Source organism: Papaver somniferum, chromosome 11 (assembly GCF_003573695.1).
Source record: "Papaver somniferum cultivar HN1 chromosome 11, ASM357369v1, whole genome shotgun sequence".
NCBI lineage: Eukaryota > Viridiplantae > Streptophyta > Magnoliopsida > Ranunculales > Papaveraceae > Papaver > Papaver somniferum.
Genome location: NC_039368.1, coordinates 47386246 through 47458334, shown reverse-complemented (window position 1 = coordinate 47458334; position 72089 = coordinate 47386246). Strand labels below are relative to the sequence as shown.

General features: G+C 35.9%; 1 protein-coding gene across 1 annotated transcript; it reads right to left on the bottom strand.

Moving 5' to 3' along the window:
• Window positions 1–22937: 22937 nt before the first annotated feature.
• On the bottom strand, window positions 22938–32504 carry LOC113320987 (formin-like protein 14). Its single transcript, XM_026568874.1, has 18 exons — window positions 31911–32504; window positions 31072–31775; window positions 30773–30994; window positions 29326–30677; window positions 28643–28772; window positions 27879–27950; window positions 26965–27063; window positions 26061–26102; window positions 25891–25971; window positions 25741–25791; window positions 25579–25660; window positions 25395–25489; window positions 24850–24921; window positions 24622–24738; window positions 23979–24047; window positions 23823–23889; window positions 23474–23603; window positions 22938–23401 (listed from the first exon to the last, which is right to left on the bottom strand). Exons 1-18 carry the CDS (start codon window positions 32032–32034, stop codon window positions 23302–23304), a joined length of 3609 nt encoding a protein of 1202 aa, XP_026424659.1. The 5' UTR covers window positions 32035–32504; the 3' UTR covers window positions 22938–23301.
• Window positions 32505–72089: the final 39585 nt, after the last annotated feature.

The window sequence follows — 72089 nt, the reverse complement described above, 5'->3', positions numbered from 1 at the left end:
TAACTACTGTTTAGAGAGATTGTGAGCGTAACAAAGAAAGAATTGTAAATCATTTTCTTGTTCATAATCTAGAGAAGATATATTTCTTCGAATTACTATTTGTGTTCTATTTTCTATGTTCTGTATATTATTGTTCTGAATTCAGCCTCTATAATAATAGTTACCAAAGTATAGAGATTATACATATTAAATTATTAGCTAATAGATTAAAACCCTTATTGAATATGATCATTTCCCCCAATCAATCCTCCTTTCTTCCAGGGAGACAAATTACAGACAATATTATCATAGACCATGAATTGATTCATTCAATGAAAACTTCCAAAACAAAATAAGGGTTTTTAGCTCTTAAAATTGATCTCTCCAAAGTTTTCGATAGAGTTGAGTGGCCTATTAATAAGAACGCTTTATCCTCATTTGGCTTCACCGATGATTGGGTTAACCTCATTTTTCAATGCATTCCCACTACCTCATTTGCTATCCTTTTAAATGGATCCCCAGGCCCAACCTTCTCCAATTCAAGGGGTCTAAGACAAGGTGATCCTGTATACCCATATCTTTTCCTAATTTGCATGGAAATCCTCTCAAGACTCCTTGAAAAAGCAACAAGAGAAAATAAAATCTCGAGGCTTAAAATAAATAAACACGCCCCTAATATTTCTCATCTCTTCTTCGCCAATGATTGTTTTCTTTTCACCAAAGCGAACTTGGGAGGAGCAAAAAATTTATTGGATATTTTTATTTAATTTTGGGGGATTACAGGCCAAATATCAAAAGTTAGAAATCTAATTTATCCCAAAAGTTCATCCCAAACATGGTAAAATAATAGCAAAAATCCTTAAAGTACAGCTGATGACTAAAAAAGACAGATACCTCGGAACTCCCCTCTTCTTTGATAAAAACAGGAAGGAGAATTTCGAACTGTTACTTCAAAAATATTATAATACCTTACAAGTTTGGAAAGCAAAGTTAAGCAGGCAGAACAGTCTTATTTCTATCCTACAAGCGTATCCAACATATCATATGCAGATGCTAGCTCTTCCCAAAGAAACTTTAGATAAATTAGATAAAATTCAGAGAGATTTTTGGTGGAAGAAATAGGGGTCAAAAGACAAAGGTGGTTATATACAGGCGTGGAAAGGCATGCGCAAACCAAAACCACAAGGAGGATTTCGAACAAACATCCTCATAATTTCAATATAGACCTTTTAAAAAAACTAGCTAGCAGATTAATGATGGAAAAAGACCAGCTTTGGGTAAAACTTCTCGAAGCGAAATACTTCTATAACTCAAATCCATTCGATCCTACCAGAAACTATGAGCTATCATGGATTTGGACAAGCATACAAAAAGAACTAAATATTGTTAAAGGTAATTATATTTGTCAAGCAAAAAATGGAGCTAATACGAAGATTCGGGAGGACAACTGGATTCCTAACACGACATAATAAATAAATCAATGGATACAAATGATAATTTTCCGTAAAAAGTTCAAGAGCTAATAAATAATGAAGGATACTGGCACTCAGAGAAGCCAGTTGAATTGTTCTCATCAGAAATAAAAGAAATTTTTTTAGCTCTTACCCAAAATAAAGAAGATAGAGACTGGATAAGATGGTCTCACCAACAATCAGGAGATTTCTCGGCAAAAAATATCTATAGCTTTCTCATTAATCGTAATTGTGATAATGATAATGACATCGATTTCCCGTAAAATATGGAAGATGCAAACACTACATCAGATCAGACTTTTCATTTGGAAATTAATTCAGAAAGATTTACCGACCACGAGTAGACTAGCGGCTCATAACCCATAGGTTTCTCCAGAGTTTCAAATGTGAAATAACCAAGCTATGGAAAAGAAAAATCATCTATTTAGAACTTGCCCTTTTGCCAGATCAATTTGGTTTGGGTGCTCCTTAGACGCTGTCAATTCGCAGATTAACACAGATACTATTAGCAAGTGGGTTGAAATTTGGTTCTCTGATCCAAACTTCTCGCAATTTAGTGAAAAAATTGTAATCATTCTTTGGTTCATATGGAAATATAGCTACGAGGTAGTTTTTAGGAAAACAGTTTCGGATCCCTGTTCTTTAATTCAGCAGATAAAAAGTTTCATCCAATCTAGAATTATCAAGGAAGAGGCTAAATCTCAAGGCCCCCAAAAAACTAAGTCCTCCAAACACGCGTGGAACAACATCAGGTTGGATTTGACAATTTTCATTGATGCATCCTATAAAAAAGGAAAATCTATCAATGATATATGCCTTCATTCTGTACTCAGCCGACCAAGAAACTTTCCTACATATTTCAGCTGGCTCAGATTGGGCCTCCTCGGCGTTACATGCAGAAGAAAATTCTCTTTTAAAGGCTTTAAATTGGCTAGTAAACAATATTCTTTCTAGTGTCTGTATAGTCACAGACTATAAACTCCTAGCGGATTTTGTCCACAAAAAAGATGCAGATGCTTCATGGACCGCAAAGAATACTATAAAAGAAGATATTTTTTTGCTGGAAAAACTGCCTCAACCTCAGGTAAAATTTATAAACAGAGATTACAATGCTGCAGTGGACTCAGTTGCAAAAGAAGCAAGGATCAGGAGACTTCATCATATGTCAACACACTTGTGTCAACGAGTGCGAAAAGAGATTATTACTTCTAATGTTTTTGATGAAAATGAAATTGTAGATCTTTTGTATTACATTGCTTGATTTAATATATTAACCTTTTCCATCAAAGAAAAAAAAGTGCATATTGTATTGTACTGCCTAGAAAATCCGACAACTGTTAACATGAATTTATTGACATATTTATTATCACGGAAACAATCCATTTGTTCATGGTTGTTCGGAACAGCTTTTACTGCAGTCCTTTTTATGTTGACATATGTAAGATTTTACATGTATGGGAGAACACAAATTCTTGTTAAACCGTGAAAATAATGAACTACCTTAAAATCTCATACACACAACCAACCCTTAAATGGGACCCCTTTTTTCCCCAAGAACGGGGCCCACGTATTTTGTGTATGTGAACGGTTTTTGCTTAGTTCATTTTCACGGTTCGTATAGAAATACTCGTAGAAAAATATCTAAATTTTATGATTCTATATTCTATTTTTTTTTCCTAGTTAATCTACTGCAAAACAGATCATCAACATCAAAGACAATTGTTGATACCTATTATAAGTAAGGTTTTCTTTTTTTCCTGAAAATTGAAGTACAAACGAACCGAATATAATTTAACAACAACCTCTTTGCGATTGCACGAATCCCGTAAATAGATTTAATCACACGATGGTGAAGTAGTCATGTAAGAATCCCGAAATCCTTTTTTTTTCTTCATAATTACAAAATTACTTAAATATTTTTCTCCAAAATTATTTCATTTTCGTGGTAATTTAGATGAAGTATCTTAGGTATATACTTTGGTCAACGACGGTTCTATTACAACTTTCAATTTCAGGTTTGACATATTAGTTGTGGAAGAGAAAGAGAAAAATTCTATATACAATCTTATTCAAGGGTCATTACTTTGACTTACTTGTTATTGTATTAGATTTTATCCATACAAGTTTCCGAAAGAAAAAGTTGGTGTGTCTTTGTATGGCGGCTTAATTTTGAGAGTATCCAAAACTGGACTATGTCCTGGGATTTTTCTGCTTAACAATAGAATTAAAGGTTTTTGTTTTAGGATTTTTCTAAAAAAACGATGTTTTTAGGATTATCGATCAGAAATAACAATATTTTTTTTAGGGTTAGTAATTTTCTTTAAAGATTTAAACCTAAGTTTCTTTTGATAATCATGAAATTGTTGATCTTTGGTTGATAATTTACATTGTCCACAACTCAATCGCTTTGTTTAAACATGAATGCAATAAGAACCCCATGATTATTACATGTTGTGTGATGAATTGGTTACTTCTTTAGTGAAAATTTTATGTGGGTTACTAAAATGTGGAAACAAAATTATTGTCCTCATGCGTGCCTATGTGATATTGACATACGAGATCACTAAGGATGCAACAAACGCTGATAGGGTGCGTCGTCAACAAGTCCTAAGATAGTGGAAACACATTAACATCTTACCAGAAATATTACGATCCATGATGCGCATATGATGTTTGATTATTAAGGAAGGATCCCTCACACTTTTATTCTCGCATTATCTCACACATTGGACGTTATTTTTACGAATATAAACCAAAACGTAAAGGATTTGAAGCTAATGTTTTGAGGATACGTTCCTTTTTCAAATCTCTAAGTTCTTATAGAAAATGAGCATATTCCGAGACGTATAATACCACCGTCTACTACTTTGAAAACGAACCATTGAAGATCAATGGATTTTTAGCCATTGAAATTAAGACCGTTAGATTATGATGTTTAATATTTCGAAATGTGCTCATTTTTGGTAGGCAGGTAGAACTTTGTAAGAGGAACATATCCCCAAAAATATTAGTTTCAAATCCATTGCGATTTGGTTTATATTCACAAAAGTGACGTCCAACGTGTGAGATAGTGTGCAAATAAAAGTGTGAAGGGATCCTTCCTATTGATTATTTTACCAACACATATATTTTTACTCTAAGGCAGTCCAAACAATGTTCAGATATGAAGCAATATTTTATGTGAAAGTGTTTAGAAGAATGAAGCCGATAATGAATAATACATTGTCATCCAGTTACAACTGGTACATATTGTTAAAGCATTTATCGGGTGAACCCACATGTGTTGGTATGTCAAGATTGTTGTCAATATTAAATGACGAACACCATTTCATGATTTATTGTTTACTAATTTTAGTCTCAAACTAAGATTAGATTTAGGTAGTCGAGTATAAGAAATTACCGAATACCCTTGAAGATTAAAGACTGAAGATCACGAAGACATCGGCAAGAACTTCATCAACAAAGGTATGTGAAGACTAACAATCCTATTTACTTATTATTTCTTACATTTTACCTTCTAAGACAATGATGTATGGATTTACTATACGATAAGTTACAAAGAAGAAGTTTCCGATTCAACCTTGTACTTGACTAATCTCGGATAAGACCTCAAACATTGGATGTTCATAGGCATATCGCATTTGAGGTTGAAGAAAATTCCTAGTGTTTAAGAAACTATATTCGCGAAAAGAAAATCTTAAAAATATCAAATTGCATTAGAGTTCAAGAACTAAAAATGGTAGCTTCCTACTATGAAAAAACTTGATGTTACTGAACTCCAAAGTGCATAGGAGTTCATAAACTAATTATTCTAGTTCGTGAATTGTGCATTTTTCACCATGTTCGTGGAACTCATAAATTTGTACACGAGTACGCAAATTGATTGTCTAGTTTGCGAACTGTGCACTTTTGGGTATTGTTTCAGTATAACTCCAACATTTTACAAACTGTACATATTTCGGATGTTATCGAACTCTAATATTTGCTTGATGGATCACATACCATATTGTTTAACTCATGAGCTTCTTTTTGTGCACGGTCTATAATTGAAAAATACGTGTGTGAAACTCAACTTTGGGATCAAAGTAATTCGCCCTGCATCTGCAGTTTTCTCATTAATAAAATTCTGGTGTCTTGTATTATTTCCTTTTCTTTATTATATTGTTTATCTTTATGATAGGAATATCACAAGTAGTACGGTCTTCGATCCTTTATTGGTTGAGAAATCACAAGACTTGTTCTTGTTGAATCCGTATCTTGAAATATGGATTACATGTCTTGTACTTGTTGGATTTTGGACGTACTAGGTTGATCTTGGATAATTATTTTTAAGATCGTCCAAGAACTCTTGTACACCATCAGATACGCGGACCTTAGGTCTATGCATATTGATTGTTCTAAGAAAGAACTGTATAAACAGTCTTATAAGTGGGTCTTTATTGTTGACAAACTTGGTGATTGTATTAGGTTTTTTCGTACAATTTTCTGAACAAAAAAGTCGGTGGTGTACTTGGTACTTTCTCCTTTTCAATATGAATGACCCACTCTCCTCCAAATCAAGTTTTCTCCAATAAAGAAATCAAACTTTTTTCTAATGTAACTCCTTGAAGGTTTGAATTTTTGGAGCATTGCTCGGTAGAACCTACTAGGTTGGTATGTCAAGGTTAGTTATCATATTTTATCTCCAAAACTCGGGGATGCTTGATAAGATTACTAGAGTCAACTTCGATAGGTTAGACTATGAACATTAGAAATGTTGAAACACACTTGTGTTACTTTGAAGATCTTGAAGACGTATTGACATTAACGTACACATCATCCAAGTTTTCGAGTTTAGTAATACATACTTGACTTGTTTTCATTTTTATCCACGTTTCTTTCAAGTTGTTTATATTGAAAACATAGCAGATGAAGTAATATTTATATATCTGTAGTATTGGTGACTTGATCATTCTTTATGATCAAAGTGCCAAGGAAGTATATACTAGTTGTTTCATACAAATTTGGCATATCGGGTTACGAAGTATAAAGTTTATCTTTTGAACTTTGTGTTAGAGCACTGCTCAGTCGAACTCGCAAGCGTTGCTATCTCAAGCTTGTTGTCAAGTTTAGTTGCCAAAACTATAAGTCTTGATTTCTAGTCTATTCATAGCTAAGTCTCGGACTAGGATAGAAAGTGTAGTTGAGATCTAGACTCCACGACGTTCATCATGCAAAGATGAAGAACTACTCAAGCAACTGGTAGAACTTCATCGACAAAAAGGTATGTGGAGACTTGAACTTATCTATCACTCAAAAGTCTACTCTATCTCCTATCTTGAGACAACAGTCATATTGCTATATAGACTATGATTATACACATGTACTATTTCGAGCTGAGTTTATCTCGCTTATCTATTTCTCGAAATATGTGTTGGTAAGCTTTCGTTTTAGGCAAGTTCATCTTTACTAGTGACGAAAGTCATAATTATTTCAATTACTTGAAAATCGCTTTGACGAAAAATAGTTTGTGAACAACAACTATATAACGTCCTCTAAGAATATTTCAATGGTTGAAATGAGAGTTTAGAATATATAACCATGATTAGATATAAGCATTGTGTGATAACTCGTACTTGTATAAGTCCAAAATCCTTGAACCAAAGTATGCATACTTTGCTGCTCAGGATAACCGGAACTAAAGTTCGCGTACCAGTACGCGCACTGTTGGAAGTTCGCATCTCGAGAATTTCTGCTGGAGTTTGTGAACTGAAAGCAAACTTATTCCGGGTACTTAAGTATGCGTACCAGTATGCGTACTTAAGTAGGTTATTTTCTAAAAACAGTTTAATTCGTGAACCAAGACATTTATATATTAAGGAATGCAATCTTTGTAAAGCGTGGCTATCATGTTCATGAATCGATTCGAGTAAATCAAAACTGTTTTTGTTTCGATTGTGTCTTGTATACTTCTATGAGATCTAAGCAATTAAACAACTCTCTAACTAGTTCATTTGAGTCATTTGAACTGGTGGTGGTAAAGAATAATAAGGTTGATATGAAAGTGCTCATACGGCTAACCTATGGTTAACTATTTTTGAACTAACGGCTTGTACACATTTAGGTACGGTTACTCAAACCTAAATGAACCTGCATTTCATGTGTGTATAACAAGCTAAGTTCGATCTAACGGTTGAAATATATTAGCTTAAATCTAATCAAGTTTTCATCTAACGGTGAATATTGAATACTTTGTTACCAAGGTAACTTAGATTACAAACCCTGATTTGAAGGTTATATAAAGGAGAACTCTAACAACTGGGAAACCTAATCCCCACACAACCTGTGTGATACTAGTTGTATGCTAGAGTCGATTCTCCTTTAACTTTAGGTTTCCATCGAGACCCTGTAGGTTAACGACTTAAAGACTTCATTGGGATTGTGAAGCCAGACCCAACAATCTTCTGTATAGTTGCATGATCTGACCTTGCTGTTTCTATCGTATTTGAGTACAATCGTAAGGATTGGCTTGAGATTAATTTCTCCGATAGGCAAGATAGAAAAGTAGACACAAACATCTTCGTCTCATCATTTGTGATTCCAAAATATCTTGTTTTGCTAGTCGATTAAGATTATTGTGAGGTGATTGATATTTTTAGGCTGTTCTTCGGGAATATAAGTCTGATCAATTGGTTTTTGTTCACCTTGATTTATCAAAAGACGGAACAAAACTCGTAGGTATTTCTGTGGGAGACAGATTTATCTATTCCTATAGACTTTTCTGTGTGATTCAGATTTGTTTATTAAAGTCTTCGACTTTGGGTCATAGCAACTCTTAGTTGTGGGTGAGATCAGCTAAGGGAATCAAGTGTGTTGTATCATGCTGGGATCAGAGACGTAGGGAGCGCAACTGTACCTTGTATCAGTGTGAGATTGATTGGGGTTCAACTACAGTCCAGATCGGAGTTATTTTGTAGTGGGCTTGTCTTTAGCGGCTTAATACAATACTGTGTGTTCAATCTGGACTAGGTCCCGGGGTTTTTCTGCATTTGCGGTTTCCTCGTTAACAAAACTTCTGGTGTCTATGTTATTTCTTTTCCGCATTGTTTTGTTGTATAATTGAAATATCACAGGTTGTGCGTTGAATCGATCAATTGGGAAATCCAACCTTTGGTTGTTGATTGAAATTGATTGATCCTTGAAAATTGGTATTTTGGTACCGTTCAAGAGATTTATCATGTATTCAATTAGACTCGCAGATTTCTATTTGCTTGAGTAAGTATTGAATCAAGAAATTGTGATATAACTCCTTGATATACTTTTTATCAAGATTGAGTCTGACTGTCTAGTTGATTCTCTTAAAAGTTTATTGGAGTTAGTCCATCCAGATTGCTAAGAAAAATATTTGGTGTGGTTGTTAGACCCCCGCTTTTTCACTCTGTAAATATGACACAACACTATTTGATAGTTCGTTACGAGTTTAAAATTTTGAACTTTGGGCTGATTCCATGCCTAGAAAACTATGATTAACTACATAGTTTAAGGAAGTAGACTTGAGAAACTTGTTTCGTAGTTGAAAGGAATCAAATGATCTTTTCTAGGACCGATACCTCAAACAAGGGTCTACTCTAGGACCGATCCAAAGGATCTATAGTAATACTGGTGATCTATGAAAGGACCAATCCCTTACTTGGGGGTCTATAGAAGGACCTATCCCTATTAGGTTAACCATTCATAAAACGTATTTCTGATTTGTCTATTGCTTTAGGATTTACATAGATTTCAGAAAGTGACTAAATACAACCCATGATTGGGTTAAATACAATCCAAGATTAAAATTTTAAATATTTTTAAACCCAATTAATATGGGTAATCAAAACACACTTTTAGTATACCTCTGTTCTTCTGCCTCAAAAGTTAAAGGGAAGAAAATATCTAGTTTTATTTCAAATTCTTATATAAACCCGACGGTCATTAGTTTTAGTTTTAATAATCAGACCATGGTTTTGATATTAATTCGTTTATGATTGAAAATTTTATAACGTCTTAAGCTACCAAGTGATTGCTAATCAAAGTTATAATATAAAGAAATACTTTAGGGTCTGATTTTTGCTTCAAGAGCTTGATTGAAAAATTTAAACAGCTATTCTTAGTTACTTCAAGTTTAATTTTCCTGTATTAATCAATGTTTAGGAGATGCAATATTGATCCGAGAGTGATGCTTTTATTGGTGTTTGCACTGATTCAAGGCTCCAACAAGTGGTTGTTTTAATCAAAAGCTTTGTTCTCACCATTAATGATGTTGGTGTTTAATCAGGTTAGAAAACAAAATATGAAGATAAAAGTAAGTTCTAATTACTCACGTAAATTAGGTTTGCAAATAATTATATTTTTACGTGTGGGTTGTATTTAACTTTAGTGAGGTTTATATTTAGTCATCGCCTTTGAGAATATGTTTTGGTTAACATGGAAAGTTCACAATGTAGACATATTATTTGAACATGTGATATATTCTTATTTCTTAATGTTCATGTATTTTCCTTGATACTCAAAGTGAGATCCCAAACTGAAACATTCCATAATATATTTTGATATTCAAATTTTTTCCAGCAATTAAAGCCTATCTGTGGAGAATATATTAGTAGAATATATTTGTATGCTAGTTGATATCGAGTTGTCATCCATGAGAGATTTCAGTATATTAGTTGTATTTTAGTCGGAATTATACAAAATCGAAAATTGGTATTTACTGCATAACTTTTGATATTTTTGGATTTGGAAATTCCTTGGTGTCCAATTAAAGTTTGTTCTTCTTACAAACTTATTCCAGAATATATGCACTTTATTTTGTAGTCAGTGTGGGAAGCCTACTAGAAGTATTACTTTTAATACTCACCTGGAGAGGAGAGTATCCTAATTAGGTGAAATCTCTTACGTCTGCTACATTTAAATATTTTTGTGGGATCAAGAAGCATCTGGAAGTAATGTTGATGGGAAACTAAATTCATATTTTTATTTTAGTTTTCGATTATTTATTTGATTGACTAATGATAATTGAACCTTGATATTCACTCGTTTGCTTATTCCATAATCCTAGTCTTCTGATATAAGGTCACTCGAACTAGATCAAGAATTGACAAGATCAGATCCAATTTTAGATCTGAAGATAGGATTTTGATCATCTATTGTTAACAGACTTCGTTCTGTGCGTGATCGATCACAAGGGAATCAAGTTGTTTGTGCAGATACATTGAAGACTAGAGATTTGAAGACATGAAGTTGTCTGATTGGTATTCTGACCTTTGTGATAATATTTCATGCACACTTGATTGACTGGGATCCGACAAGTTTGTTTATCTTTGATAGATCGACGATTTATCATTTAGTGATTCTTTTCATAATCCAAATCTGATAGATTTTAAACCAAAGTTTAATTATTTAAACGGAAGAGCCTTTTGTACAACTCAACGTATATCCATGATTTAATTGTTGAGATTGATAGAGCGGTCACAAAATACAAATTAGTCATTTACTATTTTGGAATACGATCCAAAGGAGTTGAGTGTTAGAAGTATTCACAGCGGGTGAAGCAACTTTAGATAGTGGACTCTATCTTAGAATTCACTTGCGTAAACAATATTGGTAGTACGCGCAGGGATATTGAGGGAACTAGGTAACCTGAATTTAATTTAATTGGCTCCATCTATACGAATTTGGTAGTGGTCTTTGTATGAGGGCTTAATTCTGAGAGTATTCTAAATTGGATTAGATCTCGAGGTTTTCTGCATTTACGATTTCCTCATTAACAAAATCTTGTGTCTCGTATAATTTAATTTACTTCTAAATTGTATTGATTTGTCTTAATAATTAAAGTAAATATACTAGTACGTTAATCCAACACTTGGGCTTCATTCTAATAGTTTGGTTCGGTTTTGGAATTTGACTATATACCAAGTGTACATCCCGTGGTTGATATATTATTGACAATCTTTGTCTATATTAGATCACACACGGTGTGTCTTAAATAGGTTGATATCGGAAAAATTGTGGGGTACTTGGTATCCTTGCCATTTCATGACTAAAAAAAATAAAAAATCTTTCTGATCCAATATTCAGACTCTAGAATGATTACCACCAACCGGTCTTAGTAAGGCATCAATATCATCATTTTTGTTCTCTTACTTAAGTGTTATTACTTTGTTTTGGAACACGAGTACATATGAAGTATATAATAGCCATTTTCGCATTGATGAATAATCTACAATGGCCATTTATACACTGATATATTTGAATGACTAGCAATAATTGATTTGACAGGGACAATTTTTGTTTGAAAAAGAAAGAGTTTTTCCTTCCAATCATATAGTTTCTCTTGCAACTTCTCTACTACATTCTTATATACGCATATTTGATTGCACCAAGCATAACTTGAACTCCAAGATACCTATCAGGTAAAGACGCCCCACCATGCCAAATCAACAATTATTTTTTTTTCCCTATTTATGGAGCCACCCCGATAGTAAATCTTACTTTTTATCCCACTAAAAATTAGCCAAGAAGAACATTTATACATTTCCAAAAGATTTAGTGGATTCCTTAAATTCTTTATGTTTCATTTACAGAAGATCATAATACCAATAGCAAAGAAAAATGAGTTAGGAAAACACTTTTTTTTGATACATTGATATCATTCTCCATTCCTTGAAAGGACAAGTTGGGTCGCGACTAAAGATATCTTCAATTAAGACAAAGATCAGTGGATGTAAAGAATCACCTTGTCGAATATCTCTATCAATTTTGAAGAAACCTTTAGGATTACCATGAATAATGACTTAAAATTTCAGCAGGTTGAAGAATACTGAAAATCCAAGAATACCAACAGTCTTCAAAAAACCCATATATGTGAAAAACTTCTAATATGAAATTCCAATTGACAGTGTGAAAAAAAGAGGGTACCAAGTATACCACCAAATTTTTACTTCGGAAACCATCAAATTTTTACTTCGGAAACTTGTGTGGAAAAAACCTAATACAACCACCAAGTAGGTCAACAGTAAAGACTCTTGTATATGATTGTATAAAGAGTTTCTCTTTTTCTCTCGCACAATCAATATACATAGACCAAAGGTCCGTACGCATACTTTATTGTGTACAAGTTCTTAAACGATCTCAAAAGTCAATATCCAAGATCAAGATCAATCTAATATGTACCAGAATTGCACAAGATCTGAATTCCAACAAGCACAACACTTGTCTTCATATTTCATGATATGAATTCAACAACTACAAGTTTTTTAGGATCTCAACCAATTAAGGATGGAAGACTATCTAGGCGTATTATTTGTGATATTCCTATTATAAAGATAAACAATATAATGCGGAAATGGAAATAACATAAGACACCAAAATTTTGTTAACGAGGAAACCACAGATGCAGATTAACCCTGAGTTGTAGCACTGTTTGAACACCGCACTATATTAAACCGCTACAGACACTACTAGCCTACTATCAAACTTCGGGCCGTAATGTAGTTGAGACCGAACTCACCCTGCTCTTGTATGCCTCTGAATCCAACCTGATTAAACACAATTGATTCCTTTTGCTGGCGTCTGTCACAGCCTAAGAGTTGCTTTAGCCTAAGTGCAGACTTTTGATACTTATTTGACTCTGATAGAAATCCTATCCCACGCATCTTTAGACCTAGTGAAATTTGACACATGGTGTTGAAGATATGGGGTAATGGCATGTATGATTGCATTCAAACCGTCGGAGTTTTACTTTGAAGCAAGTATCTCAGCAGCATCGTATTCGCCAATATTCTTTGGAACATTAGTGTTACCTATTGCCATAACGGGAGCATCATAGCCATTAACAACATATATCCATGATTGAAAATCACGTGCTTGAAGAAAAGCTCGCATAGTAATTTTCCACCATAAGTAGTTTGACCCATCGAAGACTGGTGGTACGTTAATAGAGATATCACATCTGTCCATAGAGTCAGATCGCTACAAACACAGACGTGTAAGGTCTTTAAACGTGTTTGCCTTCTCTGATACCAATTGAAAATGCGGGGGTACAACAACCTCACCCAATATTTCGATTAGCAATCTGTATGGACTAACTCTAATATACTTTTAAGAGAATCAACTAGATAGTCAGACTCAATCTTAATAAAAAGTATATCAAGGAGTTAATATATCGATCTCTCGATTTGATTTATACTCAAGCAAATAGAAATCTGCGAGTCTTTATCAAATACTAGAGAGATAACTTAGATGATACCAAAGACCAATATCCAAGTGTCAATCAATTTAAATCAATAACCAAAGGTTGGATATTCTAATTAATTGATCTTAACGCACAACCTGTGATATTTTAATTTTATAACAAAAATATAATGTGGAATAGAAATAACGCAGACACTAGAAATTTTGTTAACGAGGAAACCGCAAATGCAGAAAAATCTCGGGACCTAGTCCAGATTGAACACCACACTGTATTAAGCCACTATAGACACTAGCCTACTACAAACTAACTTTGGTCTGGACTGTAGTTGATCCCTAATCAATCTCACACTGATTCAAGGTACAGTTTCGCTCCTTACGTCTCTGGTCCCAGCAGGATAATAAGCACTTGTTTCCCTTAGCTGATCTCACCCACAACCAAGAGTTGTTACGACCCATAGTCGAAGACTTTAATAAACAAATCTGTATCACACAGACAAATGTATGATGATAGATAAATCTGTCTCCCACAGATAAACCTATGAGTTTTTGTTCCGTCTTTTGATAAATCAAGGTGAACAAGAACTAATTGATAAATTGGACTTATATTCCCAAAGAACAGCCTAGTATTATCAATCACCTCACAATAATCTAAATCGTATGGTAGCGAAACTAGATATTGTGGAATCACAAACGATGAGACGAAGATGTTTGTGATTTCTTTTTATCTTGCCCTATCAGAGATATAATCTCAAGTTAATTATTCAATTGAACTCGTACGATATAAAATGGCAAGATCAGATCGCTCAACTACAAGAGAAGTAGTTTCGTCTGGCTTCACAATCCCAATAAAGTCTTTCAGTCGTTAACCTACAGGGTCTCGAGAAGAAACCTAAGGTTAAAGGAGAACCGACTCTAGCAAATCAACTAGTATCATACAGGAGGTGTGGGGATTAGTTTTTCCAATTGCTAGATGTCTCCTTTATATAGTTTTCAAATCAGGGTTTGCAATCTAAGTTACCTTGGTAACAAAGCATTCAATATTCACTGTTGGATGAAAAACCTGATTCAACCAAGCTAATATCTTTCAAGCGTTAGATCGAAACTTAGCTTGTCACACACAAATGAATTGTATTCATTTAGGTTTGAGTAATCGTACCTAAACGTCTACACTTAGTTGGTTCACAAATAGTTAACCAATGGTTAGCCATATGAGCTCTTTCATATTAACCGTATTCTTATTTCTCATAACTAGTTCAAATGACTCAGAAGAACTATTTGAAGAGTTGTTCAATTGCTTAGGTCTTTACTCATAGACACAATTGAAACAAAATCGGGTTGATCCACTTGAATCAATTCATGAACAATATACCCACGGTTTTCAAAGATTGCGTTCCTTATAATTTATTATTTTAAGTTCATGACTACCGATTTGAGAAATAACCATCTTGGGTACGCGTACGGGTATGCATACCTTAGCTACCGGATTTGAGTTGGCTTTGGTTTCCAAACTCAGCAGAAATTTCGGGTATGAAAACTTTCGTGGGTACGTGTACGGGTATGCGTACCTAAGGTGACTGATTTACTAGTTTGCAAACTACAAACTCAACAGAAATTTTCGGTATGAAAACTTCCGATGGTACACGTACTCAACCTGTCTCCTTCACCAATACCGTATGCACACATATGCACGCACTTGGTTTCCGGTACATTGATTTATACACTAATGTGCGAACACACTATATATGCTTATATCTATAGATGGTAATCTCAACTCTACATTTCAGTCATTGAAACATTCTTCTATAATGTTATAACAATCGTTATTCACGACTATCGTCATCAAAGATATTTTCAAGATTGAAACGTCATCATGACTTTCGTCACGGGTAAAGATGAAAATGGTTAAAGCAAAATCTTACCAACACATATTTCGAGAAAAAGATAGGCGAGTAAACTCGGCTCGAAATAGCAAATGTATATGTATGAAAACTATCATACTTATACGACTTTGTCTCAAGAGTAGGAGATGTAATAGACTTTCGAGTGATAGATAAGTTCAAGTCTCCATATACCTTTTAGTCGGATGAAGTTCCACCTGTTCCTCGAGTAGTTCTTCGTATTTGTAAGATGATCGCCATGGAGTCTGGAGATCAACTACACTTAACTATCCTAGACCGAGACTTAGTCATAAGTAAACTAGAAATCAAGACATATAATTTTGATCACTAATATTGACAAACATGATTGAGATATCAACGCATGCGAGTTCGACCGAGCAATGCTCTAACACCTCGTAACATCTTACATGATTTGTGTGAGACAATCATTTGAAGTAGACTCGAAATTTTTCGTATTGATCATTCGATCACTTGAAAATTACTTATAACTAATGCTTTGTGTGAGACAGTCATTGTCATCTTCTAAGGATATTTCAATGATTGAAATGGGAGTTTAGAACAATTAACCATTGTCTGGATATAGCACAGTATGCATACCCGTATGCAAACTGTTGTAAGTATGATTCAGGTCCGGGAACCAAGTATGCATACCCGTATGCGAATGGTTTTAACTGTCAAAGTTTGGGAACTAAGTTTTCATACCCGTTTGTGAACTTTTTCACCTGAGTTCAGTCCTAACTGACAGTATGCGTACCCGTTTGCGAACTGTCGGAAAAGATCAAAGTACGGAACTTAAGTTTGCGTACCCGTTTGCAAACTTATGTGGTTAAGTTCTAAAATTGGTTAAGTATGATTTCATACTCATAAACAAATACATTTATAAATTAAGGAATGTAATCTTTGCAAACCGTGGCTAAAATGTTCATGAACTGATTCTTTTGAATCAATCCGATTTTGCTTCAACTGTGTCTTGTATACTTCTATGATAATATAAACAATTGAAAAACTCTATGAGTAAATACAATTAGATTCATTTGATTATCATTTGATCTAGAAGTGTTAAAATGAATGTGGTTAATACAAAAGTGTTCATATGTCTAACTTCGGTTAACTGTTATTGAGCCAACTCAATATATATGTTTAGGTACGGTTACCATATCTAAATGAAGGTATATTTCATTTTTGCGTAATAATCTAAGACCATTTAACGGTGGAAAGATATTGCTTTTGTTTTAAGCAAACTTAGCTTGAATCTTAAATCAGGTTTTCATCTAACGGTGAATATTGATTGCTTTGTTTCAAAGCTATCAAACCCTGATTTGGAGACTATATAAGGAAGAACTCTAGCAACTAGGAAACATAACCCCACAACTCCTGTGTGATACTAGTTGCGACTAGATTTGATTCTCCTTTAACCTAGGTTTTTCCGAAAACCATTATAGGTTAACGACTTAAAGACTTCATTGGGATTCCGAAGCCAGACCCAACTATTTTCTCTGTAGTTGTGTGTTCTGATCTTACTTGTTCTATCGTATTTAGTACTATCTTCTCTAAGATTTGATCGAGATTTATCTCCGATAGGTAAGATATAAAAAGTAATCACAAAGCTCTTCGTCTCATTCTTTGTGATTCCATAATAACTTGTTCTACTACCATATAGTTAAGTTAATGTGAGGTAACTAATATTTTTAAGCTGTTCTTCGGGAATATATGATTGGATTAACGATTGGTTCTTGTTCACCTTGATTTATCAAAAGATGAAACAAAAACTTCGTAGGTATTTTTGTGAGAGACAGATTTATCTATCAGAATGTACTTTTCTGTGGGAGACATATTTGCTTATAAAGTCTTCGACTTTGGGTCGTAGTAACTCTTAGTTGTGGGTGAGATCATCTAAGGGAATTAAGTAAGTAGAGTCCTGCTGGGATTCAAAGGCGTAAGGAATGCGAGTGTACCTTAATCGGTGTGAGACTTGTTAGGGCTCAACTACATTCCATTCCGAAGTTAACTTGTAGTATGCTAGTGTCTGTAGCGGCTTAATACAGTGTGGTGTTCAAATCTGGACTAGGTCCCGGGGTTTTTCTACATTTGCGGTTTCCTCATTAACAAAACTTTTGGTGTCTATGTTATTTCTTTTCCGCATTATATTTGTTTATACAATTGAAATATCACAGGGTAGTTCAATCAATCGGTAAATCCAACCTTTGGTTGTTGATTGAAATTGATTGACACTTGAACAATGGTATTTTGTACCGTTCAAGTTATTTCTCATAATAATCAGGCTCACAAATTCCATCTGTTTGATTTATTGATTACATTTAGAAGCAGAGATATAACTCTTGGATATGTTTCCTTGATTGAGTCTGACTGTCTAGTTGATTCTCTTGGAATTATATTGTAGTTAGTCCATACAAATTGCCAAACGAAATATTGGATGTGGTTGTTAGACCCCGCTTTTTCACTAACGTTACAAGGTAGAACCGATCCCTACCAATCTTGAGATACTTGGTCGAACCGATCCTAGATTTTGTTGGAATCATGGTAGAACCGGTCCCTACCTATATTGGAAGTCTTGGTAGAACCGATCCTAGATTTTGTTGGGAATCATGGTAGAACCGGTCCCTACCGATGTTGGGAGTCTTGGTAAAAACCGATTCTAGATTTTGTTGGGAGTGATGGTAAAACCGATCCCTACCTATATTTGAAGACTTGGTAGAAACTATCCTAATCTATGTTGACAGTCATGGTAGATACTGTCCCAAGAGCAAAACTGGTTTTCAACATTCACATATCACTTTACGGTTTTGTGCGAGTTTGCAATTAGGATTTTCTAAATTTGAAAGTTCCTGATGTCGACATATTTTGAACATGTACATAATTCTTATCATTGATTATTCAAAGATATTCCTTGATACTCATGGTTATCCCAAACATAAATATTGAGAATCTTTTAATTAGGATTTTCAAATTATATGTTTTTGATTTTTCAGCAATCAAAACATATCTCTAGAAAAACTATATTAGTTAAGTGTTAAAATAATATTAGATATTTCCTAAAGAGAGATTTTGGAACTATAGGTGGGATATTAGTTAGAAATATGAAAATCGAAATTAGGTACTTTATTGCATATCTTGAGAATCTTTAGGTTTTGGAATTTCCTTGTTGTCCAAACAACCTTGGTATATAAATATTAAAGTTTGTCCTTCTTACAAACTATCCTTAGCTAGGCGAACTTCATTTTTTCCGGCGAAGCCGACTACTAGTATTACTATATCGGAGAGGAAAGTATCCTAATTATACGAAATATCTTACCCCCGCTTATTTAAAGACTTCTTTGGGATCAAGAAGCACAAAGTACCATTTGTGGGAAACTAGACAATAGCATTGTTATTCAGTTTTCGATTATTGATTTGATTGACTAACAGTTGTTAAAACTTTGATTGCATCTAGTTTGATTATTCTTGAGATCCTTCTCTTCTGACATAAGATCACTCAAACTAGATTAAAGTATTGACGAGATATTCAGAACAATTTTTTGATATGAAGACAACTTGTGACCATCCATTGTTAACAGACTCCGCCCTGTGTATGATCGATCATAAGTGAAATCAAGTTTGTGGTGTGCAGGTACAATTGAATATTTGAAGACAAGAATATTTTTCTGATTGGTTTTGCATTTTGTGATATTACTTTAGGCACACATCTTGATTGGCTAGGATCTGACTTAGATCTGATTTATCTTTGATAGATTTGATCAAGTAGTCGTATAGATCTGCAACTATCATTTGGTGGTATTCTTCAATATCCAAATATGATAGTTGTGAATCCAGATCTGATTATTTCGGATCTTGATTGATCTTACCCGAAAAAAGAGTTTACTTGTTTAAACGGAAGAACCTTTGTGAAAAATTAACATATCTTTTCTTAAAGATTGATAGAGGACTTACCAAACATCTTTTTCCTTTATTGTTTGGAATACGATCAAACGGAGTTGAGTGCTTAAGACTTTACATCGGTAAAGCAACTCAAAGCAGTGATTTATATCTGGATTCACGTGCGTTGGCCAGGCGGTTGTAGGCGCAGGGATACTGAGGGAACTAAGTAACTAAGGGTAGATTACTTGGTCTCAACTATAAGAAGTTGGCTTTATTATTATTTGTATAGCGGCTTAATAATGAGAGTATTCAAAACTGGACTAGGTCCCAGGGTTTATCTGAATTTGTGGTTTCCTCGTTAATAAAATCTTGTTATGTGATTTACTTTTACATTTCGTAATTATAATTATCATATTATAATTAAAAGTAAATACACTAGTACGTTAATCCAAGACACTTTATTGTGATCCTATAGTATACCGGTTTCATACCGTAACTATTACCAAGTGTATACCTTGTTGTCGTATTGTCTGGATTTTGTTCATAGACGATCACACTTGGTAACAGACTTATAGGTTGAAACGAAAAGATTGTTGTGTACTTGGGTACCCTCCTCATTTCAATTGGTATTAGATCAGGCAAACACGAAAAGATCTAACGATTCGTGTTTGGTGCGACCCAACCTATAATAAATGAATTCGAGTTCACATGAATCGATTTCAGTTAACGTACCACCAAGATTTGACGGAACTAACTATCTGTGGTGCAAATCTGCTATGAAAATTTTCCTTCAATCACACGGTTTTAATACTTGGTTATTAGTCGTTTATGGTTATAATCGTCCGAAAATCAAAGGTTCTGAAACTGAGTTTAAACACTTAATTGATTATACAAGTGAAGAAAAGGCTCTTACAAAGCATAATTCAGATGGTTTGAATGCTATCATACATGATGTAAGTCGAAATCTATAACATCATGTCTCCACGTGCCAAACTTCTGAGGAAGCTTTGAACAATCTTCAGGTTGTATTCGAAGGTAATACATCTGAAAAAGAAGCTAGACTACAAACTCTCACTTCTGATTGGGAAAACCTTCGTATGGATGATAATGATACTTTTGAAGAGTTTCATGTTAAGATTTCTGACATTTTCAATGCATCTTTCTCTCTTGGAAAGACTATTTCTGAAAAATATATAGTATGCAAGATTCTCAGATCGTTACCATCTAGATACGAGTTTAAGAAACATGTTATCATTGAAGCTAACGATCTTTCCTCCTTATCAAGAAGTACTATTGTAGGGCAATTAAATATTTTTGATCGGGAGTGTTTGTCAAAAAGGGAAAAAGACACGAGCACGGCATTCAAATCCATTGCGAGTCCGTCGACTTCTAGTCTGGAAAACTCCAAAGATCATGCAGCTCTAGAAGATAAAGAAGAGGCTGAATTAAATCATCATTTACTCAGCAATTCAAGAAATTATTGGGACATCGTATGAGAAATTACTCTGTATCAATTAGAAATAATTCTTCTACATCAAAGTTAAAAGATACATGGGATGATGATGATAATAGTCCTCAATGTTACAAATGACAAGGCTTTGGTCATATCTCTCCAAATTGTCCTACTAAGGATACTCGATGGAAAAGAAACACATATGCTGCAACTCTTGACTACCATTGCGGAGATCTACAATTCTAATTCACTTCCAACTTTAGATATGCAAAACGAGTCCATTCTTAAGTTCTTTTTACAAAAGTTTCTTTGTCAAGATGAAAACTTTCAGTCTTTGGAATCTGAGATCAAATGAATAAAATCATCTCTTGATCAAATCAGATTAAGCTATCTGAGTGGTAAAGAAAAACTAAATAGACGACTTGTGAAAACCCAAATCTCACTGTGTTCTGAAAAGGAACGAGTATGATAAAATCTTGTAGGAGAGCATCAGATGCTTCTCATTGTCTCACAAAGTCTCGATTATCATAATTCTTATATAGGCACATCGGCAATTCAAGAAAAAATGATCGAACAATTGAATCAATGGAGTTACGAGATATTGCAATTAGACGTATATACGTACAATAGTTGCGCGCATTTGGGGAGACCATGAACTTCAATCCTAATTTTTTTTCAGCATACAACAACTCCATCTTCCCGGGAAGTAGTGCAAGAAACACAAGTACCTCTTCGGCACCAATCTCAACATCTTCCAGTGCAAAGTTCTCCAATTCGTCCGGTGCAAAAATCTCTACATCGTCAGGTCAGTGAACAATCTCCCCAAGGTTATCAAGATTTTAGGAGATCATTAAACTTTGATGGCTCTCAGGATGATGCTACATGTCCATCAGTCCATGGTTTGAGAATCAGAGTGGAGGACATGATGCTGAAAGGTCTCAAGCTGGAGAGATCAAATCAAGGATCTGCAAGTATGATTCAGGATGGAACGTATAAATGGCACTGGAGTGGAGCCAAATAGTTATAGTTATGCTTTATTTTAATATTTGTCAATTGAAGTTATAATTAGTTAATCTACTTATGTAACTGTTACATGTAATCAGTATTAATTTATCTAGAAAGTAAACTAAAACTTAATTTGACATGTTCGGCAACGATTAAAATTTAAAACAACTACATCAATATTTTGCTCGAGTAGTATGTATACTTTTCAATATCCAAAACGAGATATCAAAACATCCTTTAAGATTGTGTAATAAGCTTCATATGTAAAAATTCTTTTTTTCCATTTTCGGCATTCCTCTCGAGCTTGCAATACAACATCAGAATTAGTCTCACCCCTAAGTCGATAACGATTAACAAACCGAAACAAAGCGATGAATTCTCCAACTTCTTTTTTTATATCACCAATTCGACAAACAACCCATTCGCATTGTAGTTATTGGGGTTAACGGTATCATTGCAAGTTTTCATAGATTTCGTGGATATGACTCATACCCCTTAACTCATTTTGACGTCATTCTGCACCCTAGCCAGATATAGAGCTACGTAGTTTTAACAAAGCGACAAATCTTCATCAATCATAAATTCCGCTGTATTAATATAAGGTTGAGCCATTACTCAGAAAATTTGTTGGTATAGTAGGAAGGTATGGTTTTGGAGTTCAATACGATTCAATTTATAAGAGGGAAATTAATAGCCGTTGTCAAGTGTGCACCTACCGGTTCTGTATGATGATAGTCGTCTCAACTCTCAAGACTCTCAACTGGAACTGAGTGTCGGCTCAATGTGAGTCAATCGGTCTAGGTTGCACCGGTGGTCTGTGTTTAACTCGATCGACTCAATTTGAGCCGTGATGAGCAAAACCTTTTAATTGGGAGTTTGTTCATCCGTGTTTGTCAGTCTCACGGTAGGTACAAAACTGGCAAATCCACTGATATACAGTCCCATCGTACTTGCTTTACAGGGGTTGATTTTTGTGTGCGTGGGACTTTAGATCTGCAAGAACCGGCTCATAATTAGGTGGCTGCACGACAAATATTTTCATTTAACACGACAAAAACACGATCAACCCAGTGCTGTTACAGCACAGGTTACTTCTGGTAGTATAACACTATAACCTTTAAGGTATGCAATAATTTACAATAATGAAGCATCTGTACGGTTGCTATACTATAAATTTACTCAATATACTTTTACACCTCATATTCATCGCCTCTACTCGTGGTACCGTTTTGTTTTCCATGGTGGTCATGCATGTCAGTTTCGTATCAGTTGCAATTGTCATTAGCATTGGCAACTATGTCACGTCATCTTTGCTAGCATGAAGGGTGAAATGCACAATAACAAAATCCCCTCCAAAAATTTCAGCATTGTTTCCTCCAGTCCACAACCATTCTGATGCAAGCCGATTTTATCTATAACAATTTACGTTGGACATTGATACAGTCGGACCTTCATTAACTTGGGGTCTTGAAGTGATGCTTTGCTTGCTTGTGCCTAGGATCGTCTGTCTACAAAATCTCATGCAAGTAAGTGGGCGGTGTTGCCGGATTTCGTAAATATCATAAATATTAACATTTTACTTTTTCGCAGAATTATTTGTGCTTTCTTTCATAGCTTTTTCCAGCCTTTTCTTTTCTGCTTCGGCCTGCTTAGCATTCTCCTCCCGTGATTTGCTGAACATCTTCACAAAGATTACCAGGGTTGATGTCACTGAAAAAAATAAACAGTTAACAGAAAGTTCAGAACTTTGTGCTACCAGACTTCATAAGGGGTACAAAAAATCATACTTCGAACACACCCTTGCAGAATAATCATAAGGGGTTTCTAGCATGAAAAGAAATACACGCTAGAAACGGGAAAAGATGACATACTGCAAGTAATTAAGAACGCATGAAAGTTGCGGAACTTAAAAAATAGGACACAACAAACCTTGCTCAAAGGGGCAGCGAGCTGGATCCTCCCCGAAATATTGAGATAGAGAATCAGCACTTCTTCCCTAAAAAATGAGTTGTACTTATTATTACTTCAACAATAAACACATAAGTATATATACATACATAACAAGTAACTATGAAAGTGACTCACCACTTCAGAGTATAAGGATATGAGTGACCTAACTTCAGCTTCAGCAGTATCAAGGAAATCCTTAAGAGCCTGAAAGAGAGAAGGCCAATAAAGCATTCTTCCGTATAACTAAGGAAAACATAGAGGTTGAAAAGGGGGACGAATTGGTCAAACTGAAAGCAACATCAGATCTAAAAGACATCACAAGCATCGTAGTAACAAGTGGAGTGGTGGAGGCCTTAACAGTTATTGTAGTTAGACCAGCATAACAGATTCCCTAAGCTACTGAAGAGTTTAAAGCGAACTTTTTTTCTTCGTGGGCATAGTGGCTCGACAATGAAATCAAAGATCATCAGCTGTCAACAAGAAAACTCTAATCTTCCCAGACCCAATTAACAACAAGCCTAAACTCATGTCCATAGCAAAAACTAATAAGTAAACCTAGCCAATTCAGTGCTTTAACTGCAAAACTGGAAATTAATCTAACATTGAAACTAGGTGGAACATTCCTTCTCCATCCTTACCACAGGTTGATGTGGCCCACCTAATTCCCCATCACCAAGGCTTTTCAAAGGAGGGAGATCATTAAATAAATCAAATATAACCACAAGATCCAAAGCAAACATTTTCACTGTTTCGGCAACCATGCAATACTTTCTCTCACCTTCTGAAATCCTGTGGAAACACCACCATCTGATTCCGAGGCAGTAAGCTCTTGCTCTACCTTCTCAAGACCCTTGCTAACAGCTTGCATTTCTTCAGCTAATAACTTCAGTTGGATCTGAGCAATTTTTTGTTGACATGATTGTCAAGAGAAATGCAACAAACCGAAGGACCAGAATTTTTCTACCTCAAATTTGAAATCAGCTATAAGGATCTATATTAGCCCTACCTTTGATGCTGCTTCCAAATGAACTAGATCTTTATCAAAATCCAGCACTTCTGGCATTTGTTCAGCAAGAACCTGGTGGTAAAAATCACCAAGTATGTCAGCATGATGAGAATCCAAATATAACAATGATACAATTAAGAAACATGGTTTAAGTATGAATATTTAAACAAACTAAGTAGATCCAGTCATGTATGACATTGGAAAACTAATAAAACATGAGAAGGGTGTGAAGAACCCAAGTTATCCAGCAGAACAGAATTGACCACGTAATTCTCACAAGACCGAGACTCATAAGCAATCAATAACAAAAATACCACATGTCAGTGCATTTCTGGATTCTAACCCCTTGTACATTTTTTGGCAAGGTGAAACACTCTCAAATGTTCCTTTCACCATACACTGAGAGTTGACAATTTGAATGTAAGAAGTTGTAAAATACTCCCATCGCTGGGGACCATGCTAGATTTCATATGAAACATCATCTATAAGCCATAGACACATCTCCAACTTAGGACCTAAACGTGTGAATTTTTTTGAAGTTCTACCTTGCATAAATAGTGCATCAATGTCATTTTATTGTTTCTTGCTCGAGTATCTGACAATTTAAGCAGGCTGTCCAATTTGAATCCGATGGCAGATCCTGCAAGGATGTAACTGGAAAGTTAAAACTGGCAATCGTTTTTGGTATTACAACCATATTACTGAATAAGATGGTTGCTAGAATGCTACCTCGTGCTGTTCCCTGATTCAATGCATTTCCTAAAGTAAGAATCGTCTGCATTATCTGTCGCAACTTTACCGAGTCCTTTACCTGCAAAAGAATTTGATATGCTGAGTTTACTTCAAGTATGAGTCTGCTCTTTCTTCAATTGATCATATTTTGAAGGATACCTCTCTTGAAGAACTGTTAATTGTATTCAAGTTTGATCTCAAATCCTTCACCTGGATAAAGTTAAAGGTAGATGTAAATTTGTTCAAGAAGATACAGAACGCACAGAGTACAAAGGTATAACATTATTCACCAACAACAGAATAAAATACCTGAGTGCTAAAGGTGATAGTAAATGAAAATACTCTTAACTTCGACTCTACTCGAGGAACACTCATCAGCTCGAGAAAAAACTGAAATTGTTGTCCATACATTATTAGCTTGAGAAAAAAGGAAGACATAAAAATCAACGAAAAAACATGCTCAAACCAGTAGAACGAACCTGCTCACACTTTCCTAAATTTTCCCTGTTTCCAGTGTAATTCTGAAAAGATGACAACAAAAAGTAAGCAGATTGTGACAATAATTTGATACTGGCCCGCCATTTATGAGTAAAGCATATGCATATTGCGAGGCCAAACTATACATTTACTTACAAAATGCAAGAAGATAAAAGAAAAACTCAAATTTCCCAAGCGATTGTGGGAAGACATGGATCCATAGGGCAGACAGAAAACTGAACACATTAAACTCCACATGGTAGCCTTTAGAAGATACTGTAGGGCTGATGATTCAAAAGAGTGGCAAAGGACAGATGATACACTTTTTCCGAGTTAAGAATCAATAGAATACGAGAAAAAAAAAGTGTTCTGTTGTCTGTTCTACCAGCTTTGGAGCTTTGGTGTATTAATCCATCACATAATCTTGTATAGTGGGGGTTCAAAATAACAGTTTAAGGACAGATGAAACAAGTTTATTTGAGCTAAGAGTAATTGTACAAATGAAACTGGTTGCTTTGGTTTTATTGATGAATGTGCTTAGACCTGGAATAATTGGTTAAATTTCAACTCATTTAGGAAGATGTCATAGTCGTCTGAATTTGCAAAAACAAATACAACTAGCCTACAATTTACATTTCTTGAAATTTAGAGATTGGATTGGGCTAAAGCGAAAGCTATAGTTAGCGAGAGCGAAATAGAGTTAGATAGCGAGTGCTATGGGGTGAATTTACGGCCTACTTTTTAGTTCTGTTCAACGTTCAAAATAGGAAACAAATCTTAAGCTTATGCTTATGCTTACACTTACAAAGCCTAATGCTAACTACTTACGCACTGGATGTCAAGCGTATGGATTCAACAAAATATGGAAAGATAGAAAAACTTGAGCAGAAACTTGATCATAATTACCTTCAGTGTTTCCATTTCTTCTTTAGTCGGGCAAAATTTAATGAGATTGTCGACTTGATCAATGTCCAACGCTGAGGTATCCAAAGCCAAAACTGCAGTCTGAGGTTAAAAAAAAACATACAAAATTTCAGTGCACCTTTTATCAGAAAAGAAACATTCCACCACATTTCATTCATATATTAAGAGTTCTGACCAAGGTGACAACAAACTTACACTGTAAACAGTAAAAAAGTGCAGGTCATATCAATATATACTAAAAATGGAAGAAAAAAAAAGTACTTTTAACTTCCTAATGCAGTAATTATTTTGCCATACTGCAAAGAAGAAGCACAACAGATGGGAAGAATGAGGGTAGTTTATCAATGCATCAAAATGGAGTAGAAGTTTTATCTCATTCCAATGTAGACACTTCACTAACTTTTTCTTTCCATTTATATAAATATATATATATAAGAGATTGTGCTATGAAATTTATTGTTACAAACGTAAATATGAGAACTAATGGAGAAAATACTGAAGATGTAGATAATGTGAACTATCAAAATTGTTGGTATTGCAAATGGAAGCAAGCACATAGCACAAATTCTGCTACTTGGGAATTATATAACTCTTCATTTGTTCACTAGCAAGATTATCAGTATTGCAAATGGAAGCAAGCATGTTTCATGGCACAAAATCCAGTCATTTGCTAACTTATTCAAGTCAAGCAAGAGTGCAGAAGAACTCTCTCTTATGTATTCATGTTCTTGAAACTCTAAAAATCACTCAATAGCGACCAGCTTATCAGGTATAATTGTGTATCGTTTTCATTTAACAGGCCCACGTTGATGCATGACGAAAGAAGCTAATCAAATAGGCCAATGCACAAACATTTTCTTAATAAAAACAAGCTGCATGAGGAAAGCCAAACTTACAATCATATCAGGTAGAGGCATTTTGATTTTTGTAAGCATGATTTCACAATTGTATGCTCGGCGTAGGTCAATCTGAAAAAGAAAAAAGACATATAAAGTTTATGTCCCTTCATATAAGTAGTTTTAAGCTAGCTAACTCTTTTCAAAGTTAAAGAAAGAGAATAAATAAGCAATACGGAAGACTGTGAAAGCATTTATTCTTATAGCATCTCCATAGTCCCGTTGGAAGTGACTATTGGATACAGCTTCTCCATCTAAAAGAAAGGTGATCCTAGTTAGCATATTGTGAAGATTTCTCCACTACGCATATCCAAGGTGGATGCTTCAAAATAAAATTATATATATCCAAGGGTGCACTAGGGGTTCCAATAACTGCAAAATACTTCTGGAAAGCCTTGATGTTTGGTTTCCTATAAATAAAAAATATAAGCAACTCGACCACAGCAATAAATTGATGTTCCGATTCCAAAAGATCGGATTTTAGGCAACTTCATCACGGCAGGCAATGATATTTCTGCAGGATAATCAACGCCCAAATTTTTTTTTTGAAAACCGACTCGGTCAACTTTTCACATACCTATCTTTCCTTTGGTTAGATAAATAATAAATAGTTACATGATGCTTCAAACTGAGACACCTTAACCTAAGAAATGTCGCTTATATCATTAGGAATGTCCAAGTTATAGTAGTGATAGATAATTGGAGATCTGTCAATAGATTGAAAAAAATCTTAATCCACTGCAAGCTCAAGTCAAAAAACGTACCAACTGCACTATCTCTGGTTTGTGGCCGCTTGTACCACGTCGAGTCCCGCCTTTCTCCGTGCCAGTTCCACTAGAGGCAACGGATGCCGAGAATAGACTTTCAAGTTCTGAAATATCTATTTCAGGGGCCCTGTGGAGCAATTCCATCAAATTTAAGATCTAGTCTCCAGTCAAAAACATTTGAATATGACCAAAATTAGTGTCAATAGCCATCTCTACTACATAGGATGTGAAAAACAACTGTTGGATCATCCAACTTGGATGGCATGCATAGTACATAATTCAAATTTTCAGACTGTTCAAACTGTGGACACATCCTATAACTGCTAGTAGCTAGAAGAAGACACGTAGTTCGAGGTGTTCAAGGGATAGAACAATTTCATAGAGCAGTTATGCATGTTGCTGGAATCCTAGTCCTGGTTGTGTGTGACTAGTTCAGACCATCTGATAGAAACAATAGAAAGCTTCGAAAAGGATAACCTAGACAGCAGGTGGTTCATTTTGTTGGCACAAATATCAGTGAAAATATTCTAGAAAAAAAACAGTTAATGACCAGTCATATGGGCCTATGGCACATTTTCACATTGTTTTTACGGAACTTCTTATTCGTTAATCATGTAATGCCTAGAGATAAAAATAAGTAGCATATGTCACAATATGAAACGGCTTCTATATGCACATACCGTGACTGATTTTCCTGTACTTGAGAATCATCCCATAAACTCCCTTGCATTGCTCGAGTTACTTTTACCCAATGTAATGGCTTTAGTGAAGCCTTTTTAGGAGCTGTAGTGTTAACCGCTGCTCCACGAACTTTTCCTTGACCAGGAGTTGGACCTAAGGATCTTCCTCTTCCAACAGATGGTGGTGGAGGGGCCGGTATGCCGGAATTCTTTGCGCCAGGGGGTGGAGGTGGACCTGGTTGATTTCCACGACCTGGCGGTGGAGGGGGTGGAGGACCAGGTCGTTTAGGTGCTTGTGGTGGTGGAGGTGGAACCGGACCTAGCCCAGTAGGTCCTGAAGGTGGTGGTGGAGGAGGTGGAGGTGTCATTTGGCCAGCTCTAGGTGCAAGGCCTGAACCCAGAGGTGGTGGTGGTGGAGGTGGAGGGGCTTTCCCAGAAAGTGGACGAGGAGGAGGAGGAGGGGGTGCTGGAGGACTTACACCTGAGATACTAGATCGAGGTGGAGGAGGTGGTGGACATGGTGGGGCACTGCTACTACAGATGTTAGAAGAAGGTGGAGGAGGGGGTGGTGGTGGAGGAGGGCCTCGACCATAAATTTTAGGGGGAGGTGGTGGCGCTGGTGGTGGCGGTGACAGTGAAGGGCCTTGACTAGAAACCCTAGGGGGTGGGGGTGGGGGAGGAGGGCCTTGACCAAAAATTCTAGGGGGAGGAGGTGGTGGTGGTGGTGGGCCTTTAGAAGAATTCAGTAGAGGTGGAGGAGGAGGGGGAGGGCCTTTAATGGAAGCCGGTACAGGTGGAGGTGTTGGAGGTGGAGGTGGAGGTTTAGGAGTGCTATCAGACCCAACAAGCAAAGGAGGGTGCGGTGGTGGTGGACTGTGCGTCAAAACTACTTTAGGCTGTGGAGAAGTGTCACATGGAGATCCACTATCATTTGAGGCAGAATCTTGAGTTGTGGAGTCATCAAGGAAGTTTACTGGTGGCTTTTTGAAATCAGACTCACTGTGATACTTTTCAAAATCCTCAAAATCCAAGATACCAGCGAGCTTAGAAGCATCATTTTCACTTTCAGAATTTGTCGGAGATGTCTGTACACTCACCTGACTCTGAAACCTTGACATTTCTTTCGCATCGCTCAAAATGATTTTTTCAAGTTTATCTTGTAAAGCGTTTGCAGAAAGTTGTCTGAGAAACCACAAAGCAGCATCACCACCAGTGTCAACCCATTCAACACCACTGAAAAGTTCTTGAACCCTAGAAAAAGCTTCAATTGGGAGTCCGCCTTTCTCCTCACCATTTAAAGTCGCAGTTGGAACTCTAGCAGGAGAGATGTTCTCAACTTCCCCAAAAAGAACCTGCAATGCAGTGAAGGCAAAATCAAGTGACACCTCCAGTTGATGTTTGACTACTTAAATGCAAGCAAATCCACTTCAGCACTATCAAATATTACCTCTGCTCGAAAACCTTTAGGAAATCGATCTTTCGAATCCCAAAGAATGTCCAAGTCCTCGGAGTTGAGCATCAATATGTTTGAGCGAATGAAACCAGTATTGAACATAATACGGAACATCATAATCTCTCGATCCAACTCAACATCCATATGGAGACACTCAAGGACAACATCTCCTTGAACCAAACATTGGATATCAATTTTAATCACATCGCAGTCAACCTGCAACAGTTTTTTGCATGAGATCGTACTAGAAAGTAAAATCGAGTTTTAAGATGCATGCACAGAATTATATCTACCTGTCCATAATGCCGAATGGACTTCTTTGTCTTTGACATGGAAAACAGCTCATGAGTTAAAAGCCCACCTTTACTACTGAGTTTTCGACCGAAAATACGAATTATTGGCCTACACCCACTTTGGGAATCAAAGTTTGGAATGCCTCTGAGGATGAGACAGTCCAAAGAAAGAGCCCTCTCTGTAGGTGGCCATTCCGGTGTTATATTTCTCCTGGCCACATAATAAAGGTAACGGAGCTGGGAGGGGAACGGATTCAGAGGCGATAGAAGCTTTAAAAAACCCTTAGGAGCCTCCCGATGGATTATATCAAGAACGCGGTGCTCAGGGCTGTGAACCTTTTTGAAAATAAGGAAACTAGCCAAAAGGAATGCTAGGAGAGGCCATCCTCCTCTTTCACAGTGGACCAGTACAATATTTTGCTGAGCACCCATAGATAGCCAGCTCTCGCAAACACGTAAAAAATGATGAATGATAGACAATGGAAGGATTGGACAACCTTCGTACTGCCGTGGGTAATCCACAACCGTGACATCATACTCGCACAGAATTTTGGCAAATCTACTTCTCTTTTCCCCTTCTCGAAAGTTAAATGCGAGAAAGGATGAATCCCAAAATTCTTCATTCAATTCTGTTATTACTTGTTGCAAGTAAATGTCATACATCCCATCTGGTAATGCCTCGGTTAAGAAACACGAATCAAAAACTGCACAAAACAACAAAACACACCCACAGTTGTAGATCAACTCAAATGTGGCCATTACATTCATTTAACAGTACAGAGCTTTCAAAATTAAACACCCTTTAAAAAAAATCAGAAAGCAGTGACGATGAATCTTACCGTAAACCCTGTCGAGAAACTCAAGTAATCCGTCAGGAGGTCTTTTGTGAAAGAATCGACTAAAAAGAGACAATTTATCCCTTCCTCCACTACTACTCCCACGACGACGATGAAGTGCAGCCATTTTTACATTAAGAAAAGAACCCTAGCTAGCTAAAATTGCAAAAATTGTGTGTTTTCTCCCCGGTGAATTACAAATTAATGAATTCTGAATCAAATCATAAACTAATATTTCTCATTTATCGACAGTATAAGCAGCACTTCACTTGAAATTAACCTATTAATAAACTTAAGACCATGAATTTGTATCATGGGGAAGAAGAAAAGTTAGCAAATTAAACACCTGACCTTGATTGAATTTCTGATTAAGAACCTCAAAAATTAGTTGCCTGAACAAGCTGTTAGGGTTAATAATGCTGCTGCTTCTGGTGAAGATGGGTAATGGCGGTGGAATTTTAACGGTCCGCAAATGGTGAGAAAAAGAGAGAAAGTTTTGTTTGAATTTTTGATTTTTGAATGAACAGTTTAGACTTTATTAGAAAGAGAGAGAGACAAGGGAGAGGAGGAGGGTTTTCTTTCTGAAAATGAAAACAAAATGATTCTGAGAATTGTTGTCAATAGAGTATTTGTTTCGGTGGCAAGTATTACATCAAAAATGGTCCACCTACTTGTTTATATGCATTGGATTTTCTATCGCTGAACGTAAGCGCCTTGGATCTAAGTTGACCGAGATAAAGTTTATATGTAGTTTGGTCGACGTTTTGATGGAGGTTGAAGCTGGGGTTGCACACAGTATGGTTTGGTTCCGTTTTTGACCGAACAAAAACAAAAACCGATGAGCTTGGTTTTTCTGATTCAAAATTTATATTATGGTTAGCCATGTTCGATCTCGGCAGAAACCGAGCCAAGTTTTAGAATGGTAAACTGACAATATGAATGTTGTAATGATTATAGGTTCAGTGAAGCATGTACAAGAAAAGTACGTCATTTTTTTTAAAGCAACGGCCTAAAGAAGGCTAAAGGTTGGTCTCAATAGTTGTCGTAAGCCAGATTGGAGATCTAGACCAAAAACAAGTTTCAGAATTATCCTTGGTTCAAGCAACCAAAGAGTGAGCATCATTGTTACAAGATCTTGGTTGAAAAGAAAAAATACAAGATACATAGAACTGAAAAGAGAAATGTCCTTAAAGAGTGCATTCGTCTGTTGATTGTCTTCAAAATTTCCAAAAGGGAATTGGTCAACCAGAGCTTTAGCATCACCTTCAACAATGATGTCAATGAGTTGTTGTTCCATTGCTTTCTTCAAAACTTCCTATATGGCTCTGGTTTATGCTTCTTATGGAGAATATACTTCAAAAGTGATAGGAGCACAAAATGATGGTTTGACATAAGAACCTCGCACTATGTACGTATCCTGCAATATTAGCCAAAGAGACATGCATAGTCGGAAGCATCATCAGTGTTGCATTTGATCCAACCAGTTGGAGGAGGCATTCACTTAGCAGTACCAATGACATTAATGACGAGGAAATTGGGGTATAGAGGGATTCCTAAAGACAATCATAGCTCTATCTCTAGCAATAACAGTTGTAGGATTTTTCTTTTTTTTTGACTGAAAATCAGGCTATTTTTACAATTCTTGATAGACCGCATAACAAATGCAAACTTTTTTTTTGACTCATCAGATAAATAAGTAATAGCATTAACGATCCAATGATCAAGCCAATCAAGCAAACTCGAGTTATGAAAGTTATAAACAGGCAAGCAAAGAGAAAAACAAACGCAAAGTGAAGCAACAAAAGGACATAAAACCAAAGCATGCATAGCAGATTTATTCGTAAGACAAACATCTAGGACAGGTTATAGTATCAATTGGCATTCTAATTTGCAAATGCACTTCCAAAGAGTGTTGCCTGGGGAAGGTCTTGGACCTCTGAGACCCATTTAGAACTAAATCTACCATTATTTCAAAGTTGTCAAGCCCTGTTATCAGGAGTACATTGCTGGCTTAAGGGAATGGTAACAATCTTCTCTACAAAATAATTGTCAAAATAGGTGTTCAGCCTACAAATATTCCAGGATTTAGTATCAGAATCAATGAAATATGACACTCCAAGACCAAGGGATTAAGGAACAAGGGGATTTGGTTTAGCAGAACCTAAAGTTGGAATCCAGTTATCACGCCAAGTGTCCATGAATTGACTATCACACATAATCCAGGATATGAAAGGTTTTATGAGTTCCTTAATAATATGGGGGAATCTCCAAGTCGAATAGCAAGTATAAGAACACTTGGCATTCAAAAAAAAAAAAAAAAGGTAAGTATCTAGCTTTAAGGATAGTGCCTAATAGAGATTTAGGGTTTTCAACAAGTTTCCAAGTATTCCTGGCTAACATAGCAAGATTATTTAACTCAGCTTTCTTAAAACCTAGTCCACCTTCACTTTTAGTGGAGCAGAGAGTATCCCAGCCTAGTAATTAAGTGAAGTTTTCTATCTTTGGGGTCAAGAGTTTCCTCCCACCAAAATTTACAAATATGAGAATCCATTTTCCTGCAAAGTACTTTAGGAATGAGAAAAGAAATCATTTGGTAAATAGGTATGGCTTGACAAACATGTTTGACTAGAGAGGTTATAACTGCTTGAGACGTGAGTTTATGGAACCAAGAAGTAATTCTAGCATAAACAGATTGCAAAATACTCATATGAGTCCGGATTTTGTACTTATGAAAACTAATGGGGGTGCCCAAATATTTCTCACCTAGGTCCAGAAAGCTAATGTTAAGGATATAAGAGGGTTGTTGGGTTAGTTTGGGAGAAAAATCTTTACAAAAGAAAATCCCAGATTTATCAAAATTAATTTTCTGACCAAAGGCAGAGCAGTACTTATGTAGATAATCTCTAATAATAGTAAAATCCTAGATAGTGGCCTTAAAAAACAATAAACAATCATCAGCAAATAACAAGTGAGTAATAAGAGGAGCATTTCTGCAAACCTTAATTCGTTGAACTAATTCAAGCCTAGTATGTTTATCAATGTAAGTAGACAAAGCTTCAGAACAAAAAATATAAAGTTAGGGAACAGAGGATTCCCTTGTCTAAGGCCTCTTTCAGGTTTTATAAGGCCAATAGGTTCATTATTGAGTAAAACAGATTACAAGACAGCGGGTAAACATTGGATAGTTAGGGATATCCAGTGTTCACATATACCCGTTTTCCTAAGAACTTTCTTAAGGAAATTTCGTTCGAGCTTATCATAAGCTTTGGACATGTCAAGTTTGATGGCTACGAGACCTTCCTTACCGTAATAATGGTTCACTACGAAAACCACCTCATTAGCAAGAAAGATGTTATTAGCAATGCTTCTCCTAGGCACAAAAGTATTTCGGTTTTGAGAAATCTGACCAATCATGAGTGGTTTTAGTCTATTATAAAAAGTTTTAGATAGGATTTATAAGCAAAATCACACATATTAATAGATCTATATATTGGAAACAACAGCCATGGGAGTTTGAAGGATTAGATCAATGTTGGTATGACTAAGAAAATTGGCCACACGACCAGTTCGAAAAACAAGTTTGCACCATCTCAATGAAAAATTCACCAATAATATCTCAGTATTTTTGATAAAAAGGTCTGTGAAAAGCAACATGTTTTATCTCTTAAGGGAATAGAGAAATGCTTAAAAAGATTATTATCATCCAAGGAAAATTTAGAAGGAATGTCAGCTAGGACTTCTTCCTGGAAAGATTGGGAATTAGAAGAATAGAGTTTTTTGAAATAATCTACAAATAACGTACCAATATTATTTATATCAGTAAGGATTTCTCTAGAATCATTCTTTATCCAACTGATGGTATTTTTTTTTTCTTTTGTAGAGAGTGACCCTATGAAAATATGGGGTACTTTTATATCCTTCCAAGATCCAAACCTCTCTGGACTTGTCTCTCCAGTAAAGCTCTTCAAAGGAATATAAATAGTTAAGTATAACTTTAAGTCTAGAGACATTCATGGTGTCAGAAGGATCAGTAGTCCGAATTTCTTTAAGATCCTCTCTAGTGGTACATATATTGGTTTGAATATTACCAAAAGAGTTTATGTTCCATTCTCTTAATCCTTTCTGAAGTTTGGCGTTGAGTTTATAAGCAGGGGAACCAACTGCATGAATAGAGCAGGAGTTAGCTATAACGTCTCCACAAGTCAGATCATAAATCCACACGACCATGGAATAGAAGGTCTTAGCTAGAGATACAATCACCATTAAAAATTAAAACTTATATGCATGGAACAGTGATCAGAAGAGTCCCTGGATATATTCACACAAGGTTTGGGGGAAATGACTTCAACATTATGATTTATAAAGCATCTATCAAGCCTATTTACTACTATCAGAATAATATCTTTACCTCCATATTTTGATAGTCTTTCTATATATTTCAGGCTACCAAGCATGCTCTGAAAAGAAGTGGTTGGATATGTATGTTCCCCTTTATTTCTCTGGTACACATCACATGTGGAAAAGAAATCAATAATATAAACTCTCATAACATGCCAATGAAAATAAGAGTTAGCCCGCATGTAATTCCCTTGTATACCAGAATGTCCTCCAATAGATGAAGCATGTAAAGAAGTAAGGATAGCATGTCTGATCCCATGCCCAGCTCTTACATATAACCTATCCTTGTATCTCAGAATCCCATTATTGTAAGTATAATGAGTGACAAGAGTTAAAGAAATCGGCAGCTTGGATATGATGGAGTCTTCAGCTTCATCATCCCCATAACTTTTGATAATATACATTTCCCAAGTTGGTTGACTGATGTTGATAGTGTTGCATATGGAAGTGGGTAACATTGATAATGCATCTGCAACTTTTTTCTCAATTCCCCTATTATATTTGATTTCATAATCAAATCCCAAAAGCTTTATAAGTCACCTTTGCTGCAACACAATAGTCCATTTCTGCTCCATGAACTATTTAATGATTTGTTGGTCAGTGTGAATAATGAAATGATTGCCCATCAAATAATTCCTCAACGTAGTGACTTCCATTACCGTGGATATCAATTCTTTCTCATATGTTGATAGACCTAAGGACCTTGTCCCCAATGGTATTATTAGAGCACTGTTCGGTCGAGCTCGCATGCGTTGCTATCTCAAGCATGTTTGTCAATGTTAGTGATCAAAACTATAAATCTTGATTTCTATCCTATTTATAGATGTCTCGGACTAGGACATAGTTTGTTTAGTTGAGATTAGACTTCACGGCGTTTATCACTTGAAGACGAAGAACTACTAAGGAGAGCTTGTGGAACTTCATCAACAAAAGGTATGTGGAGACTTAAACTCATATATCACTTGGAAAGTCTATTTCTGCTCTATCTCCTATATTGAGACATAATTTGTATTACGATATAGTTTTCTATATACACATTTGAGATTTCGAGCTGAGTATATCTCGCTTACATATTTATCGAAATATGTGTTGGTAAGCTCGCTTCGACCAAGTTCATCTTATATCATGAGAAAATTGTCGAGTAACATCTTACATGGTTTGTGTGATACAATCATTTGGTGTTAGACTTGGAATGTTTCGATAATGATTATTTTAATATCTTGAAAATTGCTTTGATGCTAATAGTGTGTGAAAACGGTTATTGTCATTATAGAAGAATGTTTCAATGATTGAAATAAAGAGTTTAGAATCGTGAAACCTTCTTTGGATATAAGCATAGAGTGTATTCGCATATTTGTGTATAAGTCCAAAACCGGGAACCTAAAGTATGCATATTTGTGTGTATACAAAAAGGTTGTATGAGACTGGATAAGTATGCGCACCCGTACGCATACTGGCGGAAGTTCACGTCCGTGATTTTCTGTTGATGTTGGAATTTCAAAACCAACTCATTCAGTTACCTAGGTACGCGTACCCATACGCATACTGGCGGAAATTTCACGTATGTGAATTTTTGCTGAGTTTGAAAACTAAAACAAACTCAAATCCGGTTACTTAAGTACGTATACCCGTACACATACTTAAGTGGTTACTTTCTACAATCACTAGTGTACATGAACTTAAACATTTATTATTAAGGAATGTAATCTTTGCAAACCGTGGCTATAATGTTCATGTATTGATTCGACTGAATCTGATTTTTCTTCAATTATGTTCTTGTATAAATCCATGAGAATGTATCAATTAAACAACTCTTTAACTAGTTTCATTTGAGTCATTTGAACTAGTTATGGTTAAGATGAATAAGGTTGATATGAGAGTCATCATATGGCTAACCTCGGTTAACTATTTGTGAACCAACATGGTGTACACGTTTGGGTACGGTTACATAAACCTATATGAGGGTACATTTCATTTATGTGTAACAAGCTAAGTTCGATCTAACGGTTGAAAGATGTTAGCTTGGTTGAATCAGGTTTTTCATCTAACGGTGAATATTGAATGCTTTGTTACCAAGGTAACTTGGATTGCAAACCCTGATTTGAAAACTATATAAAGGAGAACTCTAGCAACTGGAGAGACTAACCCCACACCTCCCGTGTGTTACTAGTTGCATAACTAGAGTCGATTCTCCTTTAACCTTAGGTTTCTTCTCGAGACCCTGCAGGTTAGCGACTTGAAGACTTCATTGGGATTGTGAATCCAGAACCAACTATTCTCTTTGTAGTTGCATGATCTGATCTTGTTGTTTCTATCGTGATTGAGTGCAATTGTAAAATTGGCTTGAGATTTATATCTCCGTCTTATCGTTTGTGATTTCACAATAACTTGTTTCGCTAGTCGATTAAGTTTATTGTGAGGTGATTGATAATACTAGATTATTCTTCGGGAATATAAGTCCGGTTTATCAATTGGTTCTTGTCCACCTTGATTTATCAAAAGACGGAACAAAAACTCTTGGGTATTTATGTGGGAGACGGATTTATTCAATATTATAAAATTTTCTATGTGAGACAGATTTGTTTATGAAGTCTTCGGCTTTGGGTCGTAGCAACACTTAGTTGCGGGTGAGATCAGCTAAGGAAATCAAGTGTGTAGTATCATGCTGGGATCAGAGACGTAAGGAGCGCACCTGTACCTTGAATTAGTATAAGATTGATTAGGATTTAACTACAATCCATTCTGAAGTTAATTGGTAGCAAGCAAGTGTCTGTAGCGGCTTAATACAGCGTGGTGTCCAAACTGGACTAGGTCCCGGGGTTTTTCTGCATTTGCGGTTTCCTCGTTAACAAAATTCTGGTGTCTGAGATATTTCTTTTCCGCATTATATTTTTTTATATAATTGAAATATCACAGGTTGTGCGTTAAGATCAATAAATTAGAATATCCAACCTTTGGTTGTTGATTTACATTGATAGACACTTGAACATTGGTCTTTCGTACCGTTGAATTTACTGCTTTTACATTCAATCAGGCTCGCAGATTTATATTTGCTGATTGCGGATTGAATTAAGAGTTAGATATATTAAACACTTTGATATACTTTATTCTAGATTGAGTCTGACTGTCTAGTTGATTCTCTAAAAAGTGTATTGGAGTGAGTCCTCTCAGATTTCCAAATGAATTGTCGGGTGTGGTTGTTATGTCAGATAATTGTCGGTGTTTTGGAAGGTTCCGGAAAATTCTGGAACATTCTATAAATCCTTAGTATAAAGAAACACAAGGTTTCTTAGTTTAGGTTGATTTCCATATTTAGATAGGTTACCTAAATAACAATAGGTTTCCTAGTTGGTTAGAGTTTCCTTTTCCAAGGAGACTAATACTTGGGAATCAAGTTTGTGACTCATATATAAGGATGTCTAGGCTATGTGTTTAGACATGGTATTCTCAATGGAAAATCAGTAGAGAATTATAGAATACACAATGTAGTTCTCTAATGTTTCTAGGGATTCCATCCCACCTCCTTGGGGTGGATTCTATGAAAAGATCATCGTTGGTGTTGGAAGACATCGTTTAGAAGGAGATCATCCCGGTTATATGAGATAAGTATTATCTTATTTGGTTAGACATTATTCGGTAATATTGGAGCGTTTTTTTCAAGAGAGTTATTTTAGGGTTTATGATCAACACAATGTTGGATCTTAGTTTGTTGATCGATTCATCAATCGTTAAGTGTGTAATTCCCTATTTAGTGGTTCCATAAAAATGAAGAAGTCGTAACCGTTTTGGTGGATGTAGGCATATTTCCGACCACGTTAAGTCATGTGTGTTTTACTTGTGGCTTCTAATATGTGTATGCATCGTTTATCTTTCATTCTACATCGATCCGAAGATTTAGTGTCTTGTGGGTTAATTCTATTTGGATTTCCCTAACAAGTGGTGCGGTTAGTTTGGCTATATTCCACTATAAGTGGTACGGTGAGCGTGGAGAGGATCGAAGTTAGAAGTAGGGATGTTTGGTTTTCTGCGGGTTGCGAAATTTGTGGTTTCGAAGGATTTGATGTTTTCAAGTATGAAGGATTTGAAGTTTTAAAATATTCGAAGATGCATATATTGATGTTATCAAGCATTCAAGTTTGAAGGGTTTGATGTTATCAATTTTGGATATAAAGAAAGTTAAAGTGTTTCGGAAGAATGGGATACTTTGATATTCCACATTCGTTTTTGGTGGTGCTCTACATTTGAAGAATTTGATATTATACTTCTTGAATAATATAACCCTATGCATTCCGTATAGCTTCAAGTAAGTATTTGTGTAACCATATTTTGGTTAGTTGATTGTATTTTTTACTTCGTTTCGTATGAGGCTCTTGTGGACTATTTTGGAAGACCAAGTTGCTTTCATTTGGGTTTTGCAATTCACATTTTGAGAAAGCAAGAGCGTTATGGTTGAGATACAAGTTTCGGTTTGTATGTTGGTTGAAGTAAAGACGACATTTAGTGTGTCAAATTCTTATTATTATTTCGGTACAAAGGGTACAAGTTTGATATCGGTCGTTATCAGTTAGATCATGTTGTTGTTAATCTTTTGACCTAAAAATTCGAAGGATGTTAAGAAGAAGTTAGACTCAAAGATTTTTGTGGATTCAATTGTATAAGTCAGTGAAGATTTGGTGAGATTTTTTTGAAGATTTCGTTTTGGGAATTGTTGACCGTTACCAAGGATCAACATGTTTCAGTTTCGAAGAGTTTAATTTCATTTGGAGTACTTGTTGCGCATTGGTTACAAGTAATTTGAAGTGTGATGATCGTTTGATGAGACGTGGTATGTTTTGGACTTCGTATACGGGGATTTCAGTTGTGGTGCAGCTATGGTTTCTTATTAATCAATGAGAAGCAATTTTGTTAACACAAGTTATGGAATATGCATCTTAGGCATATGATTGAAGAAAGGGTTATTTAGTTGTGTTTCTGTGAACGTTGTAGCTTTGAAGGGCGTGTACCTTTGGAGAGTGACGTGGCTACAGGTTTGGTAATCATTCTGTTTCGTATACATGATACGTTTAGTGACATCCATTTGGGTTTTTAGGGCATATTTCTTACTATTTCTGAGAGAGATGTTAAGTAGATTGTGACCTTTGTTTCGATGATGTTTTGGCGGAGGATTTTGGAAGTGTATCAGGGATCATCGAAGTAGTTCGAAGTGCAAGACCGTTTTGAAAACAGGTTGGTCTTTTAGTGTTGATACGTTCCAATTTGGAGGTGAAGACCCATTTGAGAGGAACAAGGTATCGTTTGGGCACTTTATAAGTTTAGGTACAATTCTACTGTTTGGTGTAGAAAGCGATTTTATCGCATACTACTTGGAGAAAGCACAATGCATGTTGTTCAAATTTCTTAGACAAGTTTTAGGCTAATTTTTCGGTGTGCTATCTCGTGAACCTTTTATCATCTACTTTTATATGGTTAAGTACTTCTGGGTAGTGATCAAGTTTTGGTTGCCAAGTTTATTTCTCGCAAGAAGAAATAGTTTTGGTATTAGTGTCGTGCTTTCTTTAGTATTCCGGAAATTATGTTTGTAGTTCTTGATCAGTTTGGAATTATCGGTGAAGAGAGTTATGTTATAGCAATGATGATATTTTGAGAGGTTTTGGTTTGGGTGGAGCAGTATGTTCCTTTGGTCATCTACTACAGATATTGAGATTGCGGTTTCAATAATTACAGAGGCGGTAGAAGATGGGATCAAAGATTTCTTTTGAGAAAATATATTCAGTAACAATTTAGTTTTATCATCCTTTGCTTCTCATCTTAGCGTCAGAAGTTAGCACTATTGTCTTGGATAGTTACTTAAGAACTTATTGTGGTTGCTTAAGAGTAAGAAGATAATGAGTGAGCACAAAAGCGTTTTGGATATTTTCTTGGGAGCTGGTGGAGTTGCGTAAGGTTAAGAAGACGGTTGGGTGAGTTTAGGTCTTTACATTTTTTGAAGGATGATTATCAGATCTTGTTTGGAACAGTTACGTACTGGTACGCATTTTTGGGGTAAGTTTGACTAAAGGATATGCACAAGACAGAGTATGATTTTTATGAATTTTTTCCTCTGTGGTTAATCACATTTCTATCCGAGTCTTGTTAGTTTTAGTGTGGCAGTTTGACTTAGTCGACGAAGTCAAAACTGCATTCTTGCCTAGAGATTTGGTGGAGGACATTAATTTGTCACAGCCTGTTTGGTTTGAGGTTGCTGGTTTAGTTTGGAAGTTTGGTATGTCAGCTTTTGGAGCCTATGTTTTTTCTATTCACTAATGTAGTGATTTTGTGAAGCTTGACATGTTTGGTAACTTATTGTCTCGTTATTCGTTTCGGGGATATGCTTATGGCAAAGAGCAAGTTCAGTTTTATTGCTTTAATAAGCAATTGGGTTTGGAGTTTCGAGATGAAGGAGTTTTGTTCTGCTAAGAAGATACTTGTGCAGGAGTTTGGATGAGATTTTTTGACTTCGGTCATTTGGGGGTTAAGTTGGTACTTGATCCAGTTTGCTCGTGGTTGAGATCCTTTTGAATGCTGAGGCGATTGTCATGGTTTGAAGGTCGGCTCAGATTAGTGGAATCTTTACCAAAATGGAGATTTGTTGAAACATCGACAAGGTGGAGATTGTTAGATAATTGTCGGTGTTTTGGAAGGTTCCGGAACATTCTATAAATCCTTGGTGTAGAGAAACACAAGGTTTCCTAGTTTAGGTTGATTTCCATATTTAGATAGGTTACCTAAATAACAATAGGTTTCCTAGTTGGTTAGAGTTTCCTTTTCCAAGGAGACTAATACTTGGGAATCAAGTTTGTGACTCATATATAAGGAGGTATAGGCTATGTGTTTAGACATGGAATTCTCAATGGAAAATCAGTAGAGAATTAGAGAATACACAATGTAGTTCTCTAAGGTTTCTAGGGATTCCATCCCACCTCCTTGGGGTGGAGTTCCATGAAAAGAGAGGAACCATTCTCGGGTGTTGTAAGATACACCGTTGGTGTTGAAAGAGTACATCGTTATGGTTGTGGGGAGATGTGGAAGACATCGTTTAGTGAAGAGAAGATCGCCTTGTTCGTTGATGGTGGAAGATCATCGTTGGTGTTGGAAGACATCGTTTAGAAGGAGATCATATCGGTTATATGAGATAAGTATTATCTTATTTGGTTAGACATTATTCAGTAACATTGGAGCGTTTGTTTAAGAGAGTTATTTTAGGGTTCATGATCAACACAATGTTGGACCGTAGTTTGTTGATTGATTCATCAATCGTTAAGTGTGTAATTCTTTATTTAGTGGTTCCATAAAAATGAAGAATTCATAACCATTTCGGTGGATGTAGGCATATTTACGAACCACGTCAAGTTCTGTGTGTTTTATGTATTGCTTCTAATATATGTATGCATCGTTTATCTTTCATTCTACGTCGATCCAAAGATTTAGTGTCTTGTGGGTTAATTCTATTTGGATTTCCCTAACAAATGGTGAAGTTAGTTTGGCTATCTTCCACAACATGTTAGACCCCCGCATTTTCAATTGGTATCATAGCAGGCAAACACGTTAAAGACCTTACAAGTCTGTGTTTGTAGCTATCTGATATGGACAAAGGTGCTATCTCTATAAACGTACGACCAGTCTTCGATGGCTCAAATTACTTATGGTGGAAAATTGCTTTGCATGCCTTTCTTCAAGCGTGTGATTTTCAATCATGGGTTTATGTAGTTAATGGCTGTGATGCTCCCGTTGTGGCAGTAGGGAATGCGACCGTTCCTAAGGATATTGGTGCATATGACGCTGCTGAGATACTTGATGCAAAGCAAAACTCCGACGGTTTGAAAGCCATCATACATGCCATTACCCCAGATCTTCAGCACCATGTGACTACGTGCACTCGGTCTAAAGATACTTGGGATATCTTAGAAACCGTATTTGAAGGGAATACCAGTGAAAAGGAAGATAGGCTTCAAAACCTTAATTCCGATTGGGAAAACCTTCGTATGGCAGATGAAGATTCATTTGATGAGTTTAATCACAAAGTGTCTGAAATTGTTAATGAATCTTTTGCATTGGGTAAGACTATTCCTGAAAAGGACATTGTGATAAAAATTCTCAGATCGTTGCCATCTAGATACGATTCTAAGAAGCATGCCATCGTTGAAGGAAATAACCTTGATGCTCTCTCCATAAATACGGCCATTGGGAAGCTAAAGATCTTTGATCATGAGCATACATCCAAAATTGGAAAGGATATTGCCTTCAAAGCACAAAGGAACACTAAATTACTTGACAGAAGTAAGAGTGTTTATGTCTCTGAGGATGATCTTTCTGAGACTGATTCATCATATGAAGATCTTGAAAAATCAGTCTCTATGATCACAAGACAGTTTAGGGATCTTCTATTGAAGAGAAGTAAATTGTTTTTCAGAGACAAACCTAGGTCGTCAGTTAAACCTCACAATCACATTCCTCATAAAACAGGGATGCTGGCGAGGCTGATGACGAGGATATGCCACATTGCTTTAAGTGTAAAGGTTTTTGTCATTTTGCAAATGAGTGTCCGAAACGGAGAAAATACACTGGAAACAAAGGTTTTGCTGAAACTCTTGATGAAATGTCTGATCACTATGATTTCAATGAAGACGAAAATCGAGTGTTGCACTTCTTTGTGAAGATATCAATTTTGATAATTGTAGAAATACATACATCAATATTGATATTCTTCCATAAGAAACCTTAACTAATCTGGAAGAAAAAATTGACCTTCATGTTGGAAACTCTCTTCCTGATTTTTTCAGGTTCCACTCTGTGCCTTGCAGCTTGCACATCTGAGGCGTCTGAATCATCTTATCCATTGACATGCTCTTATTGTTAACTCAAAGGTCATGAACTTTCAAAGTGTTTCAAGTATAAACACAAGATGAGACATGTCAAGAAACTTCAACGAAGAGCAAATCGCCTAGCAAACAAGCTTGAACTTGTTCAAAAAACCACTGAGGTATGTAAGATTTTATCCTCTTCGAAGAAGTTAGTTTACAAAGATAAGACAAGACCATTAGAAGAAGAGAGTTTGGTCTAAACATTTTGATAGACAAGGTTCTATGAATTCCTTTCAAAAAGGTTATGGTCGACAAATTGTTGTTCACCGCAGCACAACTTAAATGTGTTGCTTTGGTGCATCTTGTCTCATGTGCCCGATCAAAAGAGACAAGATTGTGCATGTAAAATCCTTCGTCAGGTCCTTAGATCTCTCTTATGTTCAATTACCGAAGTAATCGTTTAAGATTAAGCCAACAACACTCTTAATTCAAAGAATTGTATTGATGCCGATCTACTCAATTAATCAATCCAATCTACCACAAGGATAAACCGATTATTAATTGGATACTCTTTTACCAAAACAAGTATTGTGCACACCAAAGATTATAAACCCAAGTCAGATCTTCAATACATTCTTTGTCTTCAAATCTTCAATAAAAACCTGCACACAATCACTTGAATCTCTTGTGATCAATCACGCACAGAACGGAGTCTGTTAACAATGGATTATCACAAGATCGTCTTTAGAACTAACAACAGTCTAAATATCTCCGTCGAAACTCTAAACTAGTTTGAGTGAATCTTATATCAGAAGAGAAGATCCTCAAGCATAAACAAACTAGGTGCAATCAATCAAATCAATCGAAAACAAAAGATAAACCGTAATTATTTAGTTTCCCACCAACGGTACACGCTAGAGCTTCTCAATCCCAAAACTGAGCGGTCGTAAGAGATTTCGCCTAATAAGGTTACTCTCCTCTCCGAATAGGCGGCTACACCAGTAACAACAACAACATAGGAAGTCTGTTGTTACAGAGGATTAGTTTTCTAGAAAGGAAAACTTCAAGTATTTATAGACAAGGAAGTTTGGACACCAAGGAAATTTCAAAACCGAAAATATTCTCAAGATATTCATTAAAGCACAAATTCAGTTTCCATAATTCCTGGAAATTCTCTGTCCGAAAATAATGATCGAAATCTCTCGGAAAATCTAATTAGTAAATGCACATTACTAATTCTTGTATTTCCCTACAAAATGAAATTAATAACCTTAATTAAAATATTTTTAACTTACGTATGTTTCGATCCTGGGATTTTTTTCCTTTAGCTATTAAGGAATAACTTTGAACAATTAAAGAAATAAACATTCACAGCACGTGTTCAAAGTATGTCAACATCCTTACTTTGTAAGTTCTCTTTCACACTTACAACCTTGAAAACGATTTTCCACACTTCCAAACAAGTTTAGAATTGGTTCATCTGACTTTCAAGAACTATGTGATTGATCAAACAAACATTCAATCACAATCATGGGTTTAACGGTTCTATCAAAACAAGTTTCGGTTCTACATCCGTGTGAGTACTGTGCATGGTCACACTAGCTTTAATTTGGTTGATTAGGTACTAGGATCATTTCCCCACATATATATGGTATCTAACTTATATGTGTTGCACATGTCCATAGGATCCGTTCCCCTTTCTACTATAAACCTTGTTGCACCTCATACAAGGATCGGTTCCCATTTGTGATGTACTGCACCTCTTACTAGGATTGGTTCCCCTTACTTAAATTTGGTCAGACATAACACAAACCCGATCATACCATCTCAGGTGATTACTTAAGATCGGTTTCACTAATAAAAGTCATACCAATACATAAGTCAGGCCTTTGTGAATAGTTATACCAAGAACACAAACAAGTTGTGAGCGGTTATACTCGATCACACATATTGGTTGTTCATAATATATGCAATGAATAACAAAACCAATAACACCTGGCAATTTCCTTTTTGGTTTATAAACAGGTTTATGAACTCACTTCCTTAGAAAACATATAAAACATTGTTCCCTAGGATGAAATCCTCACCTCATACCCATAAATAATCACAATAGCACTCAAATGATTATGGCAATGTCTTATCTACAAAGTTTAATAGTTAAGCAATAAACCTCGCATTGTATTCCTCAATACTATGTCTATCTAGAGTTCAAATATGCTTCGCAGTTATGTTTTCAATATGCACGACTTGAAAGATACGTTAGGGAATGAAACAGTTCAAGTCAAATATCACTAACCTCAAGTGGAAGGATGATTGTTGTCGTTGTATCTCCTTGATTCTTTACATCTTCAAGTCTTCGCAATACTTGTAATGTCTCATATCCTAAATCTTTCAAGCTAACCTATACGAAGTTGACTCTAGTATATAATCAAGCGACTCTTAACATGATTTTTGATTCACTAAAATATGACAACCAAACTTGACATACCAACGCTTGGTGGGTTCAACCGAGCAATGCTCTAACAGGTGCAGCAAGGTTTATAACAGAAAGGGGAACCGATCCTATGAACATGTGCAACACGTTTTTAGGCAAAGGGGAACCGATCCTATGTACATGTGCAACACATATAATTTAGATAACATATATATGTGGGGAATCGATCCTAGTACCTAGTCAACGGAATTTTGGAAAGCTAGTGTGACTATGCACAATACTCACATGGAGGAAGAACCTAAAGTTGTTTTGGTAGAACCGTTAAACCCATTATTGTGATTGAATGTTATTTGATCAATCACATAGTTCTTGAAAGTCATATGAACCAATTCTAAATTTGTTTGGAATTGTGGCAAATTGGTTTCAAGGTTGTAAGTGTGAAAGACAACTTACAAAGTAAGGACGTCGACATACTTTGAACACGTGTTGTGAATGTTTATTTCTTTAATTGTTTAAAGTTATTCCTTAATAGCTAAGCGAAGAGAATCCCAGTATCGAAACATAAATAAGTTAAGAATCTTTTAATTAAGGTAATTAACTTCATTTTTAGGAAACTAAGAATTAGTAATGTGCATTTACTAATTAGAGATTTTCTGAGAAATTTCGATCATTATTTTTGGATAGAGCATTTCCAGGAATTATGAAAACCGAATTTGTGCTTTAATGAATATCTTGAGAATATTTTCGGTTTTGGAAATTCCTTGGTGTCCAAACTTCCTTGTCTATAAATACTTGAAGTTTTCCTTTCTAGCAAACTAATCCTTCGTAACAACAAGCTTCCTCTTTGTTGTGTTGTTACTGGTGTAGCCGCCTATTCGGAGAGGAGAGTAACCTAATTAGGAGAAATCTCTTACGGCCACCCAGTTTAAAGTTTTCTTTGGGATTGAGAAGCTCAAGCGTGTACCGTTGGTGGGAAACTAGATAATTGCGGTTTATCTTTTGTTTTTATTGATTTGAGAACTTTGATTGCACCTAGTTTGTTTATGCTTGAGAATCTTCTCTTCTGATATAAGATTCACTCAAACTAGTTCAAAGTTTCGACATAGATCTTTAGACTGTTGTTAGTTCTAAAGACGATCTTGTGATAATCCATTGTTAACAGATTTTGTTCTGTGCGTGATTGATCACAAGAGATTCAAGTGATTGTGTGCAGGTTATTATTGAAGATCTAAGAAGATTTGAAGACTAAGAAAATATTGAAGATATATGATTTGTGGGTTCATAATATTTGGTGTGCACAATACCTGTTTCGGTAAAAGAGGATCCAATTAATAATCGGTTTATCCTTGTGATAGATTGGATTGATTAATCACAATTATTTGGATTAATAGTGTTGTTGGCTTAATCTTAAACGATTACTCCGGTAATTGAACATAAGATATATCTAGGGACCGGACGAAGGAGTTTATGTTATGATAAACATAAGAGCCTTTGTCCGACTTATATCACTTGGTTGAATAGAGTTGATACGAAACAGATTTGTTATTCCTTTACTATTTAGAATACGAACCAAAGGAATTGTTCCAAGTACGTGACTTATTTATAAGTTGGAGGCGTGGGAAATACATACGGAACTAGGTGAACTATAGGTTTAGTTGCTTGGTCTCAACTATACGAAGTTAGGTGTAATTTTGTGTAGCGGCTTAATCCTGAGAGTGTTCAATTCTGGAAAAGGTCCCAGGGTTTTTCTGTATTTGCGGTTTCCTCATTAACAAAATCTTGTTGTGTCATTTACTTTATGTTTCCGCATTATAATTGTTTTATTATAATTAAAGTAAATTACACAAACGTTAATTCCTATTTACTTGATAAGTGAATCCTATTGTGTTTGGTTAAGTCTGAACCTTTTTATCAGGTAACATACTTCGTTGTTGTATTGTCTTGATCTCGTATCCATAGACGATCACACAAAGTGTGAACCGATTAGTTGTATTGTCTCAACTCAGTCCATAGAAAATCACATTGGATAAAAGACTTATAGGTAGGAAAAGTTTTAGGTTGAGGTATATTTGGGTACCCTCGCCTTTTCAGTGGCTATAGTGTTCATGTATTGATTCGAGTGAATCAAACCGATTTTGCTTCAATTGTGTTCTTGTATAAATCCATGAGAATATAGCAATTGAACAACTCTTTAACTAGTTTCATTTGAGTCATTTGAACTAGTTATGGTTAAGATGAATAAGGTTGATATGTGAGTAATCATATGGCTAACCTCGGTTAACTATTTGTGAACCAACATGGTGTACACGTTCGGGTACGGTTACATAAACCTAAATGAGGGTACATTTCATTTGTGTGTAACAAGCTAAGTTCGATCTAACGGTTGAAAGATATTAGCTTGGTTAAATCAGGTTTTTCATCTAATGATAAATATTGAATGTTTTGTTACCAAGGTAACTTGAATTGCAAACCCTGATTTAAAAACTATATAAAGGAGAACTCTAGCAACTGGGAAACCTAATCCCCACACCTCCTGTGTGTTACTAGTTGCATAAATAGAGTCGATTCTCTTTTAACCTTAGGTTTCTTCTCGAGACCTTGTAGGTTAACGACTTGAAGACTTCATTGGGATTGTGAAGCCAGACCCAACTATTCTCTTTGTAGTTGCATGATCTGATCTTTATGTTTCTATTGTGATTGAGTGCAATTGTAAAATTGGCTTGAGATTTATATCTCTGAAGGCAAGATAGAAAAGTAGTCACAAACACCTTCGTCTTATCGTTTGTGATTCCACAATAACTTGTTTCGCTAGTCGATTAAGTTTATTCTAAGGTGATTGATAATACTAGGATGTTCTTCGGGAAAATGAGTACGGTTTATCAATTGGTTCCTGTTCACTTTGATTTATCAAATGACGGAACAAAAATTCTTGGGTATTTCTGTGGGAGACAGATTTATTCAATCCTATAGACTTTTATGTGTGAGACAGATTTGTTTATCAATTCTTCGACTTTGGGTCGTAGCAACTCTTAGTTGTGGGTGAGATCAGCTAAGGGAATCAAGTGCGTAGTATCTTGCTGGGATCAGAGAAGTAAGGAGCGCAACTGTACCTTGAATCAGTGTGAGATTGATTAGGGTTCAACTACAGTCCAGTCCGAAGTTAATTGGTAGTAGGCTAGTGTCTGTAGCGTCTTAATACAGTGTGGTGTTCAAACTGGACTAGGCCCCGGGGTTTTTCTGTATTTGCGGTTTCCTCGTTAGCAAAATTCTGGTGTCTGTGTTATTTTTTTTCCGCATTATATTTTGTTATATAATTGAAATATCACAGGTTGGGCGTTAAGATCAATCAATTAGAATATCCAACCGTTGGTTGTTGACTTACATTGATTGACACTTGAACATTGGTCTTTGGTACCGTTCAAGTTACTCCTCTTATATTAAATCGGACTCGCAGATTTCTATTTGCTGATTACGGATAGAATTAGGAGTTAGAGATATTAAACTCTTTGATATACTTTATTCTAGATTGAGTCTGACTGTCTAGTTGATTCTCTAGAAAGTGTATTGGAGTAAGTCCTCTCATATTGCCAAACGAATTGTTGGGTGTGGTTGTTAGACCCCCGCATTTTCATGTATACTGAAAAAGGTTATTGGCCTCCCCCATGCATCAAGACAACACCAACCCCTCTAGCACATGTATTTGTTCTAAGATGAATGACTTTGGAAGCCAGTACTGGTGTGTTGCACGTAATTTGTTTCAACTCCTTAAATGTTATGTCAGCCTCATCTGACCATGTAAAGGCATTTTTCTTTAAGAGATCTGTTACAGGTTTGCAGATGGCTCCATAACCTTTCGCAAACTTCCTATAATACCATGTCAAACAAAGAAAACCTATTAAATCCTTTAAGCAGGTGGAATTTGGCCAATAGACCATGCTAGACACTTTAAAGGGATCTGCTGCTACACCCTTAGATGTAATTATATGTCATAAATATTCTAACTCCTTTCGAGCAAAACAACATCTGTTTCCCTTGGCATAATGTTTATGATGTCTCAATAAGCCTATCACCACCCTGAATTAGTGTCGTTCATTTTTTGAATGTGATTGGCTATAACCAAGATGTCATTAAAAAATACCAATACAAACTGCCTCGGGAATGACTTGAATACCTCATTCATTAAAGCTTGTAAAGTGTCTGGAGATTGTTACTCATGAGTCTTAAAATGAGATTTAGCCCAAATGGCATTACCTTAAATACATAATTTCCCTTATGAGTCCTAAAAGTTATCTTGTACACATCCGACTCATGCATTCTGATTTGGTGGTACCATGACCTTAGATCCAGCTTAGTAAACACTATTGCACCCGTAGCTCATCTAGAAGTTCATCAATCACCAGGAATGTGAAATTGTCTTTGATTGTGATGTCATTTAGTTTCATGAAATCTCAACTAACATAATTGGAGATGCAAAGGGGTTGTGTGACCGCCTGAATTTTCGGACTTCCAGCGGACATGGATTCGACCTTGTGGGCCGAGTCCGATCCAGCTAGCACGTCCAAATTTCCGGACCGCCACTCGTGTAGGACCAGATGTTTTTTGTTTTCAAATATTTTAATAAAATATAATACTCAACTCAAACGAAATTTGTACAATAAAATATAATATTACTTTTAAAATTACAAAACTGTAATATAATAATTACAAAATCAAAGTATGTTAAAACAAACCAACACTCTGGTTTAATTCAAAGTGCGCAAAGCCCAAATCCCCAAGATAAATAATAATTTCTTTTACGGCTAGTCTTTCTTCATTCTCTGTGGAAAGGAAGGAAAATAGGGTGAGCAAAGCACAACCCAGTAGGAAGTTTCAAAAAATAATAAAGTGCATCGAAAATCAAAACAAATGTAACAAATATAATAACTAAAAGCAAGCATAAAAATTCACCATAATACTTGCGCCGTTTTTGGCCACAAACAATGTAACATTTTCTCACTCAAAATATTTAATCTAAAATTTAGATTCTTAATCTAATTGTCAGAGTTATTCCGGTAGACAAATCATATTGTTCCCCGAACAGTCTTCTCAGGGTAACCATCAGTGATGAGATGTCATAAAGGCCTGACATTTCAGCAGCAATAACAGAGATATGTGTATCAAAAATTTGTTTCTTACCAGTACACTCAATTCCGTAGAAAACTCAAACACCCCCGTATTCCAGATAAAATTTAATCAATGCATTTATATAATATTTATAATAACCCATAAAAGAATGTATTTACACTTCCAAACAGAAATCCTCCGCACACACAAAACCGCTATGCGTAAATATGCATTTACCCCGTATTACCTAGACAGACTCTCGTAAATCTGAAAAATAGCTACGCGTCAGAAAAGACTGACTCAATAGGAGTGATTTAAATTCATTTAATAATACCAGCGTACCAAACGAAAAGGAATAAGAAGAAAAAGGCAACCATCCGTTAACAGAGAAAATGAAGTGACCATAGTTCACATTTGATTGAATAAAACACCACACTAAATACTAAAAATGATATTTTTTTTATAATCAAAAGAAGTACCTGGGGTTGTGGGATCACTAAATCGCATGGGCACAACCGTACAAAATTCCTAGGTGAACTAATAATTAACTATCCTGTTGTGATTAGCATGACTTATTTACTTAAAGTCACTGGTCTAAACATTAAGCTACTAGCTAGTGATTCAGGTACAACGACTTTGGTATAAGAATAGGCTAACTAATTAATTAATTAATGCTCAAACATAAACCAAAGAAGAAGAAAGAGATACGAGAGGAGAATATGGGAAGTCTGTTCCCTTTTCATTTCTTAGTTCCAACTACAGTACGTAGGTTCTCGGCTATTATCGCCAAGAGAAAAACTGGAGAGCAAATATTACACTGCCACGTCTTGGTACACGTGGTGGGATTAAGATCAACTTAATCCAATCGTCCTTATCAAGTGCTAGAGTGGGTTGGTCAGCCACATTTTCTAGAAGCCAACTTTACAATACTCCCCCTTGAAGGACTGCCGTTTCGAAATGTTGTCTTGTTAATATGAGCAGAGGAAATTTGTTGTCTCATCAAAACCTTAGCAGAAAAATCCAACTGGGACAAAAACTGGTTGAAGGAAAAAGAATATAACATTGGTAGCTTTAAAATGATGATGGTATCGATGAATTTTCTCCCCTTGTTAAAGCTTACCTCAGGAAAACCCCTTAAGAAAAACCTGAATCAAACAACACGCGATTATCCGATAACCGCATCCCAGAAAAACTCTACGGATATACATCTTTTTAGATGATGATCACCGTTTTAAGATTGTTATCTCATGAAAAACCTCGTCAGGAAAATCCAGAGGGACAAAACCTGAACATAAGAAAACATGAATGCCCAGAACAATGATAAACCCGCAGATGTTGCCTCGTTAAAACCTTGCTCGGAAAAATCCTGAGGGACAAAAAAAACAAGACGAGGAAAAAGAGTACAACATGTCGAACTGCGGATATCATTGGACTCGCAAGCCTCGTTAAAACCTTCACAAGGAAAACCCAGTGGGACAAAACCTTGACTAAGGAAAAAGAGTACACGTCGTAATGCCCAACATTCCCAATATCCATAGTCTTCTATGGATTTACTCCCCTGATGAGTATCCGTCTTAGTTGATCATTGTTCCATATCGCATAGACATCACGAACCATCTTCTAATGTCTTCAGCAGCTTCAGCTTCCTCCAGTTGGGAAACTTGGTCCGATTTTATTCTGTGCAATTCCTTAATGATCATCTGGTTGTGCCAGCCTTTTATTCTCCACTAGCTTTGTCTGAACAATCATAATCCATTGGAGGATGAACAAGTATCATCTACTACCAGACTATTATCTAGGAAAATGTTTGGCTGCTTCAACGACCCTGACAAAAATCAAAACTCCAACGGTCCGATTAACTTTTCTCTGTGGGAGACATCCAGCGATCTTTTATGCAAAAGATCAAGTTTAATGGTAACACGAAGATGAAGAGGTTTTCTTCGGACCAATGTCTCGATATTGGTGCTGGATAGAACCAGACTTACATGTTTATTACAGACCCAATGTCAGGTACCTATAACGTATCTCAGTTAATGTACCATTAGTTTACACATCTTTTGTGTAATACAAACCACAGAGTGATACATCTCCTTGGTTGAGATGTAAGCCGATCAATCTTAAAAATAAGAGATCGAATGATTAGATTATCCATTTAAACATGTCCAAACCTTTATGGTTGACGAAATTAAAGGCCTTCTAGCTACAATGCTCAATCAAATTGAGCCCTTGTTTCACCGAGATTTTCATCTCGAACTCTTGCTTTTAAGCATTTTTGTGCTTTGGAGAATTATTCAGGAGTTCCAATCAAATAGATGTTGTATATTTCAAATCTAGTAAATGCACAGTTTATGAGCATATAAAATGGTTCACATATCCCTGGGTAATATAAGCATTCACTTAGATGATTGATCACTTTCGTCCTTATTGAGTAAATGCTATGACATGGTAATTCTACCAGAAAAAAAAAACTTCAGGAATTTACGTGCAGTTTTCTGTATCTAGTCTTTCATACAGATCCACAGTAACCACATCAACTAGATGCAGATCGAGTCCTTAGAGACTTCCAGACAAATACCATAAAGGTAGCTGCATCCATAATATGGGATATGTTACAAAGAAATCCATCTCAGGTTCCTGTAAAAGACTTTGTGCCATTAGTTGACTTTACTTTTCTCACAATGCACATATACCCACCTGTAGCCACTAGGGATTACATTATCGGATGTCGGAACTGCAAACACCCGTTTTTGTCCAAGAAGAGTAGCTCACATTATCGAGTGTTCGGGATGCAATACCAAATTTATGCATTTTTGCGAGAAACTGTTATTCTACTTTGATATCTCCTGGTTTAACCAATCATACCTTTGATAACATTCCCATAGAGAGTGGTTTAAACCAACAACACCTACGGTAGTATCAGTGGATACTTTGACTATGTCATCGACAATCATTGGATTACGATCGCAAATTTCTCTATTGCATGCACGCCTTATGGAAATCCTCTCATTTTGAGGTTGCACAACCTTTGCAGAGACATTCTCTTATTAGGAGAACTATACTCAGAGAAATTAGATCTTCCACTGATAGTCTCTTTGATAGCACTCTTTCAATGATTGTGACTGGTTCTTCCTTTTAAGAGGTGCAGAATATTTTAAGTCAACTAGTTATCCGCGCTCAAGGTGTGTTCTAAGTGACACACTTGCTACTACATTTACAGCTTCTCAAGGAAGCAATTTGATTTGCAATCTCTGAAGATGTCAAATCTTCGGAATGTATTTCAGTGTTGAAAACACCAAGATGAGATACATCCTGGTTTATATTTGTGCAAACCGGGATTTTCAGGCGATAGCCTTTCCTCCCCCAAACAGTGGGAAGACTTTCTCATCAAATTTTCAAATCTTGTAAAAGAGTAGTAACAACAATGAAATATATCACGTCTCAAACAGAAAAAACATGACAATGGTTACATGAGTAATAAGTTCAAAGTGCACAAGAACATCAAATGTGCTCACCATCAATTCCCAAAGCATTAATAGGATGATACAACATCAACGGATGACAAACAAGAGTTTCATTTAAAATCTATATGAGTATAGATACACAGTTACCACTCAGGTGATATGTCGAGTCATTTATGATTACCAGACCATACTCCCATGAACCTGGTTAGTGTTCTTGGAAACTCGTTGTCAAGGTTATCATTGTACAACAAGCGACCTTAATTCTCTCATTACGCTTTCTTATAAGCACCAAATTTGTAACCAATGCTAAGACCAAAGTCTAAAAAGCGTACAAGGGAGAAAACAACACCATATGGATTGAGGTCCATATTTGCCAACCCATAAACTCTATCGATAATTCCTTTGCAAAGGGGGATATCTATCCACAACAATTTCAGTATCTACTCTGAACAATATCGACAACCAGTTCATAATCAGCTAATTCAAGATCTTACATTATTCTCAAAGAGCATGAGGATATTTTAATCCATTGGTACCATATTTCAGTATGCGGATATTCATCTCCGATAGATATCAACCAACTTTTATGGATGTGCTCCTCGCCAGGAGATATATCAACTCAAAACTCAAAGAGAATATCGACATCATCTGATTAGATTGGCATACCTCATACAAGAGGTTTTCGTCCATGCTTCTAAGCATATTTCCAGACGAAACAATCGCTGCGATTACATGGCAAGCCTTGCAAGGACTTTAACATATGCCGAATCAAGCAAGCGTACTCTTGCTAAATCTAGCAACAGAGTAATCTCCAACACTTCAGGCATTTATCGGTGTGAGAATTTAGATGAGACATGATTGGATTTAACCAATATCGTCGACGATTCACCCCCTGATCCTTAGGCGGGATGTCTCATCAACAAAACATTCAGTTCCGCATGACTCAACCTATCCAGGGAGTAACTGGGTGCAGAAGAAAAAAAACGCAACCCAGGAAAGGAACTGATCAGGTTTCCTCTCTCGTTTACTGTCTAGCTGGGATAATTTTAAGAATTTACATTGTCATGTAAAATTAACAGTAAACTGTAAAATAAATTCTGTGAGCATAGACACTATTTCAATATCAGTACCAGTCCTGCCAAGACGACCGATAGAGATTAACAATAATAAACATCACTTCAGATGCACGTATCGTGTATTTTACGTCACAACGATAACAGAGCTCTTCTAGGCTCAAAGATGGCTTATCCATCCAATCATTATGCTACCTTCCCGTATTTCTCCACTTCCGGTGGTACGGGGTTTACCAGATTCTCAAACCTGATAACTATTGTGGTTCCCGTATTCAAATATGCCTACCACAATTGTATTTTCCTTCTTTTCCCAAGATAAACTTATTTGCATAGGTACTGCTGCAAATTTAATTCACCAAATTCGTGATTTTAGGTAATAACTCAGGCGACGAGAAGACATGATATTAACTCTTAATATCATTTACAAAAATGAAACACTCATTATCGCTCGACGTTTGTATATCTACGAGGTGCAGTTAACATATGAAGCACTCGTTGTTGTTAACACAACATATATACAAAGTGCAAATTAACCACTAGCTCTTTAAAGCTTGTCGATGCATATAATTGGCGCATATAATGCACGTCGTAAAGCTAGCGGGAACACATAAGGGAGAAAAGTATGCAGCTCTCCTTATTGCTCACCACAACATTGTATACGGTGCATATATCTTCTCCAAAATTAAGCCGAACTAATTACCACGAAAATCAATGGTGAAAACAAGGAAGAAAACATTCCAAATGTGATATATACGGTTATAACACAATACCGACAAATCTCCAACTTCGTCTATTAGGGTCGACGAAATATTAATTTATCAAAGTAGAAATATGAACATGTTCTTTATATCTTAAAGAAATCGTCTCGATACCGAATGCAGGTCATTTCAAAGACCGCTGATACAGACTAGCTAACCATGTTAACCCGGTGTCCATTTTTCATCGCATTCCGACCCTTTAGGTGGAACAACTTTGAATTCCAGAGATTATTATAGCCGAGGAATATTAAAAAAAAATTGCTATCCCCCATGATGCAACAATTCCTCGCTCTGCTGGTATTAAAACCATTAACACCAAAAAAAATCACTGGTGTACCAACAAAGGCAATTTTATTCTCTACGCTATCCAAAAGGACGCCGAGACCTTTCGTTCGTTGGCCAAAGAGGAAAATAGCAAAACACTACAAAACTCAAATATTTGGCTAAATTCGGAAATCGAATAATACCACAAATATGAGTCGTCGCTATATGTACCTGTATTGGATTATCTCTTCATATACCTTATGATTGCATGTGCTCCAAATAACACATACAAGGCACGGTAAGATTTCTAACTTTCGCTTTAACAAGTCCTAATCAAAATAGGAAACAAGGTTAGACACTATTAAAAACTTATGCATAAAACTATTCAACAATAATTAAATAAAATATGCAAGAGTTGAAGAGAATTCTCCTTTTCTGTATCGACAGTCCCCACGTCGATCGTCACCGAACAATTCATGCTGATAACGTGTTGTGATCAGCATGACTTATTTACTTAAAGTCACTGGTCTAAACATTAAGCTACTAGCTAGTAATTCAGGTATAATGACTTTGGTATAAGAATACGCTAATTAATTAATTAATGCTCAAACATAAACCAAAAAAGAAGAAAGAGACACGAGAGGAGAATATGGGAAGTCTGTTCCCTTTTCATTTCTTAGTTCCAACTACAGTACATAGGTGTCTCGGCTATTATAGCCAAGAGAAAAACTGGAGAGCAAATATTACATTGCCACGTCTTGGTACACGTGGTGGGATTAAGATCAACTTAATCCATTCGTCCTTATCAAGTGCTAGAGTCGGTTGGTCAGCCACATTTTCTAGAAGCTGACTTTACGATACATCCCTTTTTTTTCCATTGTTCAAAGATGTATCTTTATTAGTTCTTTAATCTTTCTTTAAAAAAAAAAAAGAAAAAAAACAAAGACCAAAAAGGTTGGATCAGTGGGTCAAAATGAGTGTATAGTAGTGGTGTTGAGGATAAAAGTTACGTAACAAAAGTAATTACTCATTTTTTTTTTTTTGTATAAATTTGGAAAAGGACAGGGCTGTATAGAACAGTAGGGATAAAAGCTATAGGACAAACACGAAAGCCATCCTTCTTGTTTTTGTTGTTTTAATGTAAACCTTCGGATCTGATATTTGGAAGTGGATGGAAAAGAAAAAAAAATGTAAATCAAGACATGACGAGATGACGGCCACAGATAAAAAGACGTAGAAAACCAATCGGGTTCTGTGTGAGAGATTTTGACTAAGACAAGGACCAAATTTTAGAATATCATACATAAAACAAATCACAGATGTTAACAAACACAAATGATACAAAAAAATCATGCCAAATAATTTAGCTTTTAGTATTACGCGAACCTCCTATCTCAATATATTAAATCCAAGACCTTAATGCAATCAACACGCTTCCTACGAAGTCAATGGAGTAATATAATATATATGTAATTTTTCTTTTTTTTTTGTAGAAATCTAGAGAAAAATGAGAGAGGAAGAGAAATAAAGAAGAAAAGAATGGTTAGGTTTCTAGCTAGGGTTACAAAAAGGTTTTTCTTATATACGAAGACAAAACCAAAAAGAAATAAATAGGGAGAGAGAATAAATTTGTTCAAACCTTAAATTTTGTTTTACACGTTTTAATCCTTTTGGAAAATAGTTCATGTCCTGTTTACCATTCTAAAATTGATAAGGGACTACTAAAAGACAATTCTTATTCCCAACCACTCCACAAAGATAAGAGCTAACCTTTCTATTTATTACTTCAAATTTAATTACGGAGTCCCAAATTCATAAATACGCTCCCAACACTACACGTGTTGGATTTCACCGATTTTAGGTTTTAAAACTACTATAAAAAAACACGGATCTCACAGGTTGTGGATTGGTTGTGTGATTCCTATTTGCAACATCTCCTTAACCAAAGATTCAATGACATATTTTTTGATATAAAGGCATCTATAAGGTATTTGATTAGTAGGAATTATCTTCAGATAAGTATTCTCTGTCACCAGAAAGTGTAATCTTCTTGCCATGATAAATGAAGCTTAAGTTGAAAGTTACATCTCCCAGAGTTCTGATCCAATCAGCACCTAGTACTACATCACATCCCCCAGGAAGCAATAATCTCCAGTCTCCACTAAATTTGCTCCCTTGCATTGACCACTGGAGTTTATTAGAAATACCTAAGTTGATAATCTTATCTCCATTTGTCACTGTGAAAATAAGGTGAGCAGTGGGTTCTACCAAACAATCCAACTGTTGAGAGAAATCAATATCTATGAAGGTGCAAGTGCTTCCAGTGTCAATTAAGATGGATACGAACCTTTTTTTAAAATACCCTGGTATTCTTATGGTTTCAATGCTTGTTCACGTACTATAAAAGTTCTTCCAGTGTCAACAAGAGAGGGGTCTTAGCGTAGGGGATTATTATAAATTTGACAACAAGGTTGAGATAACAACACTTGTGAGTTCGACCAAGCAATGCTCTGACAGTATCAATCACGAAAATGTTAATCCTCTGAGTCAAGGTTCTTCCATTAGTTAACTAGTAACTCTTTGAACTCTAATTAACGAGTAAAGGTTGTAACCATCCAAAAGACTTTTAGTTCGACCGAGCAATGCTCTAATATATGGAGTAAACAAGTGATTTATGATCATTAGGAAAGGATATATGTGTTTAAAACGTTATGTCTAACGAAAGAGTAAAGCATTGACTAAGGGGGGTAAACATATCATCTTGCCGTGTAGTATATATTTCATACTACAAAAGGGGAATAACAAAGATGTTCGGATTGAATGTTTACCTAGCTTTCCTTTAGGTTGAGTAGAGCTTTTGTTTTTCAAATGTCAATATCAGCATTTATTTTTTGAATATATGCAGGATATTGTGTTGTTGAAACTTGGAATCAAGCGTATGAAGAATGAGTTATTTTGTAATTCGTTTATCTCCGTATGTAATAGAGTTTTCTCACTAAAATTGACAAAGGGGGAGATTGTTAGAGCATAGCTCGGTTGAACCCACCAAGCGTTGGTATGTCAAGTTTTGTTGTCGTATGTTAGTATCAAAACTCATCTAGAGTCGCTTGATCAATTACTAGAGTCATCTTCGTTTAGGTTAGACTAAAAAGTCTAGGAATGTTGAGACTTACAAGTATTACTCTGAAGACCTGAAGAATGTGAAGAAATAACGACTGTAACGAACGCATCATCCTTCCACTTGAGGTTAGTAATATTGACTTGATCATGTTTTCATTCTTAACGTATCTTTCAAGCCTCTTTATATTGAATACATAACATACGATGCTATATTCATGACACTCTAGTAATTAGACTTGGTCATAGCATTATGATCAAAGTATCAAGGAATTATATTGAATTACAGAGTATAACACTTATCTTTTGAACTTCGCAAATACGACATCAACATATCAATGTATTTAGTTACTTGATTATGTGTAGGATATAAGTATAATTTCGTCCTCGAAAACTATGTATTATTACATTGGTTTAAAGAAGTATATGTATGAATTTTTTTCATAATCGAAAGGGAAATCATAAGTGTGTTGGTCTGCTTTTTCATTGAATAATATTTGGATGACTCATGCAAGATAACAAGGTATAACCGATCTTAACTTATGTTGAGAATTAAGGTATAACCGGTCACAACCTACACTAGGAAGCAAGGTGTAACCGATCACAACCTACTTTGGGAAGCAAGGTGTAACCGGTCACAACCTACATTGGGAAGCATGGTATAACTGGTACAACCTATATTGTGAACTATGGTATAACCGGTCCCAAGAGCAAAATCGAGTTTCTAATATTCACATATTTCTTTATGTTTTGTGTGATTTTGGAATTAGGGTTTGCTAAGATAGGAAACTGCAAGAGGTCGACATTATTTGAACATGTACGTAACTTTTATCATTAATTGTTCAAAGATATTCCCTGATGCTCAAGGTAATCCCAAACCGAAATTTTGAAAATCATTTAATTATGGTTTTCAAATATATATGTTTTAATTACCGTCAATTTAAGCATATCATGTGGAGAAGGTTTATTAGTTAATTATGTGCTAAACTAATAAAAAAAATTCTAACTGAGATTTCGAAAATATTGTTTGACATTTAATTGGAAATAGGAAGACCAAATTTAGGTACTTTAATGCATATCTTGGAAAAAAAATCGGTTTTGGAATTTCCTTGTTGTCCAAACAACCTTGGTATATAAATGCTTGAGTTTGTATTTCTTGCAAACTATCCTAAGAGTCAGGCAAACTTCATTCATGTTGTTTCTGGTGGAGCCGTCTATCCAAAAAGGAAAGTAACCTAATTGGGCGAAATCTCTTACAACCGCTCGTTTAAAGACTTATGTTGGATCAAGAAGCTCTACGAGTACCGTTGGTTGGAAACTAGATAATTGCATTGTTATTTTAGTTTTCGATTATTGATTTGATTGACTAACGATTGTTGAAACTTTGATTGCACCTAGTTTGTTTATTCTAGAAAGCCTTCTCTTCTGACATAAAGGTCACTCAACACAAGATCAAAGTATTGACAAGATCTTTAGAACTATTGTTAAATCTAAAGACATCTTGTGATAATTCATTGTTAACAGACTTCGTTTTGTGCGTGATTGATCAAAAAAGGATTCAAGTTTGTGTTGTGCAGGTTATTGACAAGGCAATTGAATATTTGAAGACTGAGAAGATTTTCTTATTAGTTTTTGTATCTAGTGAATTTTGTGCACACAAATTGATCGGCTGTGATCCAACTAGATCTTGTTTATCTTTGATAGACTTGTGAAAATAATTGAAATGTGTAAGTTAAGTTTGCGAATAGGGTGGTAAGGAAAACAAACATGCCGCAGAAACACAAAAAAAAAAACTTAATACCCTGTCAAATTTTTTCTTCCTAAGCTACTTTGTAATTATTGGGGTATCCCTCTTTATCTCTTTCTCAGCTTACACACTATTTTCCTTCTTGGGGTGAGAGAGATGTAATAAATGGAGTGCTAAATGAATATGCACGGTGACCATACTTTGCAAGAGAAAAAGGTGTATCTGGGATTGACTAATTCTTGATTTAATTATTTGTATGGGCCAACTAGATAATAGGCCAGTCAATTTATAGCCGATGTAAGCTCATGAGTTGGGTTCGTTGGGGATTGCGGCATAATCTCTACTGCCCAAAATTTCAGACAATCTTGATCAATCTTTAGCCCACATACGTATACACCTCCATTCCTTAGATTATTCGATTATTGAGTTGATTGACTAATGGTTATCGAAACTTTGATTGCACCTAGTTTGATTATTCTTGAGAGCCTTCTCTTTTGACATAAGGGTCACTCAAACTAGATCAAAGTATCGACAATATCTTTAGAAATATTGTTAAATCTAAGGACATCTTGTGATAATTCATTGTTAAGAGACTTCGTTCTGTGCGTGACTGATCAAAAGAGGATTCAAGTTTGTGTTGTGCAGGTTATTGAGAAGGCGATTGAAGATTTGAAGACGAAGAAGATTTTCTTATTAGTTTTTGTATCTAGTGAATTTTGTGCACACATGGCTGTGATCCAAATAGATCTTATTTATCTTTGATAGACTTGTGAAAATAGTTAAAATGTGTAAGTTAAGTTCACAGATAGGGTGGTAGGAAACCAAACATGTCGTAGAAACACAGAAAAATTAAAACTTAATACCCTATCAAATTTTTTCTTCCTAAGCTACTTTGTAATTATTTGAGTATCCATTTTTATCTCTTTCTCAGCTTACACGCTATTTTCCTTCTTGAGGTGGGAGAGATGTAATAAATGGAGTGCTAGATGAATAGGCAAGGTAACCATAATTCGCAAGAGAAAAAGTTATGTATGGGATTTAATTTTTTGTATGAGCCAACTAGATAATAGGACAGTCGATTGATAGCCGATGTAAGCTCATGAATTGGGTTCGTTGGGAACTGCGGCATAATCTATACCGCCCAAAATTTTCGGACAATCTAGACCGCTCTTTAGACCACATACATAAACACCTCCTTTCCTTAAAATTTCGTACTATTGATGAGTTTAACTATCCTCAAAAACAGGCTTTCAAGGGTAGTTTTCCTATGGCTCTTAAACTTCACAAATACTGAGGATCGATATGGGACTATTTCTAACACCCCCTCCTCAAACTCGAATACACGATTAATACTGAACACCTGACTGAATAACATAAAATATGTATAACTGAGCTGAATACTGAACGAAATTAACATGATCTCTGAAACACGAAAACACCGGTCTTTAAAATATGGAGTCCGCACACCATCCAGACCTTACTTTGATACCATATTAGAAGAACCGTTTTTTGGGGACCAGCCTTTTTTTGAGGGGACCATTGTTTTATAAGGCCATCTAACCTATACTTATAAGGGATGTCCTAAAGTGTAGAAATTACTAATTTCCCCCCTAACCCTAATTGAAATTATAACTAAACTAATAACTACCAAAATATGAATTTAACCTAATCTAATCTATTAACAAAAAAATCAAAATCAGGCCCTCTACCCTATCCTAGCCGCACAAACAGTTTTTGTGAGAGAAAAAAATTTCTCTTCTTCTTCTTCTTCTTCTTCTTCTTCTTCTTCTTCTTCCTTTCAACATCGTCTTCATCGATTAATCGTCGATTCATAAAATTTTCATCGTCGATTAATCAATCAACTATAAGAATGGTTCTTCGAAAGAAAACCCCACGACTTCAGGGAGAAGGTCCTCGATTGGGACATCTAGCAAATCAGCCAAGTGATTTTGAGATTCATAAAGAAGTGGAACATCCAAGTGAAGCCATAATCCAGTATAATAGACGCTTGAAGAACCCTGAAACTGACATGGCAAAGATCCGCAGGTATTTTCAGTCGAACCCATTACTTTTAATTCGTTTAATTGAATAGAAATCATCAAAATATGGTTCGTATGGAAGTTACAGTGCCTTGTTATGTTAGGAAGCGTTTCACAAAAACCCTAGTTTCTTAACCGAACTTCCTGAAAGTAAGAACACGAAGAACAATTCGGTTCTATAGGATTTAAAATTAGGTTACCGAACTCCGAGTTCGGTTCGATCGCAAAAAAATTTAAAACTATATTGTAACTGAACTCTACCCATATTACAAAAAAAATCCAGTGTGACCGAACTGTGTTGTTTTCCCCCTATGTTTAGGTCTCATTTAACCGAACTTGTCCAACTCAATTCGGTTGGTTCGCAAAAAAATTAAAACTACATAGTAAACGAACTTTACCCATATTACGGAAAAAAAAAAATGTAACCGAACTGTGCTAATTTTCCCAGTATGTTGAGTTATGATTTAACCGAACTTTTCCCACTATGTTCGGTTTGTTCGAAAAAAACCTTGACAAACCGAACTCTTTACTAATTGCATACATGTTCGAAAAAAAATTGACAAACCGAACTTTTCCCTAATTACATATATGTGGAGTTCGGTTTGTTCGCAAAAAAAAAATTGACAAACCGAACTCTTCCCTGGAACACAATTTTTTTTTTTAGAGTTGTCCTATTTTTTGTGAACTTTTGCTATTAATCAAACCTTACTACGAGAACCCTTATGTTGCGTCTGATTTAGTCAATCATTTATCGATTAAGCTAATATCTTTTGTTTTCTTGATTAGTGGCAAAGGCAAAAAATCCAACCAAGGATTAGTGGAAGATATGAGAACTCCCACGCCTCGAGGCAGAGTAAACTTAGGTGCCGATAAGCGTGGAACCCAAAATGCTAAGTTTGGAGGTGGTTCATTACCGGGTGTTGTCATCCAAGATGATGTCAATAGAGATAATGTTGACAATGTAATCAATCAAGTTAATGAAGAGATTGTTGAAGAGATGGGCAATCAAGAACATAATCAAGGTGGAGGAGAGGAACCAGCTGAAGAAAAAGGAGGAAATCAGGATGACAATGATGACGGTGAAGAAGATAGGGAACATGGAGATAAGGATGGAGATAATAAAGATGACGAATTAGAGGAGGACTCGGATGAGGATGAAGAGGAACAGGAAGAGGAACAGGTAGAAATTGTTCAAAAAAAACCTAGAAAGACGCCTAAAAATCCTTGTGCTAGATATGTATATATTCCTAAAGCCAATCTGTGTTTGCCGCCAAAGAATCCAACTTATGGTACTCCAAGAGATGGAGGGGAGGTATTGCTTGGCTACAAAAACTTATGGGATGCCAAGATCTTTGCGAAAAAGGTATTGAATCTTAACCATCAAGATTATTCAGTCATTTTATTATATTTTGACATATATTAGTATATAAGATATGATGTTGTTTTTGTAGGATCGTAATGACGTTGTTCGTGTTTTGAAACGACAAAGAACAAGATATGGAGTATAGATAATGAGTGTGATGAGGTCCAGTTGGCGGTATTTGATTATGTGTTATGGAACGGGATACAACATGCGCACCAAACTTTTGATGTTTTCATTGTTTCTGCATTTGCCGAGAGGGCTTATCCAGAGACGGATACCTTTCATCTACCATTTGGAGAGATGGCAATAACTCCGGATGATTGTTTTAGAATCACAGGCCTACCAATTACTGAAACAAGTGTTCTAGATGGCTACGATCCCTCGATGAGTTATGAACTTCTTGAAAAGTTAGTCGAAAGGTTTCTAGGATGGAGCGCGGACAAGGCACAATGTGAGTTTAGACGAGAAAATAAAGAGCCTAAGTAATATGATGAGTATATTGAGTTTGAGAAAGACCGCACGTACAAGAAGAAGTTGAAAAAGATCAAGATGAAAGTCTTGTTTGATGAGTTTGGAGGGACAAAAGATTTGGTTGCTGAAGTAAAATTGGTGATGACACCGGAGAAGATTAAGCACCATGTGACTGCTTGTTTGTTATATCAACTAGGAACCATTTTCTTCCCCGACACTTCAAGTCACGTGGTTAATGCCCATTACCTCCAGCTATTGGACCCCCTTCATGAGGTGAACAACTACTGTTGGGGCATTGCGGTTCTTTCATTCGTTCAAGCGGAGCTCAGAAAAGCTTCGAGGCTTAAGAGTGTTTTTTTTTGGAGGCTTATACACCCTTTTTCAGGTACCCCATTAAATTATCCTTTATGTGTTTCAAGATTTAAGTGAATGAATGTGTATCGTTACTAATCATACTGCAAATGTATTATTTGTTGCTTCTTTTAATAGGTTTGGGTGTACGACCACTTACCTAAACTGAAATTGTCTCATGCTAAGACTCCTTGGCTTTATGGGAAGCCTACTGCTGGTAAATACGAATTTTTAAACTCACAGGACAAGGGTAAGAATAAAAAGGTGTTGGAGTTGAGGGAGACATTTGATAATCTAATAGTTGAAGATGTGGTTTTCCATCCCTACACCATTCAATCATATGAATAGGAGGAATATGTTGAGGTTATAGATTTCTCAAATATTGCGGGTTATAATGGACCGTTGTTTCATCCTGGCGGTTGTACAATGTATAATCCTCGAAGAGTATTGAGACAACTTTTTTGTGTCCAAACTGTCCCACAAGAGGAAAAATTCAACTTCAAGGTGAAGAAGCGGGGAACTAAGAACACCGAAAAGAAGTTTGAACCAAAATACGAACTTGCTCCATCAGTGAACCAGTGGAACAACTTTGGGAATTATCTTATTTCAGCTCAAGAGTGTCATGGTTTGGATGATGATCCAAATGCCGCTGACGAGGGATATATGGAATGGTATGAAATTTTTTCTCATCCCCGTGTAATAAACAGGGTTCAACAAGCCCGTGCTGATAAAGCGAAAACGAAGACAGTGGAGAAAGAGGCTCAGAAAATTTTGAAGCATACCCCTACCTGTGGTGATGAGGCCTTGAACTTATGGAATTCGGCGGTAAGATTTTTACTCTTATTTAAACGTTTCAAAATGTTATAAAATATTGAAGCATAATAGTGTTTTATGCTTTTGATTGAAAAAAGGTGAAGGCAAGTGCTAAATTGTTGAAGAAAATGATGGCAAAAATCCGAAGTGGAGAGCCGATGAACACTCGAGAACAAACAGACCTCTATAACCAATGTATTAATGTTTTTTCACCCAACATCGTTGATCCAAGCCAGACAATTCCGGTGAAGAGGAATCGTCGAGAAGGGGAAGGTTCAAGTCGGATGGTTGAACAACAAAATAGTGGAGATGACACTCCTAGTGACGAAGGACGAGCTCCTAAACGCAAGAGTAGAAAAGTTTCTCGTAGTGGTCGTGGTCAATGAGTGATTGCAACAATTAGTACTTTGGTTTGTTATGTTTGCAAAACTTTTTTATTGCGGATTCGGTACTTTGATTTCTTATGTTTAGAAGACTTTCTTATCGTGTGCTTCCAACAATTAGTTATGGTATTGTGGATTAGTAAATGGATTTTATAATTTGGTTTTTAATTTGTGTTTTAAGGGATTAGTTCGGCTATTAGATTCGTATATGTTTCATTACATTAAAATATTTTATATTCAGTAAGTAGTTTGGTTAGAAGGCCAAATTTCGTAACCAACCGAACTCTGTTGTCTCAAAGTTCGGTTTGTTCGCAAATATGCAATATAACCGAACTTTACACACAAAAATATTTTTGAAGTTCCAGAGTAGAATTCGGTTACCAGCCAAAAATGACATGTAACCGAACTTTAGGCATCTAAAACCAGTCCTAATTTACTCAATGTTCGGTCACCTGCAAAAAATTACCAGGTAACCGAACTCTGTTGTTCAAAAAACCAGTTTTTATGCACTCAAAGTTCGGTTACCTGCACAAATTCACCAGGTAACCGAATACTACTCTGGAACTTCCGATTTTTTTTTTGTTTGTAAAGCTCGGTTATATCGGAAATTTGCGAACAAACTGAACTTTTGACACTATGAGTTCGGTTACCAGAGAAAAATTTCAAGGTAACCGAACCCATAATAGAGCCGTTAGACTGATTTTTATTGAAATGCAACAGAGTTCGGTTACCACGAAAAATCACACTGGTAACCGAACTTCGGCTGCATTGTACATTTTTCGAGCAATCCGAACTTTATTTTGAAAAAAATAGTCGTTGCCTGCCCACCTCTGTTATATATACTAAATAATTTCCTCAATTTTCATATCAAACCTCTCAAAAATGGCAGTACGACGACCAAAATTTACACTTGATGAAGATCTTTCCCTTTGCAATAATTATGTAGTCTACTATCCTAAGAGGGGTGAAGAACGACGAATGAATGGCGTAATGAGTCAGAGTTATTGGGGAAAGATTCATGAAAAATTCTGCTCCGAAACAGGAAACCCCCATAACCGTGATCGTGCGGCCTTATTTATTCGATTTGGAAAGATAAGAGATAGGGTCAAAGAATTTATTGGTTTAGTTTGAATTTTGAAGCGGTGTCGACTTAAAGGTGAAACATTCGAGGAAACCGTAGAAATATCTCAAAATGAATGGCGAAGGTGGAAAAGAAAGAATTTCAAATATGAAGCTCATTTTTATGTTCTTAGGAAGTTCTTTTGTGTTCGTTTCGGATATTAAGTATGTTGTGCTGTCAATATTTATATTGAGTATTAGTATGTTTAAAATTTAGCTTTAGTATCACCCTCAACCTTTGTTTGTTATGTAGTTGTTGCATCTTAATTAATTATATAACTTTTAATTGTTTGGTTTTCATTGTTTTTCAACTTTAACTAAATCATAGAACTTTTAATGACCCAAAACTAGTCTAATTGCTCTGTCCACCTATAGGTTCGGTTAAATGTCCACGTTACAGATCACACCGAACTTTTTGTTTGGTTTGTATGCAAATCTTTTAAGAAAACCGAACACCAAGTTCGGTAGGGTACCAAATATCCGAAATGAACCGAACTTTGACTGTAAACCTATGAAAAATAAAAGAAAATACAACATAATACACTCAAATATAAGACCAAATTCCAAAAAACACAATCTTTAATTCATAATATGATGTTCAAAGCATACTTAGCTTAATTAATGGTACATTTAATCATCCTCAATGGTAATTGGACCTTCGTGTATAATTGTTTCCGAATCCTTCAAAACTTTCCACATCTCCATGTTATACTCATACATAATGCACCAACCCAATATTATGTCGGGGGTTAAACCCAGGCCAATAAGAGTTTCCGCATATCGAAGGCAATGGACAATTATCTTCTAACCGGAGGCCAATAAAATGGTTATTCTTAATCAACGCAATCACCACTGTCCTATGTTTAAGTTACTCAACACGTATGGTTGTTTTCAGAGTTTATGTGAAACTAGCACCTTTTGAGAAATAGTGAACCACGCAATTGAATGCTTCGTCGATTAAGTGCTCATATATCAGCATGCCCATCCAATGATCCCTTGTGATTGGATTGCCCCCATGGAGATGGATTTGATACCTAACAAACTGCATATTGAGACTAGCATCCCCATCAGACAACATTGTCTTGTAAAATTCCGGTTTCTCCTTTAGCTTCATCAACAACCTTTGCCGGCCATAAGTGATTTGACAATCATTATATATCTTGGTACCTTGAGTGAAAGTCCTTAGTTGTTGTACGACAACGTGGAAACCGCAATTACCATCCATAGGGACGTCATCGGTGGATATGACGTACTTTCTAATGTAATGAGGTAGCTCTTCCAAGTAGTTTTTATCAACAAGAGGTGGTATATCATCAATTGGTCGACTTCTTTCTTTGATGCGACATATTGGACCCTTAAGCTTCACGTCTCCTTAAATTGGTTGGCTAGGTTCCGATGGAGTAGGTTGGGTTGGTGCCGAGTGTAACATCAGTCCTTTTTTCTTCATATACTGTTCACTTGTTTCACGCTTTTCCATAATAGTCCTAGCCCTTTTCTTAGAATCTTCTTGGTACTTCGTCGCGGTATGCTCATGCGCCGAAGGATCTCTAGTAAAAAGGGTCATTTCACTTTTCCTCTTAGCCAACACCTTTGCATATTCTCTTACTTTTTTTTTTCTTTTGGTGCTTGGCCTACCTTTGCCCTTGCCTTTTTTCGGTTCTTGGACATTCTTCGAAGTGTGCAGATAAACGATTGGCCGCATGTCATCCCAAAAGATTTGCCTTTCAAGTTTGTTCATGTTCCGGTACATCTCGATAACGATTCTTTCCATTCCATTGTCACCAAACTCTTCTCCGACATCACCTTTTGGAGGAGGGACAAAAATTAATTGTTGCCAATATGGATCTATATCGCTTAAAGGGATTATGCCATGTTCATATTTAACTATCATATGGCGACAAGGGAGTCCCATAGACTTCATCATGTTGCAAACACACACCTCGTCCGGCTTGGTTCCCCATATGTCAATCAAATTCACCTTTACCATTAACCTCTTAACGCAAGCATGTGAAACATTATAACGGAGTCCCTTGAACAACCGAAGTTCCTCCAATTGCTTGACATTACCATCTTTTATACAATCTTTTTGTACTTCATGATGCAAATTTTTTGAAACTTCTCTTTAATTCTATCAATATCGCGCTTGAAGTAATTATCTATTGCGTTAAACACAATCACAAAATTATCGACACATCCAAAAAGATTTTTCTTCAACTGGTGGTGATCCGATTATACCAAACTTTTCGCTTATTTCCCAAAGTGTTTATGGTGGTTGGTAAATGCATAAACGAAGCGGTCTTTGTGCGGCTCCAACCATTGCTCAACCACATACGTTACAATATCCTCGGGATATTCGGGGCTAGAAAAATGATCGATAAATGCGGCAAGATTTAGATTATACTCTTCTTCGGTGAGAGACCAAGTCAATGACTCCCATTCACCGGAGAA

Excerpts from the sequence above, each read along its gene's own strand:
- LOC113320987 (XM_026568874.1), bottom strand. The coding sequence starts at position 32,034 with ATGGCTGCACTTCATCGTCGTCGTGGGAGTAGTAGTGGAGGAAGGGAT. Across the intron at positions 26,103-26,964 it reads AAGAAATGGAAACACTGAAG|AATTACACTGGAAACAGGGA; the intron begins GTAATTATGATC and ends TCATCTTTTCAG. Across the intron at positions 25,490-25,578 it reads GAATCAGGGAACAGCACGAG|GATCTGCCATCGGATTCAAA; the intron begins GTAGCATTCTAG and ends ACATCCTTGCAG.